Raw genomic sequence first — 72089 nt, forward strand, 5'->3', positions numbered from 1 at the left:
GCAATCTCATGCATACCTAATTATGTAAAATGCATTAGACAGTGTGCTGAGCGGTGGATTGGTTACCATTTTCATTTCCTTCTTAGGGCTTCCCGGAGAACAATACAAGGCTCAATTTAAATTGACTAAAAAGGAAGAGTTGGTAGCATGGAAGAAAATTCAGAGTTTCCATGGGTTTAGAGACATGGTTGACAGCACCTTCTATAGTTACTGCATAAGCAATTTACACTGTTCATCCCAGTATTCCGACTTAGATTCAGAGTAGATGTTGCATGCGGACATGCAACATTTTCAGTGGGGGGGATGTTAGGATCCCATATTGTCTATTTTTGACCTTATATTTTGTCATTATATTACCCTCTTCAACCCTTAGTTGAGAGCCTTTACTAGTGTTTTGACTTAATCATTCCAAAAGGTATATAGTAACTCTCCTCATTGCTATATGTTTAATTATTCAACACGTAATCATGCTATCTTTATAATTGATCCTTGAAGTTGACTAAGTTGCTGAACAATTGTTGAAACTACCTAACTGGCAGGACCACATTTTGCAGTTGCTGAAACAGCGCAAACCGTGAAGCTGAAACAGCAAGAACAACATGCGAACTTCGAGGAGAAAGTTGAGATTTGCGTAACAAATCTACATCAGCAAAGGAGTCCGACCAATTACTATATTGGTCGTAATGATCATTATCCACATGACTGTAACAACATTCTGTTAACGAGAACTAATTTTCCTATTTTTGGTAGAAAGGGTTGAACCAAAATGTATAATGAAAATCTTTTGTAATAGATGTCTCCTCTATAAAGAGGAGACATCTACATTAGAGAGGGGAGACATATAGAGAGAGGATGAACAAGCTGTAACACAGAAATTGTAGTGAAGGGATGAGACTGAATCTTTCTTGTAATATGGTATATTGACAGATGAATAAAGTTCTGTTCTGAGTATTTTATCTTAGTTTCTATGTCCTGGGGAATCTTGTAAGAAGGACAGGGCCCACCTTCATCACAAGATTCACCCATCTTCTTTTGTTGTGTGTCGTGTGTGTGATTTCTGTTTATATCTTATTCACGAGTACAGCTTCTAATGATATTTTACTTTTGCTGAAACTCTGTTTTCCTTTTAATTGATTGATTCTGTATATGAGTGCCTCACCGGTGATTAGGATTTACAGAGTGTATTGGTGAACTGGATAACAGAGGCAGGTGCTGAAAGTCCTTACTCTGAGGATAGGGTCCTAATCCTTTGTTACAGGATAGCCATCACTCCCTTTTGCAGATTTGTTTTCTTTAATTATCTGTTCTTATTCCATTCTTGCAATAGGCTGTAACTGTTGTAACACAGAGTAGGGGTTTAATAGATAGTGAACTTTTTATACTACAGCTTTTAATACTATTAATATTGAGTACATACAGTACGTAGTCACCTTTGGAATAATCAAACTTTTCCGGGTTGATAATTTATGTGGCACTCGACTGTTTTATTAATAAACAATTAAAGTGACCAACACACCCAAGCTCACCTAGCTTCTCCTTTGTCAACTGAAAGTCATATATGCCCATAGCATACCTACAAAAGTCCACTATCCCAGCAGGATTTCTACCTCCGTAATCCTCATCAACCACTGCCTCTGAAGTAGTACTTGGACTCCCTTCATTTGCAACTCCATTGTGAAGATCATCAGCAGAAGATACTCCTATCAAGTGTCTCCATGTTCATGAGGTTGTCTTCTCACTTCCTTCATTCTTCTTTCCAGCTCTTGCAACGAAGTCAACCAACCTCTTTTCCTTCGTTGTTTGAGTCACACTCCCAATTCCTCTCTGCTCCACATCCTCATGCTTCACATTTGGATCTTTGGGATACAAAATCATAGAAGTCATTCTTGGCCTATACCCCAAGCAACTTCTTCTATTCATCAGTACCATCATGGTTCTCCCTTCAGCTGTGATCAAGAGAATGTCCCGGTCCACCATTGGTATGGCTTGTGCAAGCTCCATAAAGTCCAGCCCCAACACCATAGAATGATCATCCATGTCCACAACCCTCAAGTCCAACTTTCCAAACCACGATCCTACTTTCACCTGAGTGTCCTTCAACACACCATCAACAGCTCTTATGGTAGAGTTGACTGCTTTGAAAGCACTCCATTCCCTCTCCATCTTTGCTTTCTTCCCAAAAGACTTTGCTGCCTTCCTGCTTAAGAAGCTATGAGTAGCCCCCGTATCCACCAAAGCTGCAAATCTCTTGCCCTTCACGGTTACCTGCACAAAACTTAGCTTCAAGGAATCACCTCCCTCTATTGGCTTTGTCTTGCGCCTTACATCAGCAACCATTTTCAAGAATTCAGCCTCAGAAGTGTCAATCGGCTCATGCTCCACCTTGAAATTCCTCCTAAGGTACTTCACCTCCTTGCTTGGCTCTTCTAAGCAACTCGATCCTGGTCTAGCTTGACTTCCTTCAAGCTTGCCCTCCATCGCATTCTGCTCAAGTGCACCAACCAAGTGTCCACTGACCAAGTTCATAGAACTAAACTTCTGAATGTCCTCTGGATTCTCTCGGTAGTGAGTTCCCAACCTGTCAATATAGTCGAGCTCTTCCTGCTCAATCACAACAACCTTCTTACCAAGAAGCTTCTTCTTTATCTCTTCCTCAACTTGCTTGATTTCGGCTTCCACCCTAACACTCTCCTTCCTTAACCGGGCTCTTTCATCAAAGAGCTCTTGAAGATCAAGACCACTTTGTTGGATCTCTTCATCAAGTTCCTTGAGTTCAACATCTGTCGTACTTTCGCATTGGCTCTTGAGTTCTTCAAGTTCCCTCCTTAGTTCCAAACAGCTCTCCCGAATCTTCATGTTCTCAGCCTTCATCGAAACCCAGTCAGAACTCCATCGACTCATCTGCTCCAACACTTTGTACCGAAAGGCTTCAACTGCACTATACCTATCGTAGGTTCATCTACCATCTCTGCTTTTTCAGCCTTCTCCATCTTCACCAAGTCCCTGCAATCACGAACTAGCTCTTGTTCTACTTGTGTGAAACGGCTTCCTTCACCTGCAAGTACCTGCTTTCACCGTTACCAACTTTCAAGCTTCTTCAACCCTGAATCAGCCTGCTTTGATACCACCTTCACTCCAGTGAAGGTGTGTAGCAGCTTCCACCTTCAATACCCTGAATCAGCTGCTCTGATACCACCTGTCACGCCCCTACACCTATGGTAGTCTTCCAACCGCTTCTAGCGAGGTGCGGCACCACCAAACACTTTCTTGTCACCAATACTAATGTTCATGGACTACGACTAATTCACTTTTTCTTACTTAGTTTGTGTTTCACAACCAAGCAATATTATGTTTAGCCTTTATACTAATGAACACCCATACTCATTCATTATCAACAGCAATTATAAAAGAGAACAACAATTGCACAGTATAAAGGGAGGGGCAACTCCCTGAACAATGAGTCTGCCCAACAATATATAATAATCAATCTTTCTTTGATAATACAATCATCACAAGTATGCTTGGAAAACTCCAAGCCTATACTTAGTCTCTTTTACAACATAGGCAAAACAGCCTTTACAACACTTGTGCACACCTTGCACGGTGGGAGGGTGCTCACCCGAGACACCAAGACCCCCTCCTCAAGTCTCACACAAATCTACACCTTAGAACGACCCGGGCACACCTTGCCCAACCTTCGACCAACTCCAAGAATGTTAATCAAGCGTGCAACCATCTATGAGAAGAGCGCATGAGTTATGTGCATTCCCTTCTCTTTTCTGCGCACTCCTTCTTGAGCTCTAGCGAAGATGCTTGAGTCGAATGAGTTGTTGATTGAACGCTCAACCTCCATGTATATATATGCATGTTCAAGGGTGGGGTGGTGGCTTGGCCGACCACCCAAACTCGTGTTGCACACCCCTTTAAGCACCCCAAACATATGATGTTTGCCCATCGTGTAGTCGGCCTTCACCATCGTTCATCGCTCCAAAGAGTTGGTATAAACACCATCGCATTTCCCCTTGTATTCTCCATCGCATGTTGTATCGTCGCACCAAGCTCACCATAACGTCACATGCCCGTGTGCGCCAGCTCGTCGCGCGCCCGCCCGTGCACCGTGCGCCCGCCTGTTCACCGCGCGCCCGCCCGTGCACCGTGCACCCACCTGTTCACCGCGCGCCCGCCCGTGTGTCGTGCGCCTGCGTTTTCTATCTGTCGTGCGGCCCGACTCGCCGCGCCCAACCGCGCCTGCGCCTGGTTGCCCGAGGACCTTACACCCTAGGTCGGTGAGAGTAGTTGTTCCATTTCACAAAGGAGGCAGCGGACCTTATCCACATTGAAATTGCACGATGGATGGAAGTTAACCAGCTAGTGGGTCCCTTCTCTTTGTTCTTACCCCCCTTAGTTTCCTTCTTCTTTATTGGAGTATTTAAGTTTTGTTTTAGGCTTTTTTTTAATGGAATATATAGTTGTATTTATTGATAATATCATTTCTTATTTTTATTTATTATTATTATTATTTTTTAAAGAATTCTTTATTAAATTAATAAAATATTCTAATATAATTGTATTTATTAATAATATCAAGTACTTTTTTTAATTTAATTGATAATATAGTTGTATTTTAAAAATATAATAAATAAATTATAATAAAATATAAAATTTGTTAATAACAAAAAATTATTAAAATCTATCAATTTTTTATAATTAAAATTCAAAATTAATTAATTTGACTTTTGTCTTTCACGTTCATTTTTATAAAACTTTTAATTAATTTTTATTCTTGAACCGTTGGGAATACTTTTAATTAATTTTTATTCTTGAATAATTGGGAATTTACAGTTGCATCTCTGAGATTTATATATTATTAGTTAGTTGATCTTGCTCCTCATTCTAGTCTTGATATTGAAACTAAATCTATGTTCGAAATATTGACCTTTTGTTCTCTATGTAATTTCTCTCAAAAATTTAAGCATTAAAATCATCTTATTTTAGATAATATAATTTTTATATATTTATAATAAATCAAGTTATAAAATTTAACTTTATAAATCATCAAGAAACAAATAACTATTAAAATTTTAAAAATATTTGATAATATTGAAAATCTATTTTTTTAATTTGCCAACAAAATTCTTCATAATGACTATTTTCAAGAAAACTAGTTTCATCTCCCAAAAAAATTCATTAAAGCTCAAAATCAGCATCGATAGTACCCCAAAAAAAAATGATTTGAAGTTCAACATGACTGTTCAATCACATTCTCCGAAAAAAATCTTAGCACTCTACGAAAAGTATGAATTTACCGAATATTCTTTAAAGTCGAGTGACAAATATCAATAGTCCTTGAAGTTCTTGCTTTTACATATTATTATTTTTTATGACGAAAGGTGACTAGTTACCCTCCTTTAGAAAAAATAAAAAGTGACTAGTGACCCCAGTAGAAAAAATAAAAAGTGACTAGTGACCCCAGTCCAGACGAGGCGGACAGCAAAAAGAAGGCAGAAGCATCTTGCTTTAAAGTGGGGGCGTTCCTGATTTTCTTTGAATAATTTTTTTAAAAGTAAAAAATGAAAAAGAGAAAGAAAAGTGATTTATTTTAATAAAGAAATTAAGGTGAAATTAAATTTAAGTTTAATTTTGGATATTTTAATTATTTTATATTAAGATATTATTAGTAATTTTTTTTTATAATTTTTATTGATATATATATATATATATATGGTAAATGTATTTATATTTCAATAATATTATAATGTTTTGTTATGTTATTTAAATATTTTGATTCCATTAAATTTTATTAAAAAATAAATTGTTTGTTGAGTAATGTAAGTCTCGAGATGACTAGTATGTTTAATCCGTGGTTTGAGTAGTCGGGTTTTAGTAATTTTTTCCAATTAAACATTGTGTCATCATCTATTCTAAGTTCTATGGACAAAATAAAATTAAATAAAATACAAAATTAATAATTTAGTTTTAGGTTTGGACAAATCCATGCTATTTGACCATAGTATTTGTTATGATGAAGTGTACTTGAAAGATTTAGGAAATCATTATGGAATGTAAAAATACATTATATCTATGTTAACTCAAGATTCGAACCCATAGTATTTTTCTTTCATATAATCTATTTAAAAAAAAAAAAAAAAATCCCAAAAAAAATTAATAATTCAAAAACATATTTTCATTAATATAATTCCACCAAATGATATATTCAATTGGTTAATTAATACTGAAATATAGTAAATTTTGGATAATGCCCAAAATAATTTTAAGAAATTTTAATATTATATATATATATATATATATATAAATAACTATTTTAAATATATTTAATGTTTTATATATAGTGATGCTTACCTCTATTATATTAAAAACAGATTAGTCGAGATCTACTATAGATTTATTAAGTTTTACAGAGATCAACTCTCTCCATATGCAAATCTTCCTGGGTTTTATATTTGATCTACTTAATTAATTAAATTATTTTATTTATTATAAAAATTATTACAATAACTGAAATATACACCAGAAATCTGGAATATTTTAAAATCTTACATCATTTAACTCTGATAGTTTCAGGCTTTCAGCATCATCATAAAGCTTCTCCACACTCAATCTGGTTTGACCGTAATAAGTTATTAATTTTCTGGGTCGACACCACCTCCGCACTAAATCTGGTTTGACCGTAATAAGTTATTAATTTTCTGGGTCGACTTTAAATCGTGGCAAAGTTCGAATCTTCTAATGTGGTAGACAGGAAAGAAAAATGACGTTGCCCGCACTGGTAAGGACAAGACAAATGACGTTGCTAGCACTGGTAAGGACGATGCGTTTACCTTGTTTCTCTGTAAAAAGTTCATAATTTCCTGTGTCGACTTTAAATAGTGGCAACGTTCGTATCATCTAACGTGGGAGACACGTAAGAAAAATGACGTGGCCAGCACTGATAAGGACGATGCTTTCATGACGTGGCCAGCACTGATAAGGACGATGCTTTTATGTCTGGCCACCTATCTACGAACGATGACATAAATTTCTTCATTTTTATTTTCCAATTCGATTTCTGATCTTCCATATACAAGGCTCAGTGTTTGACTGAGATGAACAAGGTTTTAGTGTTCGATTCCCGCTGGTCACGGGGGCGACGAAGGTTTCAAGTTCGATTGGACTAGATCCAGGCGCAACGAAGTTCGTTTGGCTCAATGGGGTGCAACCAGTCGAAAACTGAGCGCGAGGTAGAGGTGGAGGAGTTAGTGGCGGCCCGGAATGCTTGGGCCGCTGTTCATTCGGGGTACAGAACGTTGCTCAGGAACATGGGGATCGCGCTAAACGACTACGGGCAGGGTGAGCCGAAGGAATCCCTGCGTCAGGGTCTGCTCCCCGTCGCCCAGATATACGGCGATGCGCTGCCTCCCCCGCCTCCGCTACTCCCTCCTCCTCGCCCACGGGAGCGCTCCGGCCGCCTCCTGGAGCACTCTGCCAGTGCACCAGTCATTGCCTTACAGCAAGAGGTGGAGGAAAACAAAAACCCCGAAGCAAACGCTGCCGCTTCCATTCCAGAAGGAGAAGAAGACGAAGAAGAGGATGCGCCTCCGCCTCCACATCCCAACGGGGAGAATCACTGGGATTTCTTTCGCGGCTATTTCGGCTGTGAGCACCGACCCTCCATTGACGAACCGGAGCCCCACGACCACGACCACAGTCAAGACTACGATCAGGACCACGACGACGACGAGCAGGACAACGGCCACAGCCACGTCGGCGATGCGACCACAGATACTGATGCGCTTTCCGCCTCCGCCTCCGCCTCCGTATCCCAACTGGGAGGATCCCCGCGATTTCTTTCCCGACTATTTCCGCCGCGAGCACCGACCCTCCATTGACGAACCGGAGCCCCACGACCACGACCACAATCAAGACCATCAGGACGACGAGGAACAGGACAAGGGCCACAGCCACGTCTGCGATGCGGCCACCGATACTGATGCGCCTCCCCCTCCATATCCCAACGGGGAGTATGACTGGGATTTCTATTTCCACTGCGAGTACCGACCAGCCATTGACGAACAGGAGCCCGAAGACCACGACCACAATCAAGACCACGATGACAGGACCATGACGACGACGAGGAGCAGGACAACGGCCACAGCCACAGCCACGTCGGCAATGCGACCACCGATACTTATGTGCTCCACCTCCACCTCCACCTCCACCTCCGTATCCCAACTGGGACGATCACCGGGATTTCTTTCCCGGCTATTCCCGCTGCGAGCACCGACCCTCCATTGACGAACCCGAACCCCACGACCACAACCACGACGACAATCAAGACTACGATTATGACCATGATGACGACGAGGAGCAGGACAACGGCCACAGCCACGTCAGCGATGTGGCCGATGCAAACAACAAACGTCCCGTCAAGACACTGGAAAAGTCTACCGCCGTGGTGGAGAACCAGACGGCCGAGCAGGCGGACAACGAGGCGAACCGCATGCACTATGACTCCAATTCCGCCGACAATAAAGGTGCTTTAATTTTCTTTGCATTTTCAGCGTAATAAAAAACGCTAAAATTCGATGAGTTGAGTATGCAAATTTAAGTTAGACTTAAGTTTTCTTCCTTTTTCCCTCGAGGTAGAAATTACTTATTATGATTGACTTTAAAAATGGTGTATTATAGTTTGTTTAGAGTAGTTCAAGTGGTGATTGTTTTGGAATAAAGTCTTATTGAATTTGAGATTTTGGGTTCCAATGTTGTGTTATTTTTCTCATAAAAAAATGAATATAAATATATAAACACAAAAATCAAAAAATCCTACCAAATTTACAAAAAAAAATGGTATATTATAATACATGTTTCTAGACGAACATTTTATCTATTATCAAAATTATCTTAATCATAATAGAACATTGTATCTGAAAACATAGATTATTTAAATCACGATAATTTCTATAAACAACCTCTTACTTTACATTTTCTATTTTTATATGTCTGAAAGTTATATTAGGATCATGGATGAAAAAAATGTCAGATCACACTGCACTGAAGACATTTCTCTTCAGGTTAGTTATTTTTTAATTTTTTTGCCAAAACAGAAATGACAGTGGTCTATGAAAATTGCAGAGAAAATATATAAATGTGAGAAGAAACTATTTTCATATATTGTCTAATGAAACCTAGAGACTAAAATCCAGACTATTTCACGATAGAATGATGGTTTACATAAAGTTTTTCATGGGTTTTGTAAAAATATAGGTCTTTAATAAATTAGTATAGATCTATAAATAATGATCTAGCATGAGTTTAGAAGTATCTAATTTCTTTATCTGCAAATTTTTTTTATGAGTGGACATTACTTAAATGTTTTGTATGGTTATTTAATTTTTTTTTTATTAAATTAAACAAAATTTCAATTTTTATGACAGACGAGCACCATTACACATTATACTGAATTGTAAAATAGACCACCTCTCCTCTACGCATTATACTAAACTGTGGAATAAACTCTCCATTCCTAAATTATTTTGGAAAACAAAAACCTGCAAGTTGGAATACTGACCTGGCTCAAGATAATAAAAACCCACCCGGTGAAGTAGTCAAGCGACGGGGTCCAGCTCAGAATCTAAACTTACAAGTGTACGTAGAGTTTCGGACCATGAGAAATGAATGCGTATTCCCCCTTCATCAAAGTGGCACTAAATTTGGTCTGGCTCTCTTTAAGCGTTAGGTCAAACATTCCATCCAAAACAGAAACCCATGACTCGTTGGAAATAGTATAACGAGGCCAATTTTGTGAATGTGGTTACGTGATTTTTGATGACATGTTATGTTGTTTAAATTATATGCTAAATATAATTTATTTGGGGGGGGGGAGATTTTGATTTTGCAGAAATATTATTTTTCTACAATTTTTAATTAGGTGAAATTAAGTTTAAAATTTACTCGAAAAGAATCAAAAAGTTCACTCGTTAAATTATTGTGATTTATTACAAAATTAGGGTTTTCGATATTTGATAGATTCAAAAAATTAAAAAAAACATATACCTGTTTTCCTTTGTAAGTTATGGGGGCAATGTATCAGATCATTTGATGATACGTCTATGTGTGTATAGATGTGTGATTGGCAAACAACTAGTGACACAACAAAGTTGACTTTGTTTTTTGGAATGGTTTAAAATTGAAATAAGTGTTATAGGAATATTAATATTTAATTTATTTTAACTAACCTTATTAGCCTTGCTTACTATAGTTCATTTTCAATTGATGATTTACATAACAAGCAAAACATGGTGACAAAGTTTGACCGCATGATTCGGAGGGGTTATTCACGTGGATGGTTGCTAGTTACTAGTGGACTAATGTCTTCCTTTGAATCTATAAATTCCAAATTTGCCAAAACCTGAATCAACATTGTTACTTCACTATCTAGCTTCCTCATCCATTAGTAATTCTCCAAATTCACCAAAACCTGAATCATCATTGTTACTTCACTATCCAACTTCCTCATCCATTAGTAATTCTCATCTAAGGAGAATATAATTTGTTGTTGCTCCTATGAGAGCTCCATTAAAACCTTCTCCATGATGATTTTGACATGCTAATAAATATCTACTCTCTATTTCTATTTTTCATTTCTACTCATTGGTATTCTTATGTCTAGTATCCAATTAGCCATTTGTGCAATCACTCTCTCATTTGACATGAACCCACCTCTCATTCAAGGCTCTCCCTCAGTGTTCTCGATTTCTTGTTAGATGACCGAGTAATGTTGTGATATATCCTAGGAAAACTTTTTGGAATAGTTTGTGTTCTAAATGTGGAGTGCCCTATGTCATCACGACAACCTCACTTTTGCCAAGCTCCTTTGCATCTGAGCATGAGTCTCGACAAATGGAGTTGCAATAAACAAAGGATAAAGGGATGTTAACATTCCTTGGATTGAGGAGAGAAGGTAAATGAGGCTAAAGAAATACTGGAAGATGTAGTGGAGAGGATACCCCTAAATCACCATCAAAGTGAGCCCAAAGTACATTAAACTAAGAGGGGGGTGAATCTTTCAAGCCCTCACTAAAATTAAATGTCAAAGAATTGTGCAAGTGTGTTAACCAAAAAGAAAGATGACGTTCATGGGAGAAACATAGGGGAGGAGAGGAATCCCCATAAGAATTTCCGCTAAAGAGAGTGGGAAGGAGATTTGCACATTGAGCATTACCAAAGACTCAAAGTATCAAATATGTGGGGAAATCAAATTCATAAAAAGAGACTAAAAGGAGAGAGTAGAAACACTAAGGCTTTAAGTCGAGGTCAAGTTTGGATATTCAAACAAAAGTAATGGAAATCAAATTCATAAAAGGATACTAAGATGGGAGAGAGTAGAAACACTAAGGCTTTAAGTCGAGATCAAGTTCAAATATTCAAACCAAAGTTGATCCAAGTTCGGGTGTGATGAAGGACCCTTCCAAGACCTTTTTACTTTCGTGATGTGTTAAATTGCATTTTTAAAAGAACATAAATGAATACATCTGGCATGCTGTAAAGAAGAGGAACATGACATTCATCAACACATGAAAACATAATTCGTTGATAATGGAGTTCGTCCAGGAGGGACTACGCCTCCAGGCCCCGATGTCAAGATGGTGTAGGCTACTGCATTAAGTGATGTTAGTAGTGATGATGTACATAAGAGGTGATGTTGATATCATACAAGGAAAATTCCCTCACGCAAAAGTGGCTCCAAGAGATGTTCCGCTACAGGAAATCTCATTCAAAAAGGACTCCTATCCGTATGACACAAACTCATGCATGATGAGCATCCTGCCAACATGGCATAAAAAGGATCTCAATGCAAACATACATGGTGACAACATGAGCATCCCATCAACATGACGACAAAGGAATCTCAAATAAAACATGACGAACCATGACAACAAGTACATCACACAGATGATTCTGCATCACATCAAGCAGAAATCATGAAAACGATTAAGAAACAAGATCCCACATCAAACATCAAATGGGGTTCTATGCAGCACAATGCATAGCAAAATAAGTACATGAACACACTACATATACCTAACATCCAGGGGCCATTTGAAGAAGAGGGTGTCAAACTACTAAAGATGGTCGCCTGTTAAATCTCACGGCGTTGAATCTTATGGAAATGGTTGCTCGCACATGAATGCTGACACCTGCACTCCACTTAGAAAAGTGGCCGAAAAATAGAATGAGCAATGGAAAATCTGAACACACCATCAGATTTATGGCGTCAAATAGTGCAAAATCAACTGTCAAATTTCTAAATTCTGAGAAAATGAAAATCTGGGGCTCAATGAATCTTTTAAATTCCCCCTAGATTCCTCAAAGACTCCCTCCTCTGGGCCTCTGCAAATTTGCTGTTCAGATAAGGAAACTGACTACGCCATCAGATTCGTGTCACCAAGAGGTGTAAGTTCGACATAAAGTTTGTCCAATTTGGACACTGCAAAAATTTCACCCTCTTGGAAATTTCGCTCAGTCATGGTTCCCCCTACAATAAATTAATTAAAAAAATATAACCTTGATTTTTGTGCCCACTCCTGGTTCCTCCATGCCTTCTCCTCGGCGCATTGTGCAAATGAAGGTTTATATAATTTTTCCCGTGCGGATATTACAATGAAGTTTGTTTGGAAAAATTGGTAAAAACAAAATTAGTTGAGGAGGGGTCGGGTGGTCAATCCCCATCCCTCTCATTTTAACACATTACTGTTTTTTTCAAACAACTGCATCTGATCATTTGTTGGGGGTCGGGTCCGCATTGGGTGACCCGCCCCATAACTTCGTAACCATTTATTAAATGATGGGTTGTTTATGTGTTAAATGGATATGACATGGTGATTGTGTTATATGAGGGGTTCGTTGTTTAATCCATGGGGTCACCCGGTGGGGGCCGGCCCACACAGGCCGGGCGGGTTCGATACCCACTGGCCCCGCTATGACTGTTGTGTTTATGTATGGTCTTTATATGGAGAGGCGTGGGGTGGTGGGGGTGGTGGCCCACCACCTCCTTTTTTTATATATATATTTTTAATTTTTAATAATAAGAAGGCCTTTCCGAAAATTTCAATATTTGACCAAAGGAGTCAAATTAAACACGCCATAAATTCAGCCAGAATCTGGCATGGGTTGGCGGGAATCCAGTGGCTGGATTTTTTCCAAAATGCTGCCTCCTTAACCCCGCCTAGTAAGCAAAGTCAACAAAAACTTTGTCTGGCTCATTCTCCCTCATACAAGCTCGGATTGACAAACCGTTCGCACCGCCGCGATCAGGACGACAAGATCTACACTCTGGTCCTAGTTCGAAAGAATTCTGATTATTTTGATTTTCGAGCTTCCATAAGCCCTCTTTATCCTGTGTGTGTCTCTAGAGCCACCTGGATTAATCCTCCCCACTGAAGAGCTTTTGGTCCTCCAAAAGCATGAAAAAATAATCTGCAACTTCTTTGTACCTTGTATGCATCACAAGTGTCCTAAAAAGGTCTCGCTTCCATCTCCTTCACCTTTGTTCTTCAAAGCCTTAAGCGATGAGCCGACACCTGTAACCTCTACAACCTGCAGTACATTGTTTTGCAAATTACATGCTTAACTTTCATGACCAACTAATGACCCAAGCATCCCATATTTGCCACGAGTTTATAACACATACTCAGTGGTCAAGTTTACATTAAGAGGGACACAATACCCTAGCTATGAAAACAAGGCCAACATATCATTGTTGCTTCAACAAATGATTGAAAACACATCATCACTACAACACATGATTTACAAAATAAGGCCAAACACTATTTTTTCTTTGACAAGTGATGGAAACACAACATCACTTTCAGAGTGTAAAATGCATCACAAAATAAGATCATACATCATTGTTGCTGAACAAGTGATGGAAACACGTCATCACTTTTACATTTTGAAATGGAACAAATGATTTACAAAAGCATGACCATGAAAACCTAACATATCTAGAAACCATTTTTCACTTATCAATGTGAATGGATCACCTCCTTGTGGTGGTTTTGCTTTTCTAACAACTGCTTCACCTAGTTCATGCACAGACACTTTGCCTTTAGGGCACTGCTTTGGATGGAGCCTCCAACATGTGGCTCTTTGATGGCCACTTCTGTCGCAATGACTACAATAGGTCTTCTTCCTCCAAATCTTCTTAACATGTTTCTTTACCTGTTGTTGAGAGGGTCTTTCATGCCTCATCCTTTTGTGTGCTAACATTCTTTTCCAACACTTATAAAATGTATGGTTATGTAATCCACAAAAGGTACATGTTTTTCGATGCCATATTTTATGTTCATCATTAAAAACATGATTATAATCGAAATGAACATTCAGATGTCAAGACTTATTATACCTTTCCTTGTTGTCCCTAGTGTAAGTATGGCGATGACAGCTTGCATCAGCTCTTTCCCTGCAATGGGAACTGCCATGGGATGATGGGGATGTTTTCCCATCATTCTCTTTCCTCGACGATTTTGACGATGTCTCGAAAGAATATGACACCTTCGAGCATTCTCCCTCAGTGTATCTCAAGGCTGCAAATTGAGGTCTCTGCACAACCTCCAATGGTTGAGTTATGCCTTGGTTATTAACACCAAGTTTTGTTTCCTCCTCGTGCCTCGTTCTGGTAAGGAGCCTCATGTTTTTCCCTGTAATTGGGATCTTCAAATCTCCAATAGAAATCATACTATATGAAGATGAAACCAAAAGGAAATCAACATCTTTTACCTTTGTCAATTTGGAAAGAACTAATGAGGGCCTCTCATCATTTGTTGTTGGTGGTTTGCTAGCTGTCTCAGCGCATTCCCCAACTTCCTTTCTGACATACCCAAGTCCTATCTGATGGGGTAATTCCTCCACTTTGATGGGATTGACAATGCCTTGGCCATTAACGCCCAAGCCTTTTCCTTCATACCCCATTTTCCTCAACAATTTGGAGCCAATTCCTGTGGTATGATTTTCAAAAACAGCATCATCAGGGAACATACATGAAGATGGAGAACTACTTTTTACCTCACATAGGTCACACTGCAGCTTTTCCAAGGCCTCGTCCTTTTCTTGTAGCGGTCATAGAAAACTATGTTTCTCCTCTTTCTCTTCGTGTAGAAGCATCTTCAATTCAACATTCTCCGTTTGAATATTTTGGTTGTTGTGCTTCAGTTCTTCCAGGGCCTTTTCTGTGGTTTGCAACTGAAGTTGCAATCACTCCTTTTCCTCTGTCTCTTTTTGTAAAGTTTGATACATTATTTCCACTCTTTTGGAAATTTTGAGCATGGTCTCGTACATCGCTTTTTCATCCTCTGTTGCTACACGTTCCATTGTTCATGCTTGCAATTCACATCCACGCAAAGACCGCTCTGATACCACTTGATCCAAGTCCAGGTGTGACGAAGGACCCTTCCAAGACCTTTTACTTTCATGATGTGTTAAATTGCATTTTTAAAAGAACATAAATGAATACATCTACATGATGTAAAGAAGAGGAACATGACATTCATCAACACATGAAAACATAAGCCATTGATAACGGAATTCGTCCAGGAGGGACTACGTCTCCGGGCCTCAGTGTCAAGATGGCGTAGGCTGCTGCATTAAGTGTTGTCAATAGTGATGATGTACATAATAGGTGATGTCACTATCATACAAGGAAAATGCCCTCATGCAGTAGTCGCTCCAAGAGATGTTCCACTACAGGAACTCTCAGTCAAAAAGGACTCCTATTTGTATGACACAAAATCATGCATGATGAGCATCTTGCCAACATGGCATAAAAGGGATCTCAATGCAAACATACATGGCGACAACATGAGCATCCCATCAACATGACGACAAAGGAATCTCAAATAGAACATGACTAATCATGACAACAAGTACATCAAACAGATGATTCTGCATCACATCAAGCATAAATCATAAAAACGAGTAAGAAACAAGATCCCACATCAAACATCAAATAGGGATCTATGTAGCACAATGCATAGAAAAATAAGTACATGAACACACTGCATATACCTCACATCTAGGGGCCATCTGAAGAAGAGGGTGTCAAACTACTGAAGCTGGTCGCCCGTCGAATCTCGCTGCATCGAATCTCATGGAAATGGATGCTCACACATGAATGCTGACACATGCACTCCACTTAGAAAAGTGGCTGAAAAATAGAATGAGAAAATGAAAAATCTGAACATACCATCAGATTTGTGGCATCGAATAGTGCAAAATCAACTGTCAAATTTCTGAATTCTGAGAAATCTGGGGCTTAAAGAATCTTCTAGATTCCCCTTAGATTCCCTCCTCCAGGTCCTCTGAAAATCTTCTGCTTAGATCAGGAAATTGACTACGCCATTGGGTTCGTGTCGCCAAGAGGTATAAGATCAACATAAAGTTTGTCCAATTTGGACACTGCAAAAATTTCACCCTCTCGGAAATTTCGCTCAATCATGGTTCCACCTGCAATAACCTAATTAAAAAAATATCACCTCAATTTCCATGCCCACTCCTGGTTCTTCCATGCCTCCTCCTTGGTGCACTCTGCAAATGAAGGTTTATATATTTTTTCCCGGGCAGATATTACAATGAAGTTTGTTTGGAAAAATTGGTAAAAATGAAATTAGTTGAGGACGGGTCGGGTGGTCAATCCCCGCCCCTCTCATTTTTACACATTACTATTTTTCTTAAACAACCACATCTAATTGTTTGTTGGGGGTCGGGTCTGCATTGGACGGCCCACCCCATAACTCCGTAACCATATATTAAGTGATGGATTGTTTGCGTGTTAAATGGATATGACATGGTGGTTGCGTTATATGAGGGGTTCGTTGTTTGATCCATGGGGCTACCCGGTGGGTGCCGACCCACGTGGGCCAGGCGGGTTCGATCCCCGCCGGCCCCACTATCACTGTTGCATTTACGTATGGTCTTTATATGGAGAGGCATGGGGTGGTGGTGGTGGTGACCCACCACCTCCTTTTTTTATATATATTTTTTAAATTTTTAATAATAAGAAGGCCTTTTCGAATATTTCAAAATTTAACTGAAGGAGTCAAATTAAAAAGCGCACAAATTCGCCTGGAATCTGGCCCAGGTTGGCCAGAATCTGATGGCCGGATTTTGTCCAAAATGCTGCCTCCTTAAGCCTGCCCAGTCGGCAAAGTCAACCAAAACTTTGGTTGGCTCGTTCTCCCTCATACAAGCTTGGATTGATGAACCATTCACACCACCGCGATCAAGACGACGAGATCTATGCTCTGGTCCTAGTTCAAAAGAATTATGATCATTTTGATTTTCGAGCTTCCATAAGCCCTCTTTGTCCTGTGTTTGTCTCTAGAGCCACATGGATCAATCCTCCCCACTGAGGAGCTTTTGGTCCTCCAAAAGCATGAAACAATAATCTACAACTTCTCTGTACCTTGTCTTCATCACAAGTGTCCTAAAAAGGTCTCGCCTCCATCTCCTTCACCTTTGTTCTTCAGAGCCTTAAGCGGCAAGCCAACACCTATAACCTCTGCAACCTGTAGTACATTTTTTTGCAAATTACATGCTTAACTTTCATGACCAACTAATGACCCAAGCATCCCATACTTGCCATGAGTTTATAACACATACTCAATGGTCATGTTTACATCAAGAGGGACACAATACCCCAACTATGAAAACAAGGCCAACATATCATTGTTGCTTCAATAAGTGATGGAAAACACATCATCACTACAACACATGAGTTACAAAATAAGGGCAAACACTATTTTTTCTTTGACAAGTGATGGAAACACAACATCACTTTCAGAGTGTAAAATGCATCACAAAATAAGACCAGACATCATTGTTGATGAACAAGTGATGGAAACACATCATCACTTTTACATTTTGAAATGCAAGAAATGATTTACAAAAGCACGACCATGAAAAGCTAACATATCCAGAAACCATTTTTCACTTATCAATGTGAATGGGTCACCTCCTTGTGGTGGTTTAGCTTGTCGAACAACTACTTCACCTGGTTCATGCATCGACACTTTGTCTCTAGGGCGCTGCTCTAGATGGAGCCTCTAACATGTGGCTCTTTGATAGCCACTTCTGTCGCAATGAATGCAATAGGTTTTCTTCTTCCAAACCGTCTTAACATGTTTCTGTACCTGTTGTTGAGAGGGTATTTCATGCCTCATCCTTTTGTGTGCTACCATTCTTTTCTAACACTTAGAAAATGTATGGTTATGTAATCAACAAAAGGTACATGTTTTTCGATGCCATGTTTTACATTCATCATTAACAACATGATTATATTCGAAATCAACATTCGAATGTCGAGACTGATTATACCTTTCCTTGATGTCCCTGGTGTAAGTATGGCGATGAGAGCTTGCCTCAGCTCTTTCCCCGCAATGGAAACTGCCATGGGATGATGGGGATGTTTTCCCATCATTCTCTTTCCTTGATGATTTTGACGATGTCTCGAAAGCATATGACACCTTTGAGCATTCTCCCTTGGAATATCTCAAGCCTGCAAATTGAGGTCTCTGCACAACCTCCAATGGCTGAGCTATGCCTTGGTTATTAACACCAATTTCTTTTTCCTCCTTGTGCCTCGTTCCGGTAAGGATCCTCATGTTTGTCCCTATAATTGGGATCTCCAAATCTCCAACAGAAATCATATTATGTGAAGATGAAACCGAAAGGAAATCAACATATTTTACCTCCTCTATCGATTTGGAAAGAACTTATGAGGGCCTCTCATCATCTGTTATTGGTGGTTTGCTAGCAGTCTCAGCGCATTCCCCAACTTCATTTCTGACATACCCAAGTCCTATCTGACGGGGTAATTCCTCCACTTTGTTTGGATTGGAAATGCCTTGGCCATTAATGCCCAATCCTTTTCCTTCACACCCCATTTTCCTCAACAATTTGGAGCCAATTCCTATGGTATGATTTTCAAAAACAGCGAAATCATCATCAGGAAACATACATGAAGATGGAGAACTACTTTTTACCTCACATGGATCACGCTACAGCTTTTCCAAGGCCTTGTCCTTTGCTTGTAGTTGTCGTAGCAAATTATTTTTCTCCTCTTTCTCTTCATGTAGAAGCATCTTCAATTCAAAGTTCTCTGTTTGAATATTTTGGTTGTTGTGCTTTAGTTCTTCCAGGGCCTCTTCCGTGGCTTGCAACTAACGCTGCAATCACTCATTTTCATTTGTCTCTTTTTGTAAAGTTTCATACATTATTTCCACTCTTTTGGAAATTTTGAGCATGGTCTCGTACATCACTTTTTCATCCTCTGTCGCTGCACGTTCCATTGTTCACGCTTGCAATTCACATCCATGCAAAGATCGCTCCGATACCACTTGATCGAGGTCGGGGTGTGATGAAGGACCTTTCCAAGACCTTTTCCTTTCGTGATGTGTTAAATTGCATTTTTAAAAGAACATAAATGAATACATATACGTGTTGTAAAGAAGAGGAACAAGACATTCATCAACACATGAAAACATAAGCCTATGATAATAGAGTTCGTCTAGGAGGGACTACGTCTCCGGGCCCCAATGTCAAGATGGTGGAGGCCGCTGCATTAAGTGTTGCCAATAGTGATGATGTACATAAGAGGTGATGTCACTATCATACAAGGAAAATTCCCTCACGCAGGCGTGGCTCCAAGAGATGTTCCACTACAGGAACTCTCAGTCAAAAGGGACTCTTATCCGTATGGCACAAACTCATGCATGATGAGCATCCCACCAACATGGCATAAAACGAATCTCATTAAAAACATATATGGTGACAACATGATGACAAAGTAATCTCAAATAGAATATGACGAATCATGACAACAAGTACATCACAGAGATGATTTTGCATCACATCAAACAGAAATCATGAAAATGAGTAAGAAACAAGATCCCACATCAAACATCAAATATGGATTTGTTTAGCACAATGCATAGAAAAAGAAGTACATGAACACACCGCATATATGTCACATCCAGGGGCCATCTGAAAAAGATGGTGTCAAAACACTGATGTTGGTCACCCGTCGAATCTTGCAGCGTCAAATCTCATGGAAATGGCTACTCGCACATGAATGCTAACACCTGCACTCCACTTAGAAAAGTGGCAGAAAAATGAAATGAGAAAATGGAAAATCTGAACACATCATCAGATTTGTGGCATCAAATAGTGCAAAATCGACTGTCAAATTTCTTAATTCTCAAAAAATGAAAATATGGGGCTTAAGGAATCTTTTAGATTCCCCCTAGATTCCTGAAAGATTCCCTCCTCTAGGTCCTCTACAAATCTGTTGCTCAGATCAGGAAATTGACTGCGCCATCGGATTTGTGTCACTGAGAGGTATAAGATCGACATAAAGTTTGTCCAATTTGGACACTGCAAAAATTTCACCCTCCTGGAAATTTCGCTCAGTCATGGTTCCACATGCAATAAATTAAATAAAAAAATATCACCTTGATTTCCGTGCCCACTCCTGGTTCCTCCATGCCTCCTCTTGGGCACACTATGCAAATGAAGGTTTATATAATTTTTCCTGGGCGGATATTACAATGAAGTTTGTTTGGCAAAATTGGTAAAAACAAAATCAGTTGAGGAGGTTCTGGTGGTCAATCCCCACCCCTCTCATTTTAACACATTACTATTTTTTTTAAACAACCGCATCTGATCATTTGTTGGGGGTCGGGTCCGCATTGGGCGGCCTGCCCCATAACTCCGTAACCATATATTAAATGATGGGTTGTTTGCATGTTAAATGGATATGACATGGTGGTTGTGTTATATGAGGGGTTCGTTGTTTAATCCATGGGGCTGCCTGATGGGGGTCGGCCCACGTGGGCTAGGCGGGTTCGATACCCACTGGCCCCGCTATGACTATTTTGTTTACGTATGGTCTTTATATGGAGAGGCGTGGGGTGAAGGGTGTGGTGGGCCACCACCTCCTTTCTATATATATATATATATATATATATATATATTAATTTTTAATAATAAGAAGGCCTTTTCGAAAATTTCAAAATTTGACCGAAGGAGTCAAATTAAACAGGCCACAAATTCACCTAGAATTTGGCCGAGGTTGGCCAGAATCCAGTGGCCTGATTTTGTCCAAAATGCTGCCTCCTTAAGCCCGCCCAGTGAACAATTTCAACCAAAACTTTGACTGACTCGTTCTCCCTCATACGAACTCGGATTGACGAACCGTTCACACCGCTGTGATCAGGATGACGAGATCTACGCTCTGGTCCTAGTTCAAAAGTATTCTGATGATTTTGATTTTCAATCTTCCATAAGCCCTATTTGTCCTGTGTGTGTCTCTAGAGCCATCTGGATCAAAAGTAATTGATAAACTTTTGAGAATGAGGGGGTAAAACTTCAAAGTTCATAGAAAAAAGAGGAACAAAACCATTGCATTTTCATTTTGGAGTAATGGAATTGCATTTTTTAAATAATGAGATTGCAAAATTTTGATTCCAAATATAAGAAAATTATTCTAATTCTATATATAAGAAAATTGTTGAGATGAGATTGTTTTTGTTAGATAATGAAATTCCAATGTTATGAATTTGTATAAAAAGTTGTTGCACGCTAAAAAAACCTAGCGAAATCATCATCAGGAAAAATACATGAAGATGGAGAACTACTTTTTACCTCACATGGATCACGCTGCAGCTTTTCCAAGGCCTCGTCCTTTGCTTGCAGTTGTCGTAGCAAATTATTTTTCTCCTATTTCTCTTCATGTAGAAGCATCTTCAATTCAAAGTTCTCTGTTTGAATATTTTGGTTGTTGTGCTTTAGTTCTTCCAGGGCCTCTTCCATGGCTTGCAACTAAAGCTGCAATCACTCCATTTCCTTTGTCTCTTTTTGTAAAGTTTCATACATTATTTCCACTCTTTTGGAAATTTTGAGCATGGTCTCGTACATCACTTTTTCATCCTCTGTTGCTGCACGTTCCATTATTCACGCTTACAATTCACATCGACGCAAAGATTGCTCCGATACCACTTGATCGAGGTCGGGGTGTGATGAAGGACCCTTCCAAGACCTTTTACTTTCGTGATGTGTTAAATTGCATTTTTAAAAGAACATAAATGAATACATCTACATGTTGTAAAGAAGAAGAACAAGAGAAATTCATCAACACATGAAAACATAAGCCTATGATAATAGAGTTCGTCCAGGAGGGACTACGTCTCCGGACCCTAATGTCAAGATGGTGGAGGCCGCTGCATTAAGTGTTGCCAATAGTGATGATGTACATAAGAGGTGATGTCGCTATCATACAAGGAAAATCCCCTCACACAGGCGTGGCTCCAAGAGATGTTCCGCTACAGGAACTCTCAGTCAAAAGGGACTCTTATCCGTATGGCACAAACTCATGCATGATGAGCATCCTGCCAACATGGCATAAAACGAATCTCAATGCAAACATATATGGTGACAACATGAGCATCCCATCAACATGATGACAAATCAATCTCAAATAGAACATGACGAATCATGACAACAAGTACATCACACAGATGATCTTGCATCACATCAAACAGAAATCATGAAAATGAGTAAGAAACAAGATCCCACATCAAACATCAAATAGGGATCGGTTCAGCACAATGCATAGAAAAATAAGTACATGAACACACTGCATATACGTCACATCCAGGGGCCATCTGAAAAAGAGGGTGTCAAACTACTGTTGTTGGTCACCCGTCGAATCTTGCGGCGTCGAATCTCATGGAAATGGCTACTCGCACATGAATGCTAACACCTACACTCCACTTAGAAAAGTGGCAGAAAAATAAAATGAGAAAATGGAAAATCTGAACACACCATTAGATTTGTGGCATCGAATAGTGCAAAATCCACTGTCAAATTTCTTAATTCTCAAAAAATGAAAATATGGGGCTTAAGGAATCTTTTAGATTCCCCCTAGATTCCTGAAAGATTCCCTCCTCTATTTCCTCTGCAAATCTGTTGCTCAGATCAGGAAATTGACTGCGCCATCGGATTTGTGTCACTGAGAGGTGCAAGATTGACATAAAGTTTGTCCAATTTGGACACTGCAAAAATTTCACCCTCCTGGAAATTTCGCTTAGTCATGGTTCCACCTGCAATAAATTAATTAAAAAATATCACCTTGATTTCCGTGCCCACTCCTGGTTCCTCCATGCCTCCTCCTGGGCACACTATGAAAATGAAGGTTTATATAATTTTTCCCGGGCAGATATTACAATGAAGTTTGTTTGGCAAAATTGGTAAAAACGAAATTAGTTGAGGAGGGGTCAGGTGGTCAATCCCCACCCCTCTCATTTTAACACATTACTATTTTTTTTAAACAACCGCATCTGATCATTTGTTGGGGGTTGGGTCCGCATTGGGCGGCCTGCCCCATAACTCCGTAACCATATATTAAATGATGGGTTGTTTGCGTGTTAAATGGATATGACATGATGGTTGCATTATATGAGGGGTTCGTTGTTTAATCCATGGGGCTGCTCGGTGGGGGCCGGCCCACGTGGGCTGGGCGGGTTCGATCACCACTGGCCCTGCTATGACTATTTTGTTTACGTATGGTCTTTATATGGAGAGGCATGGGGTGAAGGGTGTGGTGGGCCACCACCTCCTTTCTATATATATATATATATATATATATATATATATATATATTTTAATTTTTAATAATAAGAATGCCTTTTCGAAAATTTCAAAATTTGACCGAAGGAGTGGCCCAGGTTGGCCAGAATCCAGTGGCTTGATTTTGTTCAAAATGATGCCTCCTTAAGCCCGCCCAGTGAGCAATGTCAACCAAAACTTTCACTGGCTCGTTCTCCCTCATACGAACTCGGATTGACAAACCGTTCACACCGCCGCGATTAGGACGACAAGATCTACGCTCTGGTCCTAGTTCAAAAGTATTCTGATGATTTTGATTTTCAATCTTCCATAAGCCCTCTTTGTCCTATGTGTGTCTCTAGAGCCATCTGGATCAAAAGTAATTGATAAAATTTTGAGAATGACGGGGTAAAACTTCAAAGTTCATAGAAAAAGAGGAAGAAAGCCATTGCATTTTCATTTTGGAGTAATGGAATTGCATTTTTTAAATAATGAGATTGCAAAATTTTGATTCCAAATATAAGAAAATTATTCTAATTCTATATATAAGAAAATTGTTGAGATGAGATTGTTTTTGTTAGATAATGAAATTCCAATGTTATGAATTTGTATAAAAAGTTGTTGCACACTAAAAAACTAGAAAGGTAAGCCTCTTAAGGTAGGCTTATAAAAGTTTAGTTTATGATTTTAATTTAATATACCAGAAAAGAAAACATTTTGTTTAATTAGTTGATTTTTATTTTTTATTTTTAAATATTATTAAATTTTAAGTAATTTCAAAAGAGATATATTTTTTAATATATTATTTTTTTTAAAACTATATTAATAAAAATGTGGTAGTGAAGTTAAATGACATTATAATATACTTATAAAAAAGTTACAATTGTTTTACAAAAAAATTTACTTTTTTTTTGTTATTGTAGAGCCTATCAACGGTACTTAATATACAAATAACTTTGAAAAACATGATCTAATATAAAAATATGGAAACTTGTAGTCTCTTTTAGCCTAGGTTCACTGACACTAATTCATGTCTCATTATCCTTTTGTCCTTCAAGAGCTTGTACACCATATCTTTCTATTTCAGTTCGCTATAACTAAAATTGACAAATGTGCTCTAATTGGATGCTTTGAAAGAAACTCAAAGAAACTCTTCGAGTGAATTAATAGTTAGTTTGTTTTTTCATCATGCCATATTCAACCTCAGTTATATAAACTCGTTGCTTGAATCAACCATAGATCCCATGATAGAAGCATTGTGGAAAACTATCTACTATTTATTGTCATGGACCTTAGCTATAGCCAAAACTATGGAAGTCTTGTTACCTTGAATCATTTCCTCATGTGATCTTATTTCTTGCAGTTTTTTATGATCCATATATACAACTACAAACATAGGGAGCTTCTTTAAACCAATAAGGCTGCAATATCTAACTCGGTATATTCCCAACCAAACCAAAATAGACCTTACAGATATAAATCCGAAGGATGTGATACCTAACTTAGGTTTCTAGGTTCTAAGAAAAAATCACAAAATTTCCATACAAAACAACAACATTCTAGAAGAGACAATCCACTCTAAAAAGAGAACCTTTCTTTATAATGACCTATCCATGTAAATCAAGACACCAAGAACACTAAACATGTAGAGTCTTTAAAACGAAGGCTACAAGGTAAAACATGCAAATACTTCAAATTCACCAACTTGGAAGAAAGCACCGACCCAAAGAGCATTGTTACATAATCTTGTGATGACTACAATGAAGAGGACCTATCCCACAATCCTTCCCAGTCCCCACACAGTAAATCACCATAATCCCACCTTTATTGGGATATAATATCAACAAATTCAAAATTATAATTCTCCACCACATTAAGCATGTGTGAGAGGAGCTCAAGTATGGTCACATTTATGAATGTGAATCTTTGGTAGTGGGGCTAATACATGATTTGCATGTGGCTTATTAGATTGGAGGTACTTTTCATTGAGTGCATGGGTATACTTAGGGTATATTTTGATATATCAATGAATCATTAGCCCTTAAAACACCCATTTTCATTTTAGTTACTTCATTAGCAAGGGAGTTTGCAACATTGTTATTCTCCCTTAAGACCTAGAAACATCTATTTTTTGCAACCTAATGATTGTATGGGAAACTCGACCCAAGTTTGATACAAGTTTGAAAGTTGAAAGGTATTTTTTGTTATCAACTGGATGATGATGTTTGAATCTCAAAATATAACAATCCAATGTTTTTTTAAGCCTTTAAAACAATACACATGCTTTGGATTGATTATCATAAAAGATTCCAAATCCCATGCATATGACAATTCATTTTTTTCTCCTTGAATAATGAAGAGCACCCTCACTTACCACCCCTTGACAATATAGGTGGTTAATAAGCATTATAAAATTAATAAATGGTAGATGTGTACTAAGGATTTCGTCATGGTAGGTGTCAGGGGTAGGGGCTTATTTCTTATGGAGAAGAATCCTAGAGAATAATTTTGTATGGAGCCTTGGTCATATGACAAACAACCAAGTAGAAGCATATGCTCCGGTCCAAAGATTTTCATTGGAACATCAATGGGTTATAGGAAAATTATTGGTATTTAAGGATTCCACAATTTTCCTTAGACATATGAATTAGGGTAGAACTCCAAAGGATAATAAGTTGGCTTAGGCTCTCTTTGGAATTAGAATTTTCAAGGAAGGTACATGCAAACAATGAATAGATGGACACTCCAACCAATCTTGGCACATATAAAAAAATTGGGGTAATTAATAACTAATAGACATGACTTTTGGAATTTAACTTTGTCAAGGAGCATCCCAATCATTCCTTCCAACCATCCAAGAAAACCCCATTTGTTTCAATAAAATAATATTAAGAAAATAGCTATAAATTTTCTAATATTTAAAAAAATATTATTAAAATGTAATCATATTAATTTATTTAATTTTCATGCACGAAATCTAAAAATATAGCAATTAAAATTATCTTAAAATATAGCACTTAAAATTTGTTTAAATAGAGATGCTTACGTTAATGAGATAGATTTGAAATATTATTCAACATAAAATATAACCCAATTAAATAGGGGTAATCTAATAGCCTTTTCAATGGCATATGTTTTAGTTAATTTTAACAAAAAGTGGATAGAAATTTTTAAAAACTTGAGATTAAATTATTTAATTTGTATAATTTGAATACTCTCGGGATTTTTTAGGGTGTCAAATCTATTTATGCATTAAAAAAAATATTTAAAAAAAACAAAAAATGAGAACCTTCTTGAAATTGTATGTCCCAATTAAGTTATTCTATGAGAATTAAACATAGAAATGATCATTTTTTTTAATAACTTAAATACTATTTTTCAAGTAAAATATTTTTTATCTTTTGATATTCTATTTAACATATGTTATAAAAATGTTTCCACCTCAAGATATTTGGTATTTTTGGAACTTGGTATATGGAAAGTTAATATGATTCTAGGCTGGTAGAATATATATATATATATATATATATATATTATTTTTATTTTTCTGTAATTTGACCAAGTCAAAATGTTTTATTCATAATTATAATTAATTAATTAATCAAATTATTATAATTTTAATTTTTTTTTTTTTATGTAACTTGACTAAGCCAAAATGTTTAGTAGTACATACATTACAACATCTCTAACATATTGGGTTGGAGTGTGTAGGCAAAAATTATATTTTTAGAAAAAATGAAAATTGATATTTGAAGTAGGCAAATTAATTGCCAACAAAAAGTAAGGACTTGCACAAATTTTGGTGTGTAGTAATTACTACTAAGCTTTCACATTTATATTTTTACTTCTAATTATTAAAGTGTTGAAGAACACATAAATTATTATGGGAACTCCAGGTATATATATTTATTTGGTAACTACTAATAAGTTTACCCATACTTATTAAAGTATTAATAAATACATAAATAATGATGGACACTAATTCATAGTAAGTAACTTTATTTATATCTTATTCCTATCTATTCTTAATATAAAAAATTCATTAAATTATAGTGGACAATCACCGATGATAAATAAAAAATTTTATTTAGCAAAACTTAAATAAATAAATAATAAATATTAATAATGCACATCATGATATCCATTGGAAAAATCTAATTGAAAAAACTATCATCATGATATCCCATGTGCCCTAGATGCGGTTGGGTTTTCCGTGCGGTACCAGTGATGTGAACAAATATAGTAAAAGTGCTAACACCTTGGGCCGTGTGAAGTTAACATTCCATTTTCTCTATTATGGTACATTAAAATTGAGCATGCCCAACTTTTTTAAGGGTTTTAATTATATGTAATATCATTGGCTACTAATACCAAGGACTAGAGAGTATTATTGTTAACCTAACAAATTTTGTTTATTGTGGTTGTGCATCATTCTTTATTTTTGCTTTTTTCCTTTTTCTTTTTTTTTTTCTCTCTATTTCTTTCTTTCTGCTATAACATATAAATAACACAAAATATGGTTACTTTGAGATATATTTGCGGTTAAAATTTATTAATAAAATTATGAATTTTTTTAGATAAACTAAACTCATATTATACATATCACAATTACAATAAGAGAATTAGTAATATACCTTTTTTGTTTGTTTGTGGTAGGTGGCCTTCTCATATTTTGAAATAGGAAGGACTATAGTAATGTTTCTCTGTTGACCACTACTAGTTTAGCGACCAATGCAGGTTATAATGTTTAACTTTCAAAAATAAATATTTATTTTCCAATATTATTGCAAAAATATATTTCAAACATTTGAATAAAACATAACTTGAAGGCATTATTGCAGTCTTTACACAATACACTGCCATGTGGACAACAACCTTAAAAGTTTTGGCCATTATTTTTGGATGGTATCACAAGATTTATGCCATATATTCATAGGAAAACCACTTAAAATTAAAATCCTTGAAAATAGCTCATATATGTGTTAGATAACATATTTACCATCAATTATTGTCCACCATAATTTAAGCAACTATTTGCATAAAAAGTGGATAGGAAGGGGATGCCAATATATATATACTTACCAATAGTCACTTCCCACCATTGTCTCTGTGTTTTTCAACACTTTACTAGTGGTCACTACCTACCAAAATTTATGCAAGTCCTTAACCCTTCGTAGGAAATTAATTTTTTCACTTCATGTATCAATTTGCAACTTTTCTAAAATCATAATTTCCACTTGAGTGGTAGGTATAAACTAAATAATTTTAGTTAAAGAAAAATGAAGCTAAGTATCTAATTATAAACTTCCTATAAAAACCTCTAAATATATAATAATAATAATATAATAAAAAACCGCATATTTATAGAGATGAAAATAATATTTCTCCTTAATAAAAATAAAAATAAAATTCCAATGTCTCGAGGGGGAAGCTCAATTAGTGATCAAATAAATGTGAAATTTGTGAAAACTAAGAGATCCAAGGTTCAAATTACCCTGGTTGTGACTCGGTTTATGAAGAGGAGGACAAGCCATAGATCCCTATAAGTTTACTAGTAATTATGTGTCAAGCAGGCTGTTGATTTCCTCTAGGATACAAAATAAAAAATAAAAAAATACCAAAATCCTCAACGGGGGATTTAATGTGTTTAAAGAGGGGGCTTTCGAGGTTGTGGTCACAACCATCGAATGTGATGTGCATTAATTAAGGGGAGGCAAGACCAACCCCCTGTGTAAGGCCTTCGTATCCGCGGTGCGGTTGGGCGCCAGGTAACTGCGTGCACGTGCCCGGTGGGCGTGCGATGTGCGACGGGCGGGCGCGACACAACCAACGTGCAGAGGACTTGCGACGATGTGCGACGAAAGGCAGAACATGCGACAACACTTGAAATGCGACTAAGTATATATGCGATGGAATGAAGACTTGCAAGCCAACTTGCAAGGAATGTATTATGGGCGCATTGTTGAAGGTTTTGGGGTCGGCCATGGGGCTGCACACCCCATGTAATTCCAAGGTAGCATGCGTATAAATGGAAGGGCATGAGGCTCATTCAAACAACAACTCGCATCTCTTCTACGCACAAGTACACAGGGGTAAACGGTAGTGCGCAGAAACAAGAGGCGCTGCGCATAACTCATGCGCTCCACTTGTAGGCATGCTCAAGGTTGCTGTGAGACAGTCGTAGAGTGGGCAAGGCGTGCCCGGGGTACGGTGTGAGTGCAGATTCGTGCAGAACTTAAGGAGGAGTTCTAGGTGTCTCGGGTGAGCACCCTCCTACCGTGTAAGGTTGGCATGAGTATTGTAAAGGCAGTTTAAGCCTCTGTTGTAATTATTCTAAGTATAGACTTGGAGTTTTGCCAAGTATACTTGATGATTGTATTATTGAAAAACTGATATAATATATTGTCGGGCAGACTCACATTACGGGGAGTTGCCCCTCCCCTTTATACTTGTTGCAATTGTTGTTTTCGGTTTAATTGCATGATGATAATGAATGAGTATGGGCTTCATTAAGTATAAAGGATAATTGCTTTTACTTAGTTGCGAAACACAAGGTAAGTATGTTAATATGAAAGTAGGCGTAGTCCACGAATGTTAGTATTGGTGAAAAGAACGCGTTCGGTGGTGCCGCACCTCGCTATAAGCGGTTGGAAGACTACTGCAGGTGTAGGGGCGTGACAGTTGGTATCAGAGCAGCTGATCCGGATATTGAAGCTGCTACACAACTTCACCGAAGTGAAGTTGGTATCAGAGCAAGGTTTGCTCGTGAAGATTGAAGCTTGTGAACAGGTTCAGGTGTTGAAGCATTGAAGCCGGTGTACACTTGACAGGTGAGAACAAGACTTCGGTTTGAAGCTGGTGAGCAGGGTTGCTCGTGACAGGTACTTGCAGGTGAAGGAAATCGTTTCACACGAAGTGGAACAAGGGTTGGTTCAGGTTGCAGGTGACTTGGTAAAGATGTCTATCTGGCAGAGATTGGGTTTTGCTACCTTCGAAGAGTTTGAAGGAAGTCTACTTGAAGAGTCAGAGGAAATAAGACAAGGATTTGCGGAATATGGCAAAAGGTTGTTTGAAACAAGGAGTGCTCTTCATGCTTTGGCTAAGAAAGGGGTTTCTGACCAGAATGAGGAGGAAGCCTCTCAACTTGCAAAGGAAATGGACTTGCTTGAAGCAGAATTCAAGGAACTAGAGATAAGACATGAATTGAATCAGAAGAAGTGGGATTGCCTAGCTCTTGAGGTAAGGCATCTCAAGGCCTTGAAGAAGAAGGTTGAGTCTGATGGAAAGAATGAAGATGCTTCTGTGGGGATGATGCACATACTTGGTGCCTCTGCTACTACGGAAGTGACCTCTAGAAGGGATCCTGAAAGGAACAAGTTGGAGTATGTTCGAATGAAGGTTGGAGGTGCTGATGTGCTCACTATGGTGGATAGTGGGGCTTCTCACAACTTCATGGGAGAAGATACTGCGAGAAGAATTGGGCTGAAGTTTGTACCGGCAAAGGCACAAATGAAGACAGTGAATTCTCCTCCTATTGAGATTCTTGGTATAGCTAAAAGGGTGGACACTACACTTGGTGAATGGACCGGGAAGGTGGACTTCACTATAGTGCGGATTGATGACTATGAAGCTGTATTGGGTATGGAGTTCATGAAACAATTTGATGCTATGATCGTTCCACATTTGAAGAAGCTCTACATTTATGATGGAAGGGAATATGTACCCATTGGTGTGCCTACCATTGGTGTGACTAGGCCTGATTGTAAATTGGGAGTGATGCAAATGGAGGATAAGGAGAAGATGAACAAGCGGTTGTCTAGTGTTGAGACAAAGCTTGTGGAGCAGTCATTGGTCGCATCTTGAATTTGAAAAGAAGGCTAGAGCCGGTGGATGATGATGATGATGATGATGAGGTATATGTGAGGCCGGATGTCTAGAAGGAAGACCGGGTTGCTTATCTACAAAGGATGGAGATTGAGGATCCTGATAGGTGGATCGAGTTGATTAGTGAGGGAGAGCCTTCAGGCTCTACTCCCTCTACATCTTCTTAGATGGATGAAGAAGATGGGGCTCATTGTTAGCTGCTCATGGCAGTGAGTCCTTAAACATGTTTGAGCAGGTATGACTGATGGTGCAGGGATGGCTTGGCATCAAGCATCATGACATGTTGCAGATGAGATGGATGGAGTTTCCATGGACCTGAGCATGGATTATGGAGATGGATTCTTGATGAGTCAAGGATGTGGCAGATGTTTGAGGAACAACTAATGATGGCATGAGGATGTTCACTCTCATGGAATGAGGTTGGATTAGCTACCCAACTAGTTCAGACATGAGGTCCGGAAGTGTACAGAGATGTGTTGGCATTATGCTGGAGTATCATGACGAGGTTCACATGGTGACATTTGGATCGAGATGACATCTTATGGAGAGCATACCGTGGAGGTGCATGCCTTGGTATGGTGAGCTTGGTGGCAGTGGTCATTGAGCCGGGACATAGTGGATGAGTGATGATCTTGGTGGATGGCTACCGGGATGATATGTTGTCGAGGACGACAATGATTCCAGGTGGAGGAGGATGTAAGGCCTTCGTATCCGCGGTGCGGTTGGGCACCGGGTAACCGCGCGCACGCACCCGGTGGGCGTGCGATGTGCGACGGGCGAGCGATGTGCGACGGGCGGGCGCGACACAACCAACGTGCAGAGGACTTGCGACGATGTGCGACGAAAGGCAGAACATGTGACAACACTTGAAATGCGACTAAGTATATATGCGATGGAATGAAGACTTGCAAGCCGACTTGCAAGGAATGTATTATGGGCGCATTGTTGAAGGTTTTGGGGTCGGCCATGAGGCTGCACACCCCATGTAATTCCAAGGTAGCATGCGTATAAATGGAAGGGCATGAGGCTCATTCAAACAACAATTCGCATCTCTTCTACGCACAAGTACACAGGGGTAAACGGTAGTGCGTAGAAACAAGAGGAGTTGCGCATAACTCATGCGCTACACTTGTAGGCGTGCTCAAGGTTGCTGTGAGACAGTCGTAGAGTGGGAAAGGCGTGCCTGGGGTACGGTGTGAGTGCAGATTCGTGCAGAACTTATGGAGGAGTTCTAGGTGTCTCGGGTGAGCACCCTCCTACCGTGTAAGGTTGGCATGTGTATTGTAAAGGCAGTTTATGCCTCTGTTGTAATTATTCTAAGTATAGACTTGGAGTTTTGCCAAGTATACTTGATGATTGTATTATTGAAAAACTGATATAATATATTGTCGGGCAGACTCACATTACGGGGAGTTGCCCCTCCCCTTTATACTTGTTGCAATTGTTGTTCTCGGTTTAATTGCATGATGATAATGAATGAGTATGGGCTTCATTAAGTATAAAGGATAATTGCTTTTACTTAGTTGCGAAACATAAGCTAAGTATGTTAATATGAAAGTAGGCGTAGTCCACGAATGTTAGTATTGGTGAAAAGAACGCGTTCAGTGGTGCCGCACCTCGCTATAAGCGGTTGGAAGACTACCGCAGGTGTAGGGGCGTGACACCCTGCATCCAAACCCCTAGTTAGAAATGATCATTATAAACCCAATTTGATTGAATTTGAGAGAAATTTCTCATGGTGGTTTGAGTGGAGTCAAGGGTAAGTCCTCAACCTCCCTGTGCATGCCTTTTATTCTATATGGTAGTATAAGGAGTTTTATGTTTATCTTGGGTATGTGATTGGGGCGGTGAACACTAAGTTCACTCACTCATGAAGGTTTTGGTGGTAGTCATGGAGTTTACTTGGAGGCTTGGTCTATGAATAGATGCTTGGGACCATGGAGTAGGATGTGCTAGTGTTGGTATCATTTGCAAATCCCTCCACTGAAACTCATGTCAATTACTCTCTTTGTTTGGAAATTAGTTTTAATATTAGTTTTCTAATAGGTTTTGAGGTGAAAGGTCTAATTTCTTTAGGTTGTGAGGCTTTCTTTCACCATTCTATTTGGGGTTGGGGAGGCTTGGACGCCAATTCATGTCCTTTGTTCTGGGGTTTCTTTCAATTGGTAATGTTTGTAACGTGGGCTATAATTTATGTTAATAATGGTGTGTGTCATCCTATGAATTTCATAGAGTTGGTTGAAGGGATCTTGTGTGTTGGTTTTCTTTGGTGTCTTAGCAATCTTATGCATATGGGGTTATTTGTTCTATATGAGACTGAGTATTTGTTTAATGTTGTTGGGGAATGGGTCCTCTGCATAGACTATCATGACCTTTGTTCAACAATCAGGTGCTTCATTCAAGTCTCGGGTACTCTATGTCATGAGATTTGGGGATGATATAGTAGGTTGGAACTATAGTTCTATGGTGGATATATCTAGATTTATCTCTTGTTTTTTCGCAATTAGATGTATTTATAGTGGTTTCTATAGGTGATCCCTCCCAATCTTAGTCATGCGACCAAGAAAAGGATTTTTTGTAGGCATAGTGATGCTAGCCTAAGCCACATATACTTAATGATGCATCCTAAGCCGAAAATACCCACAGTATGCAAATAAAATTGCATGTCACACTATGTCAATGTCATGTCCCAAGATAAACCAAAATTTAAGTCTTTTAATTGAATATCTAAGCGGAAGCTATCAAACTTTACCATAAAACATTAATCATACTTATTTCTATTATAATTCCCATATAATAGAAATATTTCATAATCCACACTTAAAAATTTACCTTTTTGCCATTCTTCAAACCTTTGCACATATGTCGATGCTCGCCTTAGTGCATTAAATCTCTGACGTCGATCTCATTCCTCAATCCGACGGTTATCGCGTCACCCGATCGCCAACTAGCTTGGCCGATCTCCACCATTGATCTGTCTCATCCGATCCAATGGCTATCGCATCACCCGCTCTCCAACTAGCTTAACCGATCTCCACCGTTGATCAATCCCGCTTGATCCAATAGTTATCGCGTAATCTCACGTAGATACTTGCATGACCAATATCAAGTCGAAAGCACGCGAGAAAAGTGGTTTTCCTTTTCCATCGTGTGCTACGTGTCAACCCCTAAGGTTAATCGCGTAGAATTTTAGAATACCACTTCCCACCTTTAGGGCGCGCGAGAAACTTCTTACCACTTATGAAGACTACTCTGTCCTTCTGCGCATGACTTTAATCTTCGCCATTCATCTTCTTGACTTTATTTTGCGTGATTTAATCTTAGCGCCTATCGCACACAATCTCGTCCGTTGATCTGATCGATCCAACGGTTCATGCACACTATTACGTTCTTTTGTGTCGTAATTTGTAATAGCCCATTCGGGTTTCTGCCTGTGTATTTTTTCACGCCTTACGGTTTTCACTTGTTCTGATCTCGATCTCCACTTTGTTACTCCATTCTTCTCTGCACTTCTTCTCTGGTTCTGCACACCTGCTAACCTATGTTACGCAGAATTACTTCTAATTCACACACGATTTATCATTCGATTACTCAATCCACACTTCACACGAACTTAGAAATCGAGTTATCTGTATTAATAAACAAACATTTACATAGGAATTTCTTCCTCAGCCTGATCTTCTATATCAATGGCCTTTCCTTTCCTGTCTGTAGGCTTACAGTCAAACCCTATCTAATCTCTAACTGATTCACTGACTGGCTACTGACTCTATGCATTTTAGGCTTACATTTATAAAAAAGGTTTTGTTAACCAATTCTGGTCCAGATCCTTAATTTGCTTAACTAAATCCTAAATATCCTCTAAGTCCACTTTTGACTCTAGTAATCCCTAAGAATCCTCTCTAGTTTGACAAATCACGAAACCAATTCTTAATCTAAAACTTGCAATTTATTTCCAAATCTCTCAATCCCCACTACTCTCTCATCATCACTCATGTTCTCCTACATTCGAGAGCATTTACAAATATCCTCACAATATCTAATTAATTCCTATTCCAATCACTCAAAACATTAATAATTACATACATAGGAATCCAACTTCCTTGAAAACACAAAACCCCCAAAGTTAACTAGAATATAATGAAATTGCTTAGTTGAATGCTTCTGCATCAGACTCCCAATGTTAAAAGAATCATGGTCTCCTGATCATGTGCTTCCGACCTTTGTCTTCCTATATCCCATACTTTGTTCTGTAATTTGCCTTTCGTTGTTGTTGTTGTTTGTTGTTATTCTCCAGGTTTCCACACTTTATGTTGCTTTGCCCCACTAACTATGTTTTCACAGTCTACTGTTGTCTTTCTCTTTTTGCTACTTCAAGGCCTTCTTACTATTGCTTTCTTCTGAGGAACCTTCATCATCAATATTATTATTCTTTCAATCTCTATGTCCAATTTATCTTTTGACTAATAATTACTTTGCCATTTGTTGTTTTACTCTGTCCACTCATCTTCAAACTACTGTTTATTGTCTTCTCTTTGAAGTTGTTGGATTCCTTCTACCGCCCTTTCATCCTTACCCTCTTGTTGTTGTCCAAACAACCTCCGTTCAATATCTGTAAATTTACTTTCAAGAAGTAAATTTTCCTCCAATTCCCTTTGTACTTGATTCCTCTCAAATACATCACTATGTTGTTCATCAATTCTAGCATATTCTCTTTCCTCTTCTTTGACAGCCCTCAATAATTGTCCTTCACTTCCTTGACTGATTCTAACAATCTGTTTAACTTCTTCAAGCACAGTATCTTCATGCTTTTCTTTTTCCTCATCAGCATGTCTGACCTAGCAACTTCCAGTCTTCTTCAGTTCCAAAACTAACTCTTCAACTTAAAACATGTCTATCTCATTTTCATCGAATCCTGTAATCATAAGACAATTATCAGAATTAAAACTATAAGGCCTCATTACCTTTTCCTTCTCTGGCAACATCTCAGTATGTTGCTCTGAGTTTTCCTTCAATTCCTTTGTTAACACATCAGTATGTTGATTTAAACTCTCCTTCATATCATCTGTTTCAATGATATCTCTCTGCTCTGGTTCACAATAATGAACTCCTCCTTCTGTAATGTCAATTTGTTGAACTTTTATTACCATTCTCTTTTCCTTACGATTGTCTTTCACGACAATTTCTTTGTTTTCCTTTTTCAACAATTTATCCTGAGTATACATCCTCTGCTTTTCCAACTTTCTTCATTGAAAGTCTAATTTTCTATATAACTCAATAGTTTAAATAGGAGTAGAATTTGGAAATTTCACACAATTTTCCATACCTTCCTTTTTTATCGACCAATCATCAAATGTTCTTTCTCCCTTTGCTAAATATTTTGCATAGTCTTCTTCTTCCTTCAATTATGTGATTGTCTTTTCTTTGTCTTGAGACAAATCTGCCTCCCCTTCTTCTTCAATATACTTTGCCTTGATGTCTCTCTGTAAACCTTCTTCAAGAGCTATCCTTGCCCCATCATCTACATTAATATTCTCTTGCATTTTTTCTTCATCAATAACATTAATCAAATTCATTAGATTACCTCTCTTTGACAATATTCCTTCGTTCTTCATCAGAATAATACCCTGATCTTCCATCTCTATGACAACTTCAAATGACTTTCTTCTCTCATTAAGTAACTCATCCATCGACTCTTTCTGCTGTAACCAGTCAAATTATTCCTCTTCTAAGAAATTTTCTTTGTTACCTTTCACTTCAAGATCTTCATCCATTCTGAAGACATCTTCACAAAGTTGCTTTTCTCCTGCAATACCTACAATCATACACAAATTATCAGTTTTAAAAACATAAGACCTTGTGGTCTCACTTGATGCTTCAATCATCATATCTCCTTATTGTTCTGAATTATCACAATAATTCATAAGATCTTCCACAGATATCCAGTCTTCATCTTCACCCAAAACTTCACCCTGTTCTGCTTCACAAATGGAAACTTCCATTTCCAACTCAGCTTCTCTGAGTTTTTCCACCAGCCACTTCACTTGCCTCTATTGTAGCCTTCTCTTTAAGTTAGACCATTTCACTGCCTTTTTCCTCAAGATCCAACCTTGTCTTTGGTTTTCCTCTAGTAGCATCCTTAATACATTGAATTTTCCTTTTAACTCTACAATCTCCTTGTCACGCTCCTCTTGACTCAATCTCTTGCCATTTACCTTGGCATCCTCCTTCTTCACTTTTCATCTGTTGTGGTCTTCCTCAGAACCACTTTTATCTCTGTTATGACTATCAGTAGTCATCTTCTTCTCTATCTTCATGAGTTCCTCAGTCACTTACTATGAGCTGCATTAAAGCCTCTGCAACAGCAAGTCCTCCCTATTGCCACTTACCTCACCAAGCTCTCCTCTGTACCTGATCTCTTGTCAAGCACTTGGTTCTCTATTCTCTCGAACCTCTTTGAGCACTTCTCTCTACTCCTTCTAGGCTTCAACTCATCTATACCTTTTAAGAACACAACTGTCCTCTTGTATTTCAATCACAATGAAATACTAGGTTCTGACCACCTCTTCTTTCACTCAGAAATTCTTACCAGCTTTTTCATCCCTCAACAATTCTACCCACATCCTTTGTGGAATTGCCTTTATGATATTTCCATGAGCTGCAACAAAACCTCTGCAGTAACAAGTTCTGCTTGCTACATGATACCTCACTAAGCTTCTCTCCTATGAGCTTAGTCTTTTGGCATCTCTCTGGTTCTCTCTTCTGGAACCAATTAAGCACTCCTTGAACTAGGTTGCTGTAATCTTCTCACCTTATTATGCTGCTACCTTCAAGACCTCTACATGATCTTGTTCTACCATTCACCTGCACTTTGAATGGATTGTTCTCTGTTTCCTTTGCATCTGCAAATTCTGCTGCACTTTATCTCTGTGTGCCTACTTTTTTCAGATTTAAAATCTGATCTCCTCTTGCCTGCATACACACCTCAAAACATAACTCTATTCTAAGTTTTCTCAAATAATTCTTATACATAGAATTTCCTTTTTCTGCTCTGATACCAAAATGATGCCAGCCTAAGCCGCATATACTTAATGATGCAGCCTAAGCTGCAAATACCCATAGTATGCAAATAAAATTGCATGTCACAGTATGTCAATGTCATGTCCCAAGATGAACACCAATATCAATGGTGAAACCCTCTTAAACCAAAGTTTAAGTCTTTTAATTGAATAACTAAGCGGAAGCTATCAAACTTTAACATAAAACATTAATCCCACTTATTTCTATTACAATTCCCATATAATAGAAATATTTCATAATCCACACTTAAAATTTTACCTTTCTGCCATTCTTCAAACCTTTGCACATATGTCTATTCTCTCCTTAGCGCATTAAATCTCCGTTGTCAATCTCATTCCTCAATCCGACGGTTATCCTGTCACCCGATTTCCAACTAGCTTGACCTATCTCCACCATTGATCTGTCTCATTCGATCCAATGGCTATCGCTTCACCCGCTCACCAACTAGCTTAGCCGATCTCCACCATTGATTAATCTCGCTTGATCCAATGGGTATCGCGCAATCTCACGTAAATACTTGCATGACCGATATCAGGTCAAAAGCGCATGAAAAAAGTAGTTTTCCTTTTCCATTGTGCGCTACATGTCAACCCCTAAGGTTAATCACGTAAAATTTTAGAATGCCACTTCCCACCTTTAGGGCGCGCAAGAAACTGCTTACCACTTATGTACACTGCTCTGTCCTTCTGCATGTGGCTTTAATCTCCACCATTCATCTTCTTGACTTTATTTTGCGTGACTTAATATTAGCCGCCTATCGTACACAATCTCGTCCGTTGATCTGACCGATCCAACAGTTTCTGTACACTGTTACGTTCTTTTGTGTCGTAATGTGTAATAGCGCATTCGGCTTTCTGCCTGTGTATTTGTTCACGCCTTACGGTCTTCACTTGTTCTGATCTCGATCTCCGCTCTGTTACTCCATTTCTTCTCTGCACTTCTTCTCTGGTTTTGCACACTTGCTAACCTATTTCAAGCAGAATTACTTCTAATTCACACACGATTTATCATTCGGTTACTCAATCCACACTTCACATGAACTTAGAAATCAAGTTATCTGAATTAATAAACAAACATTTACACAGCAATTTCTTCCTCGGCCTGATCTTCTATATCTGTGGTCTTTCCTTTCCTGCCTGTAGGCTTACAATCAAACCGTATCTAATCTCTAACTGATTCATTGACTCACTAACTGACTACTGACTCTATGCCTTTTAGGTTTACATTTATAAAAAGGTTCCATTAACCAATTCTAGTCCAGATCCTTAATTTGTTTAACTAAATCCTAAATATCCTCTAAGTCCACTTTTGACTCCAGTAATCCCTAAGAATCCTCTCTAGTTCCACAAATCACGAAACCAATTCCTAATCTAAGACTTACAATTGATTTACAAGTCTTTCAATCCCCACTAATCTCTCATCATCACTCATGTTCTCCTACATTCGAGAGAATTTACAAATATCCTCACAATATCTAATTAATCCTATTCCAGTCACTCAAAACATTAATAATTACATACATAGGAATCCAACTTCCTTGAAAACACAAGCCCCCCTAAGTTAACTAGAATATAATGAAATTGTTGAGCTGAATGCTCCTGCATCACATAGGTGAGGGGGTAATGGTCCTCAATGGAAGGGAGGAGACAATCTTTTCACTCAATTCTCAGATACCACTTACTTCAATGAAGTTCTACTAGAAACAATGAATGTGATACACAAATTGGAGACTCAAGATGGGGTGGAGAGACAATCCCACTTACATTAAAAAACCTTGGAGGATATGTTGACTTTGGTTCCTGGTTCCTGACCCTAGACACAATAGGGGTAGTAAGAATAAATATCTGAACTTTGTAACCTTGCACTATAAAATGAAGGCATTTTTGGGTTTGGTCCTAAAATACAAGAAAATGGAGTGGCATAATGTCCTCACCACCATGGAGGACATAAAGAGGATGCTCAAGAATCAGTGATTATGCAAGGACGTGATTGATTTTTTCCTTGCTCATGTGGAGGAGCATATTTCATGTGAATCTGACAATGTGGATCCACCAGATCCACTAGATTTGAGTGTGAGGGTACCAACAACGATTTTTCCTTCAAATAATGGCTAATGTTCTTGTTGGTTTCCTTTGTGGTTCTATGTCCTCTTTGTTTTGGTTCCAGCTACTTAGAAAGGATTTCAACTTTATAGTATATTTATTTTTTAGTAGTTTATAGTGTATTTTGTGAATTTTGTAACCATGGTTGTATGGAAAAATGTAGAAAAATGTGGACTTGCTAGTGTGAGGAGTAATGGTTTGAGGAGGATTAATATCCTCTAGGTGCAATCTAGGAAATTATGTAGTCCTAATTTTTTGGCTGTACAAAGCAATAATATAAAAACAAAAATAAATATATAAATCAAAACCCCAAACATTCAAATGATTATTACAATTTAATTTAATCCGAAGCTTTTTAAATAAAATATAATTTAAAAATAAAATTTACTCTTTCTCTATTTCTTATTAAGAAAACACTTGTATTTTCTTGTACAAGCTAAGGCTTATCTATGATATTGTATTTTAAATTTCATAAATTTTGTTCATTCAACCTACACAAAATGAAACACATAAAAATCAAAGGTAATCTCTATTGTTAACACTAGCACAACCACATTAATAAATGCGGTTAATATATATTGATCGGTATATATAAAACACAAAATTATAAAACCCTAAAATTAATGATAAGTTTTCATAATTTAAGGTTTCTATATATGTATATTAATAACATTTGCTAATGTAGTTGTGCTAATATTATATAGAAAAATAATAATAGATGTATTGATATTAAAATAAATACATTGAATTATAAAGAACGATTATCAAATTCTTTAATTATTTGGTAACGAATAAAAAAATATAAAAAATTCAGACAGACAATTTGTATCTAAAAACCGGGCAGCCCTGTGTGAGATCCCGTAGGAATTGGAAGCACTGAAGGCCCCATGAGAATTTTTTGGGAAGAATCCTATCAGTGGAATTTGGCATGTCTGTTATTATAGAAAAAGCATAGATTTTTTTCAAGAATGACATTTCACATATAATAAAGTTTCATTCTCTCTCCTTTATAAGGTTATAATTCTCTTGTCAACTTCGTAATCTATATGATCTTTTAAAATTATTTATTTCGTGGGTAATGCCATTGATTTTTAATGCACATATTATTAAGATCTTTTAAATATCTTTATTTGATGGGTAATGTCATTGATTTTTTATGAAAATATTATCAAGATTTGGTTTGTGACGGCAATATGTCTATACTTAATCAACTTTAATGCCCATGAATTCAAATTCGGGTTTTATTTAGTTTTCGGTAGTCTCGTCTCCAATAATTTTTATAATGGGCTTTGTCTTGAGTTGGTTCAAGAAAAATGTATGTTTTCTCTTTGGTAATAATTTTATTTAGCGCTCATCCTCATATCGTTATTTATGTTTATGAATAAAAGTAGAAGAAATAATAGCTAAAGTTGATTAAAAGTAATCAATAACAAATTAGACGAATCTAAGTAGGAAAAACTGATTTTTACTATCTTTATGTGCAGAAGTCACGAATTGAGTGATAACTGCCCAATCGACAAAATGACAACATCTCAAAAGGGAAAGTGATAGCGTTAGAGTCAAGGCAGGACAACGGAAGACCAGGCAAACCAATGACTATTTTATAACAAAATTAGATCAAATATAGCGAAATCCTCAAGATCCCCTGATCTCGAGAATTCATTTTTATCTATTTACTTTCTAAATGTAATATGTAAGGCCGAAATGCAAAACTGGACAAAGTTCAGAATTTCACAGTTTGTAATTATTCTTTTTGACGTATAATACTGTTATTTTGGATGTTGTAACTTGGTTACTTATATTAATGAACAAAGATTGCATTTAACTCATATTTATATTCTGAGTATCTCTTAGCGGAGAGTTCTGGCGACTTTGGGCCCAGTCAATAGAAGATCTACTACTTCACATGTGTCATAATCTTTTATATTTCATTCTTGATTGCTTGGTAATGTTAAGTTAATATTACTTTTGATTATTGTAAGGATTGTTGTTTCAGTTTGATTTTGTTGTTCATTCGAGATTCAAATTAATTCGTGTGTTATATGTGAGTAATACTTTTGATTGAATTGGTTATTCTAGTTCTAGCTCAGGTCATCGTTCCTTTCAAGTAATGTTATCATAGATTTCAGAGATAGAATTAATTGCTTTATGCTTCTACAGCCATTTTCTATTCAGATAACGTTTGTTATTCATGTATCGTTGTTGTTCAATTCAGATTTTTTGTTCAATTCGGAGTTGCTGCTTAATTAGGATTTGTTGCTTAATTAGGATTTTTTGTTCAATTACCATTGTTGTCAATTCTTACAGTTCTATTTCATGAGTGAGCGAGTTAGTTTCAATTCTATTTAAGACTGTCCAGCGTGATTCTTTGCAAGTTGTATTCAAATCCATTTGCTTTCATGATAGGTTAAGTAGAATCGTGGAGTGTGTTATGAATTTCTTTTAGAATTGTTTGAATTGAGTTTGAAGAAGATAGTCATTAGAAATCACAACAATTTGTTATTAGTTAACCTCTAAATTCACTGCATACATAGTGTTGACACTCTTGAAATAAAAAGACTTGCCTCAGGTTGACAATTAATGTAGGAATTAAGATTGCCTATAAAAAGACATCTTAGTGCACCAACATTTTGGCACCATTGTCGGGGAGAGTGTTCCAAAGTGATTTCCTTTTTATCTTGTTACAAAAGAATTGGGTTTTAAAAACGGGAGGTAAGAACCTGCGTACCTAGCAAGTAAAGTGATTGCTTACCAGCCCACTTTTCAGCAAAAGCTTAGAGGTTAAATAGGAATTTGTTTTATGAATGACTCTGTTACAGGGAAAAGTGTCTATGCAGAACTGCTAATCCCACTAAGGTGTGATAGCTACCTTAGAAACAAAAAAAGTAAAACTACTTTCGTTTTCCTTTATGAAAGATAGATTAGAGAAGAATAAAGGAGACCAATCTCTGTCTTGCGCTTGGATCCTTGCTCGATTCCTCTCTCTTCTGATAGTCCTTTGCTACTTGTTTTCTGGTATACTCAGCTTCACAGAGTACCTGTAGAATCAAAGTAGCATAACACTATACAAGAACATGGATCTACTATCATAAATAATCTAGGATCAGATGTAAATTGACCATACAAATGCATAAAACATAAATGGCACAAGAGTATGGAGGAAAACTTGAATAGCTTTATTGATAATCAAGAAAGAGCCAAGAGAGTTACAACTAGTTGTTCTAACCCATCATCATCCTCTCAGCAAGTGAGCCCTTCTTCACCTCATGCAAAGCTTAGATCACCCAACACTATGATGTTGCCTCAAGAAACCAACAGCAATTCCTTACAAGATGTAAAATTCCAGCCTCTGGATCTCTGGGATGACGGATCCATATATAGATATCTGTAAGGGAGATGAGTCAGCTTGTGATTTGATTAGTGTCTTCCCTCTGATAGTTCTTGCTTCCACTTGGAGATTGATGATCTCTTACTCATCCTTGGTTGAATTCAGAGAGGCAAGTGTCACAGGAGAAGTTTCTGGAAGATTCTATGCTTCTCCACCTCGCGGATTGACACTGCCATTTGTCTCTTCTCGCCCATCACACCCTATAGAAGGGCTTTTTGAGATGTAACGCACCCACTGAGTGTACTTAGGTGAGATGCAACGCACTTTGCCTATGGAGCAGGTGAAATGATCCTGTTTTGACCAGTTCTGAGTAGTTTTTCATGGAGAAATTCTGGGAGAAGCTGTAATCAGTTGACCTTCTTCCTTTAGGGGTTGGAAAAACAATTTTAGGGACTTAGGAGCCCTTGGTTTATGGACATTTTATGCTTGGGGTTGCAATGCCCAAAAATGTCTATAACAGTTGCCCCCTAAAGCATGAGGTCGTTAATCTTTTTTGATGTTGGGTGAAATGCTTTATCATGAGGATCCAAAGTTATTTCAAGTTGGGAGGAGACCTGTAATAAGATACAATACAATACATTATCTTCATAATATTTTCATGATCTAGCTGAGGCGGGCATTCCCATGCTCAGCTTTATAAATTCATTTTCATGTACATAGGACAGACAATCATCTGAGTGTAGACTGATGATTCTGGAGGAGCCATCATCTCATAGATTGGATGATTATCTGTGCAGCAATGATGTACATTTGATGTCTTTATTGTCCTGAATATATATCGCAATCTGGATGGATGAAACTAGATTCGGGGTCTTCAATCTCCTTCGATCTTAACTCAAAGTACAAGTCGATCCATGTGAGGGATGTTCTGGAGTCGAACATGGAAAGACATCGCCTGATTACCAGCCAATGATGTAAGCTGTTAACAGGCGCGAGAGGAATCACCGATAATGATAATGATCCTAAAGCTACTACAGTACAATTCACGTGATATGAATAAGGGACTTGGCGTCGAACACCATGCAAAATATTTCGGTCGAAGGCCATTGATGTAAACCTGTCGCCAGAAGTGAGAAACTTGCCATTGAGGCATGCAAGCTTCAAAGTACTGAAAGGGGTGTCCCTAGATCGACTTCTTGGATAATGAGCTGATTTCGACAAGAAGCGATCTGTCATAGGAGGGCCTTAATAAATCCCACATCAATGACACGGAACAGAGCAAATGATTTTAATGGAGGTGAAAACGATCTGGTGATATAAGGTTCAGGGTGGCGGTCATGAAAGAATGGAGCGTAAATGTATTGCAGCGGGTGATACACAGGTGAATTCTCTGAGTGACTTCTCTTGAACATATCGGCAACACTGACATGATGGATTGGTAGCATTAACCCCAAATGTGTATGGTGTGATGTGACCATGGTGATGTGACCGGCGAATGAAACAACCCAACCCGACTTGGATGCAGAGTGAAAGTGTCATGTTCAAGAGCGACTTGCTACCAACAAAGTTTCTTCAAGTTTTCTTCCCAATTTTTCCCCAGTCATTGCTCAGTACCTCTTTATTTTTGTCAAGCTTGAGGAGGATAACATATGTTTGTTCTATAATTTTCCCTTCGGGCAAACCCATCGCTATGTTTTAACGAGCCTAGCGATAGTGAAACTCGTTCTTGTCTGCTTAGACAAGTTTGTCGCTATTAGGTTTTAACGAGTTTAACGACAAAGATAACTCTGTCCTTTTCAATTTTAGAGAGTCTGAAAAGGGACGTAAAGAAAACTCCAAAAATCCTTTTTCGTCATCTAATCCCTTAAGTCCGAAAAATTATAAAACAATACAGAAGGGATGAATTTTCGATACTTTTAACGAGCCGAATAAAACAAGCGCTCGATCTTTTTGTGTAATAATCCCTCAGGTCCAAAAAGATTAAAATCTAACAGAGGGATAGCACTTCCGGTCCCTTTAACGAGCTGGAGAGGCCAATGGCTCAGCAGTCTTTTCATATTTTACGAGTCAGTTGAAAAGAGCTTAAAGGAGACTCGTCTTTGAGGAATGAGTGATAAAATTGGGTAGCAGCTGATTCCAAGTAAGGTTTGGAATTTTCCAATCACGGCAGTGTTACAAGGATGGCTAATAGGATCACTCTTCGCAGTTGTTCCTCAAAAGGGGTAAACAATCAAATGGAGGTGAATGATCGGCCAATACAGAGTGGAGGTGATGATGAGAACACGACCAAGGCTTAAAAGGCTAAAGTACTACATTCACGATGGTTATTTACCGAGAATTGGTTCATTTTTTATTGAGCTTAAACACTGGGGGAAACATTTGCTCATTGCTTATGTTTATTTTTTAACGAGCATGAAGTCCACGTTAAAACTGCTCGATTAATCCAGTCGTATAATAAGAATGTCTCATATATGAAAACGGCAATTTTTCAAATCTTTGCCCCACATCCTTTCTTTATGCAAGTTAGGAAACGACCAATCCTACGAGTTTAAAGGGTTAGAGGACCTACAAATTTTAAAAAATAAATGGTCTCTCTTCGCTTGCACGCCAAAAGGTTTACATGCCCCCAAGTATAAAATAGAGTTTCAAGGTCACCTTTTATTCTAGCGAGAAGATATTCATTTTATCAGGAAAGGTCTACCTCTTTCAAGTTACCAAAGATTGTTTTATCTGTACCGCAAACAAAACACTTCTTCGACGATGCCTACCAAAATAGACAAAGGCGAGTGGTGCAGACGCCTCCACCCACATAAATTTGACAAGGGAATCTTATTCCAGTCCAACCCCCTTTTCCAATCACGGACGGGAGTGTCAGACTAGTCATATATCCCTCGCGGAAACCTATCCTATACCTGAAGTTTTCTCGTCGAAGCAGACCAGGGTGCATGCCCCCTGAGTTTCAGTCATGTCCCCCGAATCACTCGCGCTCATCAGGTGGACGGACTGGGGATTGAGACATTCCTTGAGTGAAAAGACCATTTAGGGATGGTATATGACTATTTGCTATGCGTGAACCAGGGAATGAAAGTTGGTCTACGACCTTGACCACTCTTCCTTCGTGCGGAAAACACATTACTCTAAAGAGTGATGAGACAATGGCTCCCATGCAATAAATATAGTCTCGTCCAAGGAGTAGATTATAATCCAGGGGTCCTTGGAATACCATTATGTTCATGTGAACGGTTTTCCCTCTCAATGTTATGGGCACATTGGGAACGATCCCTAATGGTCGACTGGTTCCTTTGTCAAAGCCTGTTAGATTTCTCATCTCAGGCAAAAGCGACGGTGAACCAAGCGCTTTCCAAGCAGTCGAGGAAAGGATACTCACAGAAGCCCCTTCATCTATGATGGTACCGGCCATAACCATTCTATATACTTGAGCAATGATTCAGAATGGTACACTAGCCAGTAAACGGGGTCTGCCTAGCTAATTCCAGTCGAAGGAAACAACTAGGTTGCTTGGAGGTGGGACTGAATAGACGGCGAGGTATGACTCTGACGAACTTCCTTCCTGCGATAAAAGAATGGGTAAATTTCCCCCATGTTCATCGGAGTCTGTGCTTACGAAAAGAATTTGGACGGTGTCATCCCTGTTCTCTTCGGTGACTGTATCATCTGAAGATGGAACCTCTGAAGGCAAGATCGGGTCAACTACCACCTCGACCTTTTGACTTTCGTCTGGTATGGGTTCAGATGGTTTATCTTCAATGATAGACGCTTCGGTTGACCACCTGGGCGGGTCAGCCAGATTTTCAACTAGTGACGAACTCGGCAAGAGTTTCTTATATCCAGGAGGAAGTCGTAATGGTGAAACTAGACGATCGTCCAAAACTCTTTTAGCCTCGTCTAAGAAGGGACAATGGTGGACGGCGTGATTGCCTTCACACAGTTTACAAGGAAATTTGCACTTTCCTTTTTGTCCAAGGACTTCACTTTCACTAGTCGACGGTGTGCTTTCAACATGATCATCAGAGGTTGACGACACCGGGTTGTGCAAACGAGGAGACCAGTCCCTTAAGATACGAGGGATGCAGGGACAATCTCTATGATAATGGTCTCCTTTGCAAATGACACATGGCGATTTAGGCCTGGTCAGTGCAATGTGCGGATTTTCGCTAGACGACGCTTGGTTGCCCCTTTTCGCCTTTGGCTCCTTCTTCTTCTTCTCTTTCTTCTTCTTTTCCTTCTTCTTCTCAAGTACTTGATTTTTGGCTTTACCAGCCTCATCAAGCGAAGAGGAAGGAGGAGAGGAAGAATTGGACAAAGTAGAGGGTTGGGAGGTAACTCTAGAATTGTCTAGTTGCTGACTCGATTGTTTAGGAATTGCGGTGTTCTGAACGACGGAGGTTGAGAAAATCCATATGGGCAAACCAATCGTCAATCCTGGAAGTGACAATGTGGTCATGTGGAGTGCACCAACATCTCCCCAAGAGGAGAAGGGACTAGGATTTCCTCCAAGGGGAACTCCTTGGTTGGTGGACTCCATTCTCTCAACTTAAGACCAACGTAGGAAAGGGTGATTATTCCGTTTAAAATAAATTTTAGACGCTTTGACACAACTTGTTTTTTCAATTTTAAAGAGTCGAGAAGAAACAAAAGATGACTCTAGTCGCCTTCGATTTTTAATGAGTCTGAAGTGACAAGTTCTCAGATGGACCTTTTCCGTTAAGGAGTCTGAAAAGGAACGAAAGGCACTGCTCTGGAAATCTAGGTAGAGGGATTACCAAACCAATCGCAAAACTGCAGAATACTTTTTACAGTACAGCAGTCAATCTTCCCGAATGCTATGTTCAGTGCATTGCGATCGATAAGGCGGCGGACACGGCTTCCTATGGATAAAGGATTAAGCCTATTGTGGTCTCCCAAAATATACTCGATGGTACGTGGGAGTACAAGTCCGTACTAGCACTTATCGTCTCAAAGTGGAGGAATCACCCAACCAACAGTGAGAACAACAGTTACCAGGCTTTACGACGCCGAAATACGTCTCTAGCCTAGACTTCTAGATGTTGTGCGTTAGGTTCCAAAGCGTTGTTAGATTCATTAAATTTATTTTATAGTTGATCTTGCTTAAGAAATTTGCCTTTCAAGTTCACCGCATGATGTAGATGTACAATTCCTAAAATGCAATCTAAGATGATAAACAGTCTTTTTGTCTTCTTTGTGCAATGAAAATCCTAGCTACTAAGGAAAGAGAGACAATATTTTTTCACAAAGAGCATAGAGCACACACTATATGCACTGACCTAAATCAAACCAATCAAACAGTCTAAATGAAAATGCACATGCATGTATTTGTTTTCAGCCTTCTTAATATGTGAATGATAAAAGAAAGCTAATGCGCAAATCTGAATTATTTTCAAAGCGACAATTACTAACAAGTTTCTTTTCAAAATAAAAAATGAAGATAATGACAACACTTTACGATTTGGAAATGAAAACTTGCTTTCGACACTAGAAAAACTACTAATTCAGATCAAATACAATAGTAACAGGGTAATCGACTATCAAGAGCAATCAGACTCTCTTCTATGACTGAAAACGACACTTGCGACACTTTCAAATCAAGAAACGACAGTACAATTACGTTACTTTTTTGCAAAGGAGAACTGAAAATGACTCAACAAATACACAAAAACATTTACAGTTCTTTGCACAATGGAGGCGGAATAACAACAAGGAAAGGGGTTTCAAATAGAGGTGTACTGACTACAGGCAGCAAAATTCTTGAATAGATCTGAAAAGAGTGAACAGAAACCAAAATTCAGGAACAATGCCTAGTCTGATCAGCGCACTTGTAACACAGTGAATCTGAAATGTAGCGCACCTACTACACTCGGGAAGTGCGTTGAATTTGAGATTCACAGAACAGAGAGTGCGCTGGGCCAGAAACGAGACTTTGCTTGGGTTCCAGGTCACAATTTGCAGTTCAGTTCAGGGATTTTGGCCGAGCAAGTGGTAATCAGTAAATCAACAACAGGGGTAGATCTAAGGAGGTTACTAGAGCCACCACGAGGGCAATTAGAGAGTTTGTAAATCAGTTTTTTAATTCATAAACAAAACCTGGAGATTGACTGAAGCGACATTTATCTACTTTGCATTTGCATACCAAATGCAGTTCGAAAGCTACCTGGCTCGACTTCAGGCTCCATATGTAAGTTTATAAAGTAAACAAATGTAGATAGACAAACAACCTAGTCGCTCCCCAGCAGAGTCGCCATTTTGTTACAGGGAAAAGTGTCTATGTAAAACTGCTAATCCCACTAAGGCGTGATAGCTACCTTAGAAACAAACAAAGTAAAACAGATAGATGAGAGAAGAATAAAGGAGACCAACATCTGTCTTGCGCTTGGCTCCTTGCTCGATTCCTCTCTCTTCTGATAGTCCTTTGCTACTTGTTTTCTGGTATACCCAGATTCACAGAGTACCTGTAGAATCAAAGCAGCATAACATTATACAAGAACATGGATCTACTATCATAAACAATCTAGGATCAGATGTAAATTGACCATACAAATGCATAAAACATAAATGGCACAAGAGTATGGAGGAAAACTTGAATAGCTTTATTGATAATCAAGAAAGAGCCAAGAGAGTTACAACCAGTTGTTCTGACCCAGCATCATCCTCTCAGCAAGTGAGCCCTTCTTCACCTCATGCAAAGATTAGATCACCCAACACTATGATGTTGTCTCAAGAAACCAACAGCAATTCCTTACAAGATGCAAAATTCCAGCCTCTGGATCTCTGTGATGAGGGATCCATATATAGATATCTGTAAGGGAGATGAGTCAGCTTGTGATTTGATTAGTGTCTTCCCTCTGATAGTTCTTGCTTCCACTTGGAGATTGATGATCTCTTACTCATCCTTAGTCGAATTCAGAGAGGCAAGTGTCATAGGAGAAGTTTCTGGAAGATTCCATGCTTCTCCACCTCGCGGATTGACACTGCCATTTGTCTCTTCTCGCCCATTGCACCCCATAGAAGGGATTTTTGAAATGCAACGCACCCACTGAGTGTACTTAGGTGAGATGCAACGCACTTTGCCTATAGAGCAGGTGAAATGATCCTATTTTGACCATTTCTGAGTAGTTTTTCATGGAGAACTTCTGGGAGAAGCTATAATCAGTTGACCTTGTTCCTTTAGGGGTTGGAACAACATTTTTAGGGACTTAGGAGCCCTTGGTTTATGGACATTTTATGCTTGGGGTTGCAGTGCCCAAAATGTCTATAACAGACTCGGAATAGAAAGATACAAAAATACAGAACCCCCCTCCAATATCCACAAAACCCAAGGGATCAATGAACCTTGGGAGAACGACCTTTATAGATGAAATTGTGAGAAATGCAGAATCTAAAGCTTCAGTAGGATTCCGGGTTGTATCTAGAAAAAGTGTTACAGTAATCCCTCAAGCAACAAGCTCACCATCTGCAGCTCACACTGAGATTCAAAGCCAAATTGGAGGATCAGAGCAGAGTCTTCAAGCTGCAGTAAGCTTACATTTTGATCCTCTACAAGAGGGAAAATCGTGTAACTTAAGAGAAGGAGAAGGAGAAACCAGTGGAATTGCTAAGGTGGGACCTTAGTTGTCTGAACAAGAGTCTACCATGATCCCATATCTAGGCAGTGTTGTAAAGCCATCTCGGGTTGTTAATCTTCCGCTTACTCGAAAAACACCCCCTGAAATCCCTGAAGAGTATTGGCACATCTGTGACCAAATGGAAAACCAACCACCTCAAGGCCAAATCTCGACACTGGAATACCCCATAGTCGACCAAGTGGCCAATGCCCCCATGAAGGCTATTCCTCTACAGAGCATCCCAACTTTTCATGGGATGATTACAGAGGATCTTGATGCCTTCTTGTTCGAATTTGATGTCCTCTGCAGAGGGTATGACTACACTACTGACCCCTAAAATATAAAACTATTCCCTTCTACTCTAAAAGGAGTAGCTTTAAGATAGTTCATGGGTTTGGGTGGATGTACTATTAATTCTTGGGACGATATGAAAACCTCCTTCCTCACAGGATACTAGGGCTTTTGCAAGACTAAGGAGCTAAAGGATGAAATCTTTAAGATGGTTGCAAAGGATAATGAAACTCTAGAAGAATACATCAAACAGTTTCATTATAACTTGTAGAGATCTCCACACACCACCCTACCAAAAGAAATCTTAAGAGCTATCTTAATTAAAGGAATGAAAGAGGTGTAGAAAATTTGTGATAGGTTAACTCGATAATGCAATATAAATCAAAGTAGAATACTATAACCTACTTCTACTATCAATTTGTGGAAGCTTAAAGATCGAGCTGAACAATATAACTAGAAGAAGAATAAGCAATGGCACAATACACATGAAAATACTTTGGGGAAAGTCTCAGATAAAACCCCACACTATTGTAATATCATACATGGTAGAAATACATAGGAATTATACAAATCCTTAGCTCTCACAGCTAGCCAGCTCTCAGTACAATCCTCACATATGCTCACAGACAATCTTGGCTTCTCTCTAGCCTTCCTCTCTACCCTCCAAGCTCCTATTTCCTTGTGATGTTCCTTGTGGATGATTCACCTATTACCAAGTGGAAAACCAGCCTTCAAAAATGTCTAATCCTCAAGGATGAATCCTTGACTGCATGCATGAGTTTTCTCCATGAAAAAACACATGCAACTGATAGTACACTGTCCTTGAACATTAATCTCAACTGGGTTTTTCTTAGAATAGACATGCATGAGTTTCTGATGAGGGAATCTTTAATTAACTGGAGTAGTACTAGTTGAGTGCATTAATGCATCAACTGACTGTTAACTCACTATTAGTTCCTCAAATGGTTTGGAACTAATTTAACTGGACTTAACTTAGTAAACTAAGTTAATTAATTACAACTCAAATATAACTCAATCTTATCTCCTTAATATAAGGGATAACTCTTGCATGACTTTAGAAAGACTTCTAACTTGAATTTCTCCAACTAATTAATTTAAAATAAATTAATTAATTATTTCCAAGTAGCTATTAAGACTAAATTCGATTTTAATTCACAATTTAATTCAAGGAAAAATTAAATTGGAATATTCTTGTTGCCATATTTCAACACTCTCTCTCAACAAGAAAGGTATTATCTGCCACCCTGATCCTGTCTCTATGGAACTCGAATTTACACTTTGACAATGCCTTTGTCAAAATGTTAGCATCTTGCTCCTTTGTCGAAATATATTGTAGCAACATGATCCTCCTAGTCTGTGAAAATCCTCGAGCAACAAATCTTGCCTTATGCTTCTCCACACTACCATCAGCAGCTTGCTTTACCTTGTAAAGCCAATGGGAACTCAGAACTGACTTGTTCTCCGGTCTCAAAACCATGTCCCAAACACTGTTACAAACTATGGAGTCATACTCCTCCACCATAGCATCAACCCAAATCAGCTACTGCACTGCTTCCTCAAAGGAAGATGGCTCAGTCTCAACACACTCCCTAGCAGGGGCCATGTATCCAGTGTACCTCTCAGGTGACCTCCTCTGTTTGCACTGAGAAGATGGTGCTCCCACATTCTCTCTCGCATCCTCCAACAATCTGTCAGCTTCTCTTGTGCGCTTCCATCCATCTCTGGAAGACTCTGCTTGAGTGGATGTCTCCACTCCTAGAACCTCTGCATGCAGCTACTCCACATCAGTCTGAGGCTCCTCCTCCTTAGGAACCAACAGTTCCTCCATAGCCTATAGTTGGAGCTCCCTCTCAAGGGAAACTTGCATGGCCTTTTGATCATCAAACTTGAGATCTCTACGAACCACCGTCCTCCAAATGGTAGGCAAGTACACCTGATAGTTGTGAGGTGTATCAGTGTACCCCACAAATATCCCCAATTCTGTTGTCGACTCAAGCTTCTTCTGTGCATCCTTTGTCACATGGCAATATACCGATGAGCCAAATATTCTGAAGTGACCCACATTTGGTTTCTTACCGGAGAAAGCTTCCTCTGGTGTCTCCATCCCAAATATGCAATGCAGGCTTCTATTCTACAAATAGATCGCTGTGTTGCATGCCTCAGCCCACAAGTGAAGTGGTAGGCCTTGGTCATGCATCATTGCCCGTGTTGCCCCTACAATAGTTCTGTTCTTCCTCTCGGCCACCCCATTCTGCTGTGGGTTATGAGGTGCCGTCAACTCCCATTTAATTCTTTCCGCTGCACAAAAGTCCTTAAACTCTTGAGAGACATATTCTCCACCATTGTCGCTTCTCAAGGCCTTGATCTTCTTCCCTAACTCTTTCTTGACCAAAGCTTTGAACTCACAAAACTTTGTGAAGGTTTGGTCCTTCTTCTGCATGAAATAAATCCAACATTTACGAGAATAGTCATCAATGAAAATCACATAATACCTTTGCTTCGCTGTGGATGCCATTGAGAATGGTCCACACAAATCAGTATGAACTTGCTCTAAGATAGCCTCTGCTCGACTGTCTCGATCATGAAAGGAAGACTTGGTGTACTTTCCCAAGGTACAACCTTTTCAAGTGTCAACTTGCTCAAGTTTACCTTTGGGAAGTCTTGTAGGTATCTGTTGCATTATCTTCAAAGCCCCATGATGCAAATGGCCCAACCGCCTGTGCCACAACTCGCCAATGTCTTGGCTTTCCACCAATTCTACTTTCGTATTCAATGCTGCATAATCATCTACCTCTAGTTTATAGAGATTCTTCACTCGAATCCCTATCCTCTTGGTCTGACCCTTGGCTATGTGTCTTAGGAACGTATTTCCTTTACTGAAGACAACATCGTAGCCTTTGTCCTCCAACATCGTGATCGATACCAAGTTATTCTTATATCCAGGGACATACATCACATCTGTCAAGGTGAGAGGAGCTCCATGCTCCCTCTAAAAAGAAACTGTGCCCACTCCTGAAACACTATCCATTTCATCGTCACCCATATCTATGCACATCTTAAGGTCTTTCTCCTCTAAGGCACTGAATAAATTTTTATCACCGGTCATGTGGAATGAAGCTCCACTGTCAAGATACCAGACGTAACCCATCATCGATGACACCATGCATGCAATGAGGGTAAAGTCCATTCAGAACTGAGAGGCTAATGCCTCACCTTCCGATCTTTCCGAGGATCCCTTCCTAGACTTCTTCTATGGGAAATTAGTCGCATAATGTCCCATCTTGTGACAATTAAAGCATCTTACTTTAGACATGTCACCCTTCTTCCCTCCATGAGAAGAATTCAATTTGAAATGGGAAGCCTTCCGCTTCCCTTTCCTTGCATTACATGCTAAGGCTAGATTTTCTTCATCATCATTCTTGGATGAAGAACCATCTCGTGTGCTCCTCTTGATATCCTCATGCATAAGATCCAACCACAGTCGTTCCCAATTCGACAGTTTCTCCCTTCCATTCACAGAGTCCTAGTAGCTATTCCAACTCTTTGGAAGGCCAATGAGAGCGAGGTTCACCATATCATCATCGAAAGTAGTTATTCCCACACTGCCAAGCTCATTTCTGCAGGTGGTGAGCTTGTTCAGATATGTGGAAATAATATTACCCTTCTCCATCTTGATTCTTCTAAGCTTATCCTTGAGCGCCAATTTCCTCTGGTCGCTACTATTCTAGTAGAGGTCCTTCAATGTCTTCCACATTGAAAATGGAGTATCCTTCCCATGGAAACTCGAGACAATATGGTCTCGAACTCCCTCAAGGATGATCCATCTCGCCTTTTCCACACACTTCTTCCACTCAGCCAACTCTTATGCATTAGTTGAAGCTGGCTTTGGGATTTCTTGATCAATGAATTCCTTCAAGCCATTGTCTTCTAATACAGCCTCTATTCTATCTTCCCATGCTACGTAATTCGAGCTACTTTCCAAGGCATACTCGAATCTCAAGCCATAGAACACCATTGGCCAACCTTGAAGTATGATATGAATTCAATTTTCACTTGCAACCCCAAACTTCAAACTTTGAATTCTCTTCTCAGTATACTGTTCACAGCTTTGATACCATGTAGAAAATCTGTGATAGGTTAACCCGATAATGCAATATAAATCAAAGCATAATACTATAACCTACTTCTACTATCAATTTGCGGAAGCTTAAAGATCGAGCTTAACAATATAACCAGAAGAAGAAGAATCAATGGCACAATACACATGAAAATACTTTGGGGAAAGTCTCAAATAAAACCCCACACTATTGTATTATCATGCATGGTGGAAATACATAGGAATTATACAAAACCTAAGCTCTCACAGCTAGCCAGCTCTCAGTACAATCCTCACAGATGCTCACAGCCAATCTTGGCTTCTCTCCAGCCGTCCTCTCTACCCTCCAAGCTCCTATTTCCTTGCATTGTTCCTTGTGGATGATTTGCCTATTACCAAATGGAAAACCAGCCTTCAAAGCTGTGCAATCATCAAGGATGAACCCTTCACTGCATGCATGAGTTTTCTCCATGAGAAAACACATGCAACTGATATTACATTGTCCTTGAACATTAATCTCAATTAGGTCTTTCTCAGAATAGACATGCATGAGTTTTTGATGAGGGAATCTTTAGTTAACTGGAGTAGCACTAGTTGAGTGCATTAATGCATCAAAAGACTGTTAACTCACTATCAGTTCCTCAAATAGTTTGAAACTAATTTAACTGGACTTAACTCAATAAACTGAGTTAACTAATTACAACTGAAATATAACTCAATCTTATCTCCTTAATTTAAGGGATAACTCTTGCATGACTTTAGAAATACTTCTAACTTGAATTTCTCCAACTAATTAATTTAAAATAAATTAATTAATTATCTCCAAGTGGATGTTAAGACTAAATTTGATTGGAAGAATGGAGCGGCTGGGAACGATGGAGCAGGTCAGGGTTTCGATTCCTGGGCAGTTGACAGAAACGCGCACAGGTTTGGGTTAGGTAGAGCGGATCAGTAACACTGCACAGATGCCGTCGCGAGGGACCATTGTTCAACAAAGAAGACGGGCAGGTGTAGGTTATAGATGCTTTGGTTTGTGCATCTAGTTTATTTTGTAACCTAACCTTTTTACTGTCACTCTTTTATCGCCTGGGTGCCGTTTCCAACCACCAAGATCCCGTGAAGGTAACCTACAGTTCTTTGTCGGTGGTCGTGTATCAAAGGAACGGTTCGAACCATGGTTAACCCCGCCGATGTTTTAGCACTGGACCCAGAAGTAGAAGACATCCTCTCCATGTGGGGGAAGGATATAACTGCGCAGAACGTGGAACATTACTTTGGGCCCTTCGATTTGCCAAGTCTCGAGACTGTGCCACAGGTGGAAACTCTTCAGTTCTTATCTCATGGAAAGGATTCGGGCAGTGTGGTTCACAATGCGGGTTCATCGGGCGACCATACCCAAATAGCGAAAGAAACTGAGTCGGGCGAGGTGAATGTGGAAGGTCTGACTACAGATCCAAAGGGTAAATCTCAGATAACACGGTTTTCAGCATCCAAGGGTTTAGAAGACATTAATCTTTTAGGGCTTTCCGCTGGATTCGAACAACCTAGGGCTTCAGGTTTTTTTCCCTCGTTTACGAGGGTTTTTCTACCAAGAGAACCCCAGGTGGTGCAGCAAGCGGCCCAGGAGTTTTGTCAGCGGGGGAACAGGCAGGTCCTGATGGTCTGGAGTCGGGTTTCGTTCCCTCTGGGAAGGGCGCCTCGGGTCCTTTGGATAAACACCCACCACAGTTGGAGACAGATCCTCTTTTGGGTACAACACAGTTAACATCTGAAAGGAATGATGGTCGAGGAGGATTAAGACGGTCGGAGGAGGAATCAAGATATAAAGGAGCGAAAAGAAAACCTCAAAGACCCATTGGATCTCAGGCGATAGCGGGCAATCTGGTCCTGGGGATGGAGGTGTCTATGGTAGAAGCCCTAGCAGTGGCGGATTGTACCTTGGTCGGCAGAGCTAGAGGTAAGAAATTTACCTCTGATTTTCTTCAAGACTGGGGTGAGAAATGCTTTGTAACAGATAGAACTTTACAGTTTGAAGCCCTAGTATTGGCAAAGGGATGGTTTAAGTTAAGATTTGAGGATAGAGAATCGGCAGAATGGGTTCTTCAACGAAACTGGCACATAGGGAACATTCCAGTTCTGATGAAGAAATGGACCCCTCTATTTGATGCAATCAAGGAGAGAACGGATGAATTTCCGGTCTGGGTGCGTGCTCCAGGCCTTCCATCCTTTCTGTGGACTGAGGAAGTCTTCAAATCAATTGGTAATAGGTTGGGGGTATTCATGGAAGCAGATATGACCTACCTGACATTGAAAAACAGGGCAATAGCGCACATTCTAGTCTTGCTCAGTCCGAGCGGAGGATTGGCACAAAAAATTAACCTACAATTCAATGATTATGTATATGAACAGATATTGGACTACGAATACTTGCCATTTAGATGCCATATGTGCCACGAGTATGGGCATTTGGCAAAAGATTGCCCTCAGATGCGAAGAAGGAGACATTTAAGAAGGAATCCAGTTCACAGGGGAAATGTACAAGCAGATGTTCAGATGTCGACGGATCTCGGTTTGCCGGAGTCGCAAGATCCAATAAATATGGAGACAGAGGAGGTTGTGCAGGGTACAGAGGTCGAAGGTGAACATTTTCAGAAGGATGCTGAGGCAGAGACAATACACCTGGTGGCGGTAGTGGAGGACAGAGCTAAAGGAGCGGAAGCTGTGGAAGGGGCCGCTGAGAAAGACAAGACAAATCAAACCATACTCGACGATACGGCAAAGGGTATGTGCTCAGGGTCCCATACCTCCTCTCTTTTTTCTCCTGAACAAAATTCTGAAAAAATAAATAATGTATCCTCATCATTCCAAGAACAAGAAAATAATAATGTTGAAAATAGGGAATTTCAAATGTCTTGCCCGAATGTGGAAACTATAGTTGTAGCTTTACCGTCTCTGGATTTAAATTGTGAAGAAAATTGGCCTCCTCTTACATCCCCTGTAACGCGGCCTCCCTGCCCTTATAACCTGAGATCCCTGGGAGGGAATCATGAGGATCAAAGGTCTGTAGGAGGATTGGGACCGTCCCTTTCACTGATCTGTTCTAAAAACAAACGAGGCCGAAAATCTGATATATCCAAGGCTAAGCTAAAAGCAAAATTGGATGTTGCAGACGGTAAACAGTATTCTATCCCTGGGGTTCTTAGAGCAGCTCAACCCCATGAAGGTTTTATCAAATGATCCTGACATCCTGGAATTGCAGAGGTTTGGCTAGCAAACCTAAAAAAATGGCCTTGAAAGAATGGATTTCGAATTCCAATTTAGATGTTATTTTTTTGCAAGAAACCCTGGGGAAGGCATCTGAGATTGAATCTATGCTTAAGTCCCTTCTGCCTGGGTGGGTTTTCTTGGCTTTGGATGCCTCTGGTCATTCGGGGGGCATTGCTATTTATTTCAAAGAAGGGCGGGTAAAAGTCAACAACCATTGGGGGATGAAAAATGTGATGGGCATGGAGATGACATCTCCAGATTTCGCTTTTCCCATTACCCTAGTAAATATTTACGGGCCTTGTCTGAGCAGGGAGTCTTTCTGGGAAAATTTGATGTCTAAATCTATTATGAAATCACCTTTGATGATTATCGGAGGTGATCTAAATTTCTCAATGGGCAGAGCGGAAGCTTGGGGTCCATCTGCGAGAGAAGACCCCCTAACTGACTTTTTCTATAACCTTATCTCGGAGTATGATTTAATTGATCCCTCCCCGCTCAAGATTAAGCCGACTTGGAGGAATCGAAGGATTGGAGAAGACAAAATTGCAAAAAGAATAGACCGTTTTCTGTTAACGGAGGCTTTATCTGCAAAAGCTCCTTTGATCAGACAGTGGGTCGAGGAAATCGGGAACTCGGATCATTTCCCGATCTTCTTAGACATATCATCTCCTCCTCACAAACCTCCTGCCCCTTTTAAGTTCAATCCCGCATGGCTCCAAGATTCTTCTTTCTGCAAGCTGTTTATAGATACTTGGATACACCCTGTTCATAATGCAGTTGAGGATAAAAGTTTTTTGTTCATGGAAAATTTAAAAAGACTGAAGAAAGCTACAATTTCATGGGCAAAGGACAGAAAAGTTAAACAAAATGCGGAGATAATCAGTATAAGGGAGGAATTGAAGCAGATGGAGAGTATGGAGTCAGATGGATACTCCACTCAAGCTTCAAAAGACAGAATCCTTCATTTGGAGAAGCAACAAAATAAAATACTATTGGAAAGGGAAGAAGAGTGGAGGATGAAGAGTAGGGCAACTTGGCTGAAATCTGGGGATGAGAATACTAGATTTTTTCACAATTATGCAAAAGGAAGGAAATCCTTAAACACTATTTGGCGTCTTAAAGATGAAGAAGGAAGAGAAGCCAGCACCTTTCCCGAGCTTTCAGGCTTGGGAAAAAGACATTTTCAAAACATTTTTGCAGATCAGGGAGTGGCAACTATTGCAGAAGTCTTTAGTACTGTACAAAGCTTTCCTAGATTCATAGAGGAAGATGAAGCAGAAGACCTTACCAATCCGGTTACCAAGGAGGAGATCGAAACAGCTATGAAGCTAATGGGAAAAGATAAAAGCCCAGGCCCTGATGGCTGGACAATAGAACTGTTTCTACACTTTTTTGAACAAATTGGAGCTGAGATAACTGAAGTGGTAAATGAATCTAGGCTGAAAGGGTCCGTCTATAGACCTTTTAATTCAACTTTTATTGCTCTTATTCCTAAGAAGGCTGAACCGGAAAGTTTTGAAGACTTTAGACCAATTTCTCTATGTAACTGCATCTACAAGATTATTTCAAAGGTTATTGCTCTCAGAATTGCACCAATCCTCTCAAGAAATATATCTATGGAACAGTTTGGGTTTCTGGATGGTAGACAGATCCACGAAGCTATAGGAGTAGCCCAGGAGGTTATTCACAGTGTACAATCGAAGAAAAAGAAGGGAGCTGTTCTCAAAATCGACCTATCCAAAGCATATGACAGGATTAGCTGGCTTTATCTAAGGATGCTGCTAACACATGTGGGCTTCAGCTACCCCTTTGTCAGTTGGATCATGGGGTGCATCACAAATGTCAGCTTTGCTGTTCTGGTTAATGGTGCAGCCTCCTCTTTCTTTAACAGCCAGAGAGGCCTCAGACAAGGCTGTCCATTATCTCCTCTCTTGTTCCTCCTTGTGGCAGAAGGGCTCAGCAGACTGATTCACAAAGCCAGGAGGGAGGAAAAGGTAAAAGGTATCGAGGTAGCAATCAATCTCTTTATCACTCACCTTCTTTTCGTTGATGATATCTTAATTTTCACCAATGGTAATAGCTGTGAACTAAAGGAGCTAAAATGCATCTTTGATCTGTTTCTAAAAGCAACTGGAATGCAGATTAATTCTGGGAAGTCACAAGCTTGTATGGCAGATTTTGATAGAAGGGAAAGAAATCAAATGGCTGATCTCTTTCCTTTCCCCAGTCAATCTATGGAAGTTCCCTTCAAATATCTGGGTTTCTGGTTAAAGCCTGTTGCATATAAAAAAGAAGATTGGAATTGGCTCATTGCAAAGATTGAAGTCAGAATATCACATTGGAGTTTCAGATGGCTGTCCAGAGCTGGTAGGTTGACTCTTATTAAATCAGTCCTATTAGCCATCCCAGTGTATTGGGCTACCCTAACCTGGATTCCAAAGGGAGTCATGGAAAAAATCAGAAGGGTATGCTGCAGATTTCTATGGGCGGGAACAAAGGATACTGCGGGATTACCATGGGTGGCATGGGATAAAGTGGCAAAACCAAAAGAATGGGGAGGGTGGGGGATAAAAAGACTCCCCGATTTCAGCAATTCTTTAGCAGCAAAATCTGGATGGAGACTAATAACCATGGAAAACCTGTGGACAAGAGTAGTGAAAAGGAAGTATATAGACCCAATGCCGTTGGAAGAATGGATCAGGTGTCAAAATAAGAAGGTTAAAAATTCTTCAGCTATTTGGAAGGCCACGATGGACGCATTCTTCGTGATAGAGCAAGGATTAGCCTGGAAGGTGGGAGATGGTAGACAGATCCGGATTGGTAGAGATCCTTGGGTTGGATGCAATGAAGCTTTTGCATTATCCCCAGGCTTTCTTCGACACCTTGACTCTAAAGGTATTATATCTTTAAATCAGGTGGAAAGAGTAGGACAGTCTACTATCTGGGGACAAGCTTGGAAGGATGATGAAGAATTAGGGCTCAATGTAAGATGGAAGCGCGAATGGGAGGGTTACATCAAAGAACTACAGCGATCCAATGTCAGGATCAAAGAGGAACCTGATTGCCTGATGTGGGCTCAAAGCAAATCTGGGGTTTATTCTCCAAAAGAGGGCTATTCTTTTCTAATGGGTAAGAAAGGCTGGGGAGATCCGGAATGGTGGGCCAAAGATATCTGGAAACTCAAATGCCCTGCCAAGTCCAGACTTTTTCTATGGTGCATTTTAAAAAGGAAGGTTCCTACTTGGGATACCTTGCAGAAAAGGTTTTTAGCGGGTCCAGGTAGATGCCCTTTGTGTAAATCAGACGAGGAAACCATCAATCATATTTTTATCTATTGTGCCTTCACTAGGAAGATCTGGGGGGAGGTCACTGACTTTCTCAAGTTTAAAGCACAGTGGGGGCAAGATCATATGGAGAATACTTGGAGGAAATGGTGGCAGACCTATCCGGAAGGGAATTTGAGGAACTTACCCCTTATTTTCTGTTGGGGTGTATGGCTTGCTAGAAACAAAAGCTTATTCCAAGATAAGGATACACCCTCTTCTGTAATTGCTACTAATATCACTGCTATATATTCTGCCTTGCCACCACCTGAAGAAAAAAAAACCAACAAAAAACAAAGTCATATCACCATACAGGAGGGCATTCCCTGTGGCTTTTTTGATGGGGCATCACAAAACAACAGGGCTGGCGCAGGCTTGTGCATTCACATAACTCCGGAACATTCTTTAAAAGCTTCTGTTGGGTTGGGTTATGGAACAAACAACTATGCCGAACTATCGGCCCTACGTTACCTTTTATGTTGGCTTCATCACCGAAATATCAATTCTGTACAGATTTTTGGGGATTCACTCAACGTCATAAACTGGGTCAATGAATCTGCTACTTGTCAAAATCAGACTTTGAAGACAATTCTTGAAGAAATTTTTTATTTGAAGTCACTTTTTAACAGGTTTACTATATGTCATATCTACAGGGACAGGAATGAAGAAGCAGACCAGCTATCTAAGGCTGGTCTTCAACAGGATCCGGGCAGCTGGGCGATAGAAGAGACCAGAGAGGGGCAGTCTAACAGATCAGATCAGCCTCCTTATGCTCAGCATTTTTGACCACAGCAGTTCTTTTCCGTTTTTGAAAGCTAATTAATCAGAGTTTCTACTACAGTTTTGGTTTTTTGTATATATTATCTCACTCTAGTCTACATATCCGGCTCTTAGAATACAGTTTACAGACTCTATATATTTTTTGTTATATTTACTATCGGTTACAGACTTTCTTTCTGGTTTGGTTGGGGTCGGTTTTCCTTTGTCGAAGGAGGCCCCAGGTATCTTCTTGTAATGATATTGAACTTTCGTCTTTACATCCTCCCGTGAGGAAGCCTTTATATGGTTGTTTAACAGCAGTACAGCTCCCTGAGGGTTGAGCAGTAAGTATACGTTTGTGCTGACAGCTAGGCTCTTGAACATATTGTACAAAACTTTTTATGGTCTCTTAATAAAAAGTTAAGCTTTTTTCCCTGGAAAAAAAAGACTAAATTTGATTTTAATTCACAATTTAATTCAAGGAAAAATTAAATTGGAATATTCTTGTTGCCATAATTCAACAAGAGGAGTGGTTAGAAACTCTAAATTTAATGGGGAAAGGAGATATTTCTCAGGAAGATTATGATGAAATCGTTTGCTTTTGTATCAGGTGTTCACGAGGAAGTTCACGCACATGAGTAGCAAGCTGAGATCCCATGAGCAAGGGAAGCAAGCCACACAGTGGAGGTGTAACACGAATGGAAATCAGTAACCTCCTGGAAGATTTCAAAATGGACATCCTGGGCACCCTCACAACGCAGCTGGACGTCCTACAGGCTAAACAAAAACAAGCTTTAGTAGAAAAAAACTTGGCCATTTTCTGTCCATGCTGTCGGAAGAAGCACAACCAACGGGAGTGTCCATTAGACATGGTTCAGACATGCACTATCTGTACCAAGGATCATGCCACTGAACAGTGTCCATCACTCCTGGGGTTGAAAGTAGTGTTCAAGGAAGCAAAAGAAGAGACAAAGCCAGTATATCTAATGAACCAACGTTGATAGTGGTAGGCCAAACCTCCAGGTATGTCATAAGATGCATCCCAATTCTTTCCTTCTTCACAGTTTAATCAACAACAGAACCCTGGGGCAGCATGGCAAGGCCAATCACACTACTCGAATTGGAAACCTCAGCCATTCCCTATGACACCATGGTCAACTCAATCCTTTCTAGGTAATGGCTGGCCAAATTCTCCTTTTACTCCTATTTGGCAAGGCAATCCCTATCAATCCCAGTGGCCTACCTCCACTTCTCAAAACTCGAATTGGTCTACAAATTGGCAGCAACCTTTAGGAATATCCAACGCTCCTATGGGAACAAGTCCTCAACCTCAACCTGTATTTTCAGCTCCTTATCCATTACAACAAAATCCTCAGCCTCTTCTACACCCTCAACTGTTAGCCCAACCGAATCCAAATCCCAATAACAAACCGGTCCAGCTGGTGCAAATTGTAGAAAGCTCAAACTATGAGATTGAGCAAAAAGAATGTAATGAACTTAGATTGAGGTCAAGACGTATCATCACCCCTAAGGAAAATAGGGATTGGCCATCAATTGAGATTGAAACACCACCAATACATATACCACCACCTATAATTGATACTGAAATGAAACGAGGAGATCAACAGAAATATCTAGAGGAACTCATAGTCACTTCTTCCCTGTTCCCTGAAAGGTTAACGATACCTAAGCTGATTGTTTACCTAGATTTTGATCTTGTATGGGAACTAAAAAATCTTTGTATAAAAGTTCCACTCGTTCGAGCCATTCAAGACATTCCCATCTATGCTAAAACAATTAAAGAGTTATGTGTAAAGAAGCATGTGAGGAAAGCAAAAACTTCACCCACCATTCATGTTGTAGGAACCTTATCTGATTTAATTTTGGGATGGGAAACTCCGGTAAAGTATGAAGATCTTGGGAATCCCGTAGTGATAGTTCATATATATGGCCACTCTTTTCCCAATACGCTAGTTGATCTGGGTGCAAGCATTAATATTTTAACAGCAGAAACTTGTCAAGCACTTGGTATTACAGCCTTGGAACCAACCACCACCTTACTAGAACTTGCTGATCGTTTGATGGTAAGTCCAGAAGGAACTCTACAAGATAGCATGATATATGTTGATTCATGGGAATATCCAGTATATTTTCTTGTTATAAACCCGAAGAGTCGATTGGATGGGCACCCTCTAATACTGGGCTGACCTTGGCTGGTGACAACTGATGCATATATAGGCTGTCGGGAGGGAAACATGAATATTGCAAAGGGGGATGTTGTAAAAAATATTGTTTTATATCCCCCTGCCAAACCAAGTCTACCCATTGTAAAAATATGTAAAAAACCACCAGCATACCTAGAAGAAAGCATTCATTCACCACTCACAGTAGCAGAGGCACTAGAATTCAAAGATCAGACTGAAGATGACATTATCAACAATTTCATCAATCAGCTAGCTGATGTGAGCAATGTAAAGTGTCAAATGTTGAAAGCAATCCTTGATAATGAAGCATTGGAAGATCCCTTGAAGGATACTGATGATCAGAACATCCAGACGACTGTTGTTCATAACAACAAGTCAGTGGAAATTGAACCAATCAAAGTTTTAAACATTAATGATATCTTAGACAGCGATCAACAACAAAAGTTCATTCACATCCTACAAAAATATAAAGGGGCTTTTTCCTGGGATTATCCCGATATGAAGGGTATAGACCCACAGCTGTGCACTCATCACATCTATACCGAGAAGGATGCTCAACCTATCCGGTAGCCTCAACGGAGATTGAATCTGCACCTTAAGGATATTGTGAAAGAAGAATTACAGAAGCTGTTGGATGTGAATTTCATTTATCCTATTTCAGATAGAAAATGGGTTTCTCCATTGGTGGTCGTCCCCAAGAAAAATGGGAAATGGCGTATCTGTGTAGATTACTAGGAACTGAACAAGGCAACACAGAAAGATCATTTCCCTCTCCCATTTATCGATCAAGTCCTTGATACCTTGGCAGGGAAGCAATTCTTTTCCTTCCTAGACGGCTTCAGTGGCTACAATTAGATTCAGATCACCCCTGAAGACCAAGACAAAACAACCTTCACCTATCCCTGGGGTACATTTTCTTACAAAGTATTACCATTCAGCTTATGCAATGCCCTAACCATGTTTCAAAGAGCTATACTTAGCATTTTTTCCAACCTGATAAACGAAGGACTTGAGGTATATATGGATGAATTTACTCCATATGGGGATGACTTTGATCAAGCACTGCAAACATTAGAAAAGGTTTTAGAACGATGCATTGCTACCAGGTTATGTTTAAGCAATGTCAAGTGTCACATGATGATGACCGAAGGTGTAATATTGGGACATTATATTTCTGCAGCAGGGATACAGGTAGATCCAACAAAAATACAGGTAATTATTTTACTGCCTACTCCCTGTACTCAAACAGAGGTACGTAGTTTCCTGGGATATGTAGGCTATTATCGCAGGTTTATTAAAAACTTTTCACAAATTGCTGCACCTTTATATGCTTTAACTGGAAATGTTGATTTTAAATGGTCTGACAAATGTGACACAACTTTTACAAGTTTAAAGAAGCTAGTCTCGACGACACCAGTATTATGTGGACCAAACTGGGAGCTGCCTTTTCACATATCCACGGATGCATTAGATGCAGCTATAGGCACTATCCTCGGTCAGGAAGAGGATAGGAAGCCTTATGCTATATATTATATTAGCAAAAATCTTACTCTTGCAGAACTTAATTATACAGTAACAGAAAAAGAATTCTTAGCTGTTATTTATGCAATAAACAAATTTAGACATTACATAACTGGCTACCAAGTTTTTTTGTATACTGATTACTGTGGAATTTGGTATTTAGCTAACAAACCTATCACAAATGGTTGAGTGACTTGTTGGCTATTGCTTTTGTAGGAATTCGATATTACTATTAAGGATCGTCTGGGGAAGGAAAACCCAGTTTCTGATTTTCTGTCTCAAATCCCAAAGGTAAATGATCCACTTACAGTGGACGACGAATTCCCAGATGAACATTTGTTTGCCGTGATAGTCAAGATGCCATGGTACACAGATGTGGCAAATCATCTGGCAGTAGAGAAGCTGCCCAAGCATTTGATAGCGAGGGAGAGGAAACAGATTGTTTAGCGCAGCACCTGATTCTCTTGGATTGGTGGATATCTTTTTCGCACAGGGTCTGACATGTGTATACACAGATGCATTCTCGAGGATGAGATTTATGACATCCTGAAAGCTTTCCATGACGAGCCCTGCGGTGGACACTTTGCATATTGAAGGACAGGGCATAAGGTACTATAGATGGGCTATTATTGGCCCACTATTTTTAAAGATGCTCAGAAACATGCCTAGGCTTGTGATAGCTGCCAAAGGAAGGGCCGACCTAGCGAACATGATGAAATGCGCTGCAACCCCAACTAGTCATAGAACCTTTCGAATGATGGGCATTGGACTTGTTGGCCCATTCCATTCACCATCGAATAAAAAATCCTACATATTGGTTGCCACAGATTATGTGACGAAATGGGTGGAAACAATAGATTTATCAAGAGCCATAGAGGAAGTTGTGATTAACTTCCTGTTTGGACTATTCGCGCAGTATGGTTTACCGCATGAAGTGATAACAGATGGGGGAGGGAAATACATAGGACACAAGATTACTGCCACTCTCATAAACCATCACATTACATATAGGATCACTTCCCCATATCACCCGCAGGCGAACAGGAAGGTCTAAAGTACCAATAAGGTCATTGAAGTGATTCTGACAAAAACAGTCTCAACACATCGGTGAGACTGGGCTGCTAGACTATCAGAGGTCTTGTGGGCCTATCATATGACTTGGAGGAATACTACTGGATACTCTCCGTACCAGCTTGTGTTCAGCAAAGAACCTATTTTTTTTATCGAATTCGAAATAAAGACTATAAGAACGACTTAGGAAGTGGGGCTGGATTTAACAGAAGCCCAAACCAAGCGACTTCAACAAATCAACAAACTAGATGAAGCTCGACTGCTAGCTTTGCAACGTATTGAAATTATTCAGCAGTAAAGGGCAAAGTGGCACGACAGCCTCATAAAAAAGAAGACATTTCAAAAAGGGGATTGGGCACTCCTTTACGACTCCAGATTCTAAGACTTTCCGGGCAAGTTGCAAACAAGATGGCTCGACCCTTCTGAGATTCAAGAAGTACATAACTGATTTGAAATTGCTTGCTAGTTAATGTTTGTGCCAGTATCATTTCTAGATATAAAATTTTCTTTGCTTTGGTTTGCTTATGCATAAAGAGTTTATCCATGAGCATGTGATTGGCATTTCATCTAACTAGGTGAAATTTAGTGTTTTTCATGAACTTAAGAGCATGAATTTAAATGGTTGAATAGTAGCATATAAAAACACAACAAACAAAAATAACAGAGCTTAATACACAATTTTTTTTAAGGAATTCACCCCTCTTGGGCTACATCTCCTTGGTCCAGCTTCATAGTGTGGGCCTTTGGATTAGATTCAATAGTGCTCAAATTGTTGTTACATGCATCCAATTCTTTTGGAACCTATTCCAATGAGTTTAAAACATTAGAATATACTAGAAATGACTATTTTTTTACTCAATTTGGTTACCAGCTGCTTTGGGAATGGCCTCCAACACCTGGTGGCCCTAGGCTTCAAAAATATTCAAGTGACCAAAAAAACATGTAGATGACCTCTTATACCTCTGAAACCTACTCCAATGAGTTCCCAGCATGACAATTAGCCAAAAATGACTATTGATTTTCGAAATTTGGCTGATAATTGAGTAAGTTATGGCTCAAACAGTTTTTCCTACAAAACCTCTGCTAAATTTGGAGGCCAATTAAGTCCGCCAAGTTTGTTGGCGATTCCAGATTTTAGTGTCTTCGCCATAAACTCCACCAACTTAATTACGGATTAATTAAATTCTAAACTAATTATTGGTGCACTAATCCCACTTAACAGTTGGCCCCTAGCTCCTAGTTCGAGTGCTTAGTCACATGGGGTGGGGGTTGGCCCTGCAGGGCTTTTTTTTTACGAAACTTTCAGAAGCTCTAACTTTTGCATATGATGTCGGCTTTTCTAACCGTTCATTGCATTGGAATCCTAGAGATGAACTCTATCCATTCATTTAGGTTTGAAGAAATTCTGAACAATTTAAATTTTTTGCTAAAATATTGATCCCTGATCATTCCTCCCCACTAGAAGCCTTTTGGACCCCAAAATCTCTCTTGACCACTGATTATGTTGATGAGGGGACTATTCCCTCATCATTTCAGTCTTTATCCATTGAAATTTTCCTAATTTCATCATTTAGAGTTTTTCATAAAAAATCAATTTTTTCCTTGATTCTCACGACCATCTATTGATGTCTTTGACAACGTCATGCTACAATATTTTTGAATTTTCAGAACAGCAATATAATTTTGCAAAAAACATCTTGTTCCTACCTTTCTCAACAATCAAAGGAAACTTGGAATTTTTCTCACCTTGCACTTTGTCTCTATGGCAATTTTTAGTTGATTTTGCCTTGTACTTGAGTCGACTCTTGCCCAAGTTTCTTCGCCATTGTACTGTGCCTTTTGGAAACTAGCAATGAACATTTGTGAAACCCATGCCTTCTTTTCCAAGCTACTTTGTCCTCTTCTCTTTGACCTTTGCAACTTCTTTCACCTTGTTTTCAATATACTCAACACCAATGTTGGTTGCTGCAATTGTTTTTCACCTTCTCTCAAGGGCAACTTGTTATCATTTTGAAACAACTCATTACAAATATAAGAATCTTTATGAAAAGTATGATTCAAAACATTTCTTTGTTTGATCATCAACAATGTCAAGTTCTGACTTGCATTCACTAGCCTCTTCATTTTCCCTGCATTAACTAAATAAATGTTCAGTTTCTTGTGATGAGCTCTCACAATATACTTCACCCCATCTTTAAGCAAATGATATAATGATATGTGTGCTCATAGTGATGAAACACCGCTTTCTATCATACAAATATGGACTTCCCAAGATAATTCCAGAAATGTCAAGTGGAACCACATCTAACTCGACTTCATCAACAAAGTTTGCAGTAATAGCAAATCTAAAAATGCATTTCCTTGAAACCTGTAAATTGGCATCCTTAACTATCCAACCCAAAGGGTATGGTTTATGATGTGGTACGGTTTCAATTTTAAGCTCTTTAACTAAGTCTTCTAAAATTAGGTTTGCTTGTGATCCACTATCAAAGAGTGCATCAATATTGGTATGATTTGAGATTACTCTGACAGTGAACAACTCTTCCCTTTTGTCTTCATTTGGAGTGTTGTTGTGACTATTTGAGGAACTAATACTTTCAACATGTTGACCTTTCAAACCCATAGCTGTAATTTTTGTCTCATCTCCTGAATCTGACCCTAAGTCTTTTTCAGCTATAGAAACAAATTTTCCCTTCTCTTTGGCTTTCAATCTATCTGGTTTTAATTCTAGATGAAGTTGCCAACAGTGGTCTTCATCATGGCCAATCTTTGAATAGTTTTTGCATGTGAGTTTTTCCATCTCTTTTTTTATACTTGCATTCTTCTTTCCCTTCCATTTTCCTCCCTTCTATTTTCCCTTACCCTCACTTTCACCTTTATCCTCTATGTTTTTCCCCTTGCCTCAAGATGTGTGTCTTGCACACATATTTCATCTAAGTTACTTGAGTTAAGCATAAGGATAGTATGCTGCAAATAGGAATGTAAACCTCCAATATATTTCAAGAGTGTGTCTTGTGAATTCAAGTTTACTCCCAACAATAAAGCCCTCTTCCTAAACTCCTGAGTGTAGTCTTGGACAGTTTGGCCTTTTAGTTGCCTAAAGTTTTGCCAACTCATAATGGCTTTTTTCATATAAGCTAAAGGATAAAACTTTCTTTTAATTGCAAAAACAAATTCAACCCAAGAAATGGATATCTTACCATGGATTCACATTTCCTCTTGAGTCTTTGCTTCCCACCAAACTAGTGCAGCTCCTTCTAGCCTCAATGAAGCCAACTAGATCTTTATGTCATCTTCTTGAAGGTTCTAAATTCTGCAGTATACCTCCAACTATCGAATCCAATTGTCCAACTTTTCTGCATTCACTTCTCCATTGTACATGGGAAGTTCGAATTTTATGTCCAATTTCAGTAATGGAGTTTTTCCTTTTGGGGTTTTGGAATGAGTATGGGTAGTGGTGGTTGTGATGTTGTGTGAGATGATGGAGATGATGAGGATGGTGAAGATGGAGGTGGCTTTTCACCATTCCCTTTCGAATCCTTCTTCTCGTCCTTTTTGTCCTCTGAGCTTCCTTCTCCATGTGGAGGTTTAGAACTCTCTCCAACCATTCTGGTGTTCCTCTCTTCATAGAGGACTTTAACCATCTCAGTCAAAGTATATAAAGATTTCTTGAATTCTTCGTCTTCTGAAGAGGGACCTTCATGCTCTCTTTCTCTAGACATAATGACTATGGATTCAAGCTTAGAAATTTGTACTGATTGTACCTCTTTAATCACTTCTGCCTCTTGTGAAATCTGTGCCTCTTCTATCTCAACTGATGGAGATGGAATTTGAGGTGATCCAGGTG

The 72089-nt window shown here is 39.1% G+C and overlaps 2 protein-coding genes across 2 annotated transcripts; both read left to right on the top strand.

Moving 5' to 3' along the window:
* Positions 1 to 7267: 7267 nt before the first annotated feature.
* LOC149249047 (uncharacterized) lies at positions 7268 to 42489 on the top strand. Its single transcript, XM_089456159.1, has 2 exons — positions 7268 to 8531; positions 42206 to 42489. Exon 1 carries the CDS (start codon positions 7405 to 7407, stop codon positions 8290 to 8292), a length of 888 nt encoding a protein of 295 aa, XP_089312285.1. The 5' UTR covers positions 7268 to 7404; the 3' UTR covers positions 8293 to 8531; positions 42206 to 42489.
* A 25241-nt stretch (positions 42490 to 67730) lies between these two features.
* Positions 67731 to 68225, top strand: LOC149249048 (uncharacterized). The gene has a single exon (XM_089451831.1). The coding sequence runs from the start codon at positions 67731 to 67733 to the stop codon at positions 68223 to 68225; it is 495 nt and encodes a 164-aa protein (XP_089307957.1).
* The last annotated feature ends 3864 nt before the right edge of the window (positions 68226 to 72089 follow it).

The sequence above is a fragment of the Pinus tabuliformis genome, chromosome 7, assembly GCF_031772625.1.
Source record: "Pinus tabuliformis cultivar Carrire ecotype Pingquan chromosome 7, CPIR1, whole genome shotgun sequence".
Lineage (NCBI taxonomy): Eukaryota > Viridiplantae > Streptophyta > Pinopsida > Pinales > Pinaceae > Pinus > Pinus tabuliformis.

Bases quoted from the DNA above. Each gene is read 5' to 3' on its own strand.
- LOC149249047 (XM_089456159.1), top strand. From the start codon at position 7,405: ATGCGCTGCCTCCCCCGCCTCCGCTACTCCCTCCTCCTCGCCCACGGG.
- LOC149249048 (XM_089451831.1), top strand. From the start codon at position 67,731: ATGACGAGCCCTGCGGTGGACACTTTGCATATTGAAGGACAGGGCATA.